The following is a 59,169-nucleotide window of genomic DNA, read 5'->3' as shown; positions in this document are numbered from 1 at the left end:
GAAGGTGAGGGATCAGCCCAGAACTACACGGCAGGACCTGGTCAATGACCTGAAGAGAGCTGGGACCCCAGTCTCAAAGAAAACCATTAGTAACACACTTCGCCATCATGGATTAAAATCCTGCAGCGCACGCAAGGTCCCCCTGCTCAAGCCAGCACATGTCCAGCCCCGATTGAAGTTTGCCAATGACCATCTGGATGATCCAGAGGAGGAATGGGAGAAGGTCATTCTAAGATTACAGGGGTCAGTCTAAGCAGCCTTCCGTACCTGTTAAACAAACGTGTTATGCAAGGTTTTGTATTTTTGACGGATATCCATTAGCTGTAGATATGTGATAGTGGTGGAGTCGGGGCCTGATGGCACACAGTGTGCTGTGAAATCTGAATGGATTGTAATGTTTTCAAATTGTATAAACTGTCTTAATTTTGCTGGACACCAGGAAGAGTAGCTGCTGCTTTGGCTAATGGGGATCCATAATAAATACATCAGACAACAGCCCAATCGCTATGATCATCAGAATGAGAGGGACAGAAAGAGGTGGCTTCTCTAACTTATTTTTCCTATGTTGTGGGATCAGAGGATAAGTGTCAGAGGATCAGTGAGTGAGTGGTGAGTGGAGATTGTCAAACATTTAAGTGATCTAAACTAGATCTAAACTAGACCGTACTCGTTTCCAAGTGGCCTCACACACTCCCTAATGTGAGTAAGAGGGATCGAGGGAGATCATATTTCTATTCTCACTTGGGCTTCAGAGTTGCGCAGTGGTCTAAGGCATGGCATCTCAGTGCAAGAGGCATCACTACAGACCCTGGTTCGATCCCAGGCTGTATCACAACCGGCCATGATCCGGAGACCCATAAGGCGGCACACAATTGTCGTCCTGGTTAGGGGAGGATTTGGCCACGGTAGGCCATCATTGTAAAATAATAATTTGTCCTTAACTGACTTGCCTAGTTATATAAAGGTTAACTCTTAAGGATCCGCCCCTTTTTTCAATTTTCGCCTAAAATGACATACCCAAATCTAACTGCCTGTAGCTCAGGACCTGAAGCAAGGCTATACATATTCTTGATACCATTTGAAAGGAAACACTTTGAAGTTTGTGGAAATGTAAAATTAAAGTAGGAGAGAATACAACACATTAGATCTGGTAAAAGACAATACAAAGAAAAAACACGTTTAAAAAATAATACTTGTACCATTATCTTTGAAATGCAAGAGAAAGGCCATAATGAATTATTCTAGCCCAGGCGCAATATAGACTTTGGCAACTAGATGCCAGGAGTGTATGGCAACGTTTTAGACTGATCCAATGAACTATTGCATATCTATTCAAAATGTTGTATCAAGACTGCCCAAATGTGCCTAATTGGTTTATTCATACATTTTCAAATTCATAATTGTGCACTCTCCTCAAACAATAGCATGGTATTATTTCACTGTAATAGCTACTGTAAATTGGACAGTGCAGTTAGCTTAATAGCTACTGTAAATTGGACAGTGCAGTTAGCTTAAATTCTTGTTTATCTATCTGCTCATATCAGTTATGTCTATGTCCTGGGATTTATTTTTGTTTCCTACAACCTCATGCTAATCACATTAGCCTACATTAGCGCAATCATCTCGAGGAAAGGATATCGTTCCTCTAGAGGTTACATTTTTAAAAGATATTATTAAAAAGTTGTTTAGAATACACACAGAACCTCATGAATAGAAAAAGTATATTTTAATAACAGTCACAAACATATGTGATGTGGTAAAACATTCAAACAGCTTTTTAACAAAAACATCATCTCCACGCTCCCCCCCTTCCCTGCCACCCCCTTCTGCCCCTCATACCCAGCACCTGACCCCTCACCCCGGACCCCTGACTAGTTACCCGGGACACTCCAGAGTTCCGGAGGAGTGGTTCGCTCTTCTTCAGGCGGCTTGGCTTCTCCTCACACTCACCATCAGACCTATACAGACCGGACAGAGGACTTTTATAAATGAAGAATGTGTTCACTTTGTTTTGTAAATATTGTGTACATTTGTGTTTCTCTGTTCAATAGGTAGTGTGCTGTATTTTATTTGTTTGATATTGTATTTTACTTTTTATGTATTTCATGAAATTGGACAATACTGGTCAAAAGTTTTAGGACCTACTCATTCTTGCGGTTTTCTTTATTTTAATTATTTTCTACATTGTAGAATAATAGTGAAGACATCAAAACTTTGAAATGACACATATGGAATCATGTAGAAACCAAAAGTGTTAAACAAATCAAGGTCATCTGATGCAACACTCCACCACTCTCCTCTTTTGTAAAATAGCCCTTACACAGCCTGGAGGTGTGTTTTGGGTCATTGTCCTGTTGAAAAACAAATCATAGTCCCACTAAGCCCAAACCAGATGGTTTGCATAATGCTGTGGTAGCCAAGCTGGTTAAGTGTGCCGTGAATTCTAAATAAATCACAGACAGTATAACCAGCAAAACAACAACACACAATAACACCACCACGCGTTACAGTGGGAAATACACATGCAGAGATCATCCGTTCACCCACACTGCATCTCACAAAGACACGGGCAGGTGAAACCAAAAATCTCCAATTTGGACACCTGACCAAAGGACAAATTTCCACCGGTCTATTGTCCATTGCTCTTGTTTCTTGGCCCAAGCAAGTCTCTTCTTTGTCCTTTAGTAGTGGTTTATTTGCAGAAATTCGACCATGGCCTGATTCATGCAGTCTCCTCTGAACAGTTGATGTTGAGATGTGCCTGTTACTTGAACTCTGTGAAGCATTTATTTGGGCTGCAATTTCTGTGGCCGGTAACTCTAATGAACATGTCCTCTCCAGCACAGGTAACTCGGGTCTTCCACTCCTGTGGCGGTCCTCATGAGAGCCAGTTTCATCATAGAGCTTGATGGTATTTGCGACTGCACTTGAAGAAACTTTCAAAGTTCTTGAAATGTTCCGTATTGACTGATCTTCATGTCTTAAAGTAATGGACTGTTGTTTCTCTTTGCTTATTTGAGCTGTTATTGCAATAATATGAACGGGTGGCTATTTGAAGAATCTCAAATATAAAATATATTTGGATTTCTTTCACACTTTTATGGTTACTACATATGTGTTATTACATAGTTCTGATGTCTTCACTATTATTCTACAATGTAGAAAATAGTAAAAATAAAGAAAAACCCTTGAATGAGTAGGTGTTCTAAAACTTTTGACTGGTAATGTATATACAGGTCTCCATCCAAAGAGACACTGGTCACAATGGTGACTCCTTGATTCAATTAAGGTAAATTAAAAAATAGACAATATGAAACACAAACCTTAATACACACACAATATACAGACAACAATAAACCGCAGTCTGAATGCTCAGAGCTCCAATAACATTCTGAAATACAGCTTGTTAAATGTTTGTTGTGGAAAGGTAGGTTCATAAGGGGTGTGTGTCTGTGGTTTACCCATGGGTCAGCTTAGAGAGCAACTGCAGAGAGCGCGCCGCCCTGTCAGGCTGGGAGGGGAACTGCGCCAGGAGAGACCTGAGCTGGGCTGACACCTGACCTGCAAACACACAGGGGTGGAGGTGGGTTTATAAACTGAAATTATATATATATATTCCCAGGCTATTTTTGTGTTTGTATATTTGTGTGTATGCAGCACACCTGTGTTAGTTGGATTGCATGTGGGGTGTCTGGTTTGGGCTCCAGGGGAGGAGGGAGTTTCCAGAGGGGCGTGAAGCTGAATCTTCACACTGTCCCACGATGACCCCAGACCTAAACACACACACACACACCCTCCAGGTAAATAAAACACACATTATGCTTCACCACCCTTGAGATAAATATACTTGTAATATTAGAATACTAGTTGCCAAGGTTACCTGTGTTGTCCTGAGCTGGACTCTCCACGGGCTCTCCTGGAGAACGATCTAACAACTGATAGAAAGACAGATGGAGAGAGGGGTCTCATTGGTTTTCCTTAATAGACAGTTCATAGCAGGGTTAAAAAGTGGGAACCGGGTTACCGAGACTTACTAAGATTTAACACCCAAACCCACTCGCTTTCTACGAATAAATAACTGTGAAAAGCCGATAAATAAGTCACATAATAAGTCACATAATAAGTTGCAAGGACTCACTCTGTGTGCAAAAATAGTGTTTAATATGATTTTTGAATGACTACCTCATCTCTGTACCATACACATACAATTATCTGTAATAAGATCCCTCAGTTGAGCAGTGAATTTCAAACACAGATTCAACTACAAAGACCAGTGCAGTTTCCCAACACTACAAAGATACAGGCGTCCTTCCCAACTCCCTTGCCGGAGAGGAAGGAAACCACTCAGGGATTTTACCATGAGGCCAATGGTGACTTTAAAACAGTTAGAGTTTAATGGCTGTGACAGGAGAAAACTGAGGATGGATCAACATATTAGTTACTCCACAATACTAACCCAATTGACCGAATTGTACAGAATAACAATATTCCAGAACATGCATCCTGTTTGCAACAAGGCACTAAAGTAAAACTGCAAAAAAAAAAGTGCCCTCAGGCCCATACTCCACTACCACATATCTACAACACAAAATCCATGTGAATGTATGTATGTTATCGTGTGTCTATGCATGTGTCTGTGCCTATATTTGCGCTTGCATCAGTTACCTGACATAGAATAGAGTTCCATGTAGTCATGGCTCTATGTAGTACTGTGCGCCTCCTAAAGTCTGTTCTGGACTTAGGGACTGTGAAATCTTGTCTTGTGGGGGTATGCATGGGTGCCTGAGCTGTGTTAGTCGTTTAAACAGACAGCTCGGTGCATACAACATGTCAATACCTCTCACAAATACAATTTGTGAAGTCAATATCTCTATTTTGAGCCAGGATAGATATTATTAATGTATGCTGTGTACATCCAAGGGCCAGCTGTGCTGCCCTGTTCTGAGATAATTGCAATTTTCCTTAGTCCCTCTTGATGGCACCTGACCAATTGACTGAACAGTAGTCCAGGTGTGACAAAACTAGAGCTTGTAGGACCTGCCTTGTTGATAGTGCTGTTAAGAAGGTAGAACAGCACTTTATTATGGACAGACATCTCACCATATCAGCTACAGTTGTATCAATATGTATGGACTCAGGGGGTTGAATACTTATCTAATCAAGATACAGTGCATTCGGAAATTATTCTTGACTTTTTCCACATTTTGTTACGTTACAGCTTTATTATGAAATTGATTAAATAATTTTTTCACTCAACACAATATACCCAAAAGTAAAAACAGGTTTTTAGAAATGTTTGCAAATGTATAAAAAATATGGAAATCTAATTTACATATGTATTCAGACCCTTTACTCAGTGCACCTTTGGCAGTTATTACAGCCTCGAGTCTTCTTGGGTATGACGCTAAGCTTGGCACACCTGTATTTGGGGAGTTTCTCCCATTATCCTCTGCAGATCCTCTCAAGCTCTGTCAGGTTGCACAACTTTTTTCAGGTCTCTCCAGAGACGTTCAATTGGGTTCAAGTACGGGCTCTGGCGGGTCCACTCAAGGACATTGAGACTTGTCCCGAAGCCACTCCCACATTGTCTTGGCTGTGTGCTTAGGTATTCAGGCCAAAGAGTTTAATCTTGGTTTATTCAGTCCAGAGAATCTTGTTTTTCATGGTCAAAGTCTTTAGGTGCCTTTTGGCAAACTCCAAGAGGGCTGTCATGTGCCTTTTACTGAAGAGTGGCTTCAGTCTAGCCACTCTACCATAAAGGCCTGATTGGTGGTGTGCTACAGAGTTGGTTGTCCTTCTGGAAGGTTCTCCCATCTCCACAGAAGAACTCTAGTGTGACCATGGGTCAATTATATATATTTTTGTTGTGTTGTGACAAGGTCCATCATTACGACAGTCTATCATTACTTTAAGACATGAAGGTCAGTCAATACTGAAAATTGAGAACTTTGAAAGTTTCTTCAAGTTCATTAGTTACCAGCCTCAGAAATTGCAGCCCAAATAAGTGCTTCAGAATTGCAGAAATACACACATCTCAACATCAACTGTTCAGAGGAGACTGCATGAATCAGGCCTTCATGGTCTGCTAAGAAACCACTACTAGGTGAATGGATATTCTCATGTGTGGTTCCCACCGTGAATAATGGAAGAGAAGGTGTGATTGCTTTGCTGATGACGCTGATTTATTTAGAATTCAAGGCACACTTAACCAGTACACACCATCCCATCTGGTTTGCACTTAGTGGGACTATCATTTGTTTTTCAACAGGACAATGACTCAAAACACACCTCCAGGCTGTGTAAGGGCTATTTGACCAAGAAGGAGAGTGATGGAGTGCTGCATCAGATGACCTGGCCTCCGCAAATCACCCGACCTAAACCCAAATGAGATGGTGTGGGGTGAGTTGGACAGCAGATGGAAGGGAAAGCTGCCAACAAATGCTCAGCATATGTGGGAACTCCTTCAAGACGGTTGGAAAAGCATTCCTCATGAAGCTGATTGAGAGAATGCCAACAGTGTGCAAAGCTACTTTGAAGAATCTGAAATATATTTGGATTTGTTTAACACTTTTTGGTTAATACATGATTCTATGTGTTATTTCAAAGTGTTGATGTCTTCACTACTATTCTACAATGTAGAAAATAGTAAAAATAAAGAAACTCCCTTGAATGAGTAGGTGGGCACAAACATTTGACTGGTACTGTATATAGATGTCCTAGCCTACCTCTTTTAGGTGATACATTCAATGCAGTATTAGCCTTATATTTAGCTAATGAATGTGTTATACATAAGCTTCTAACTTAAAGCATCTTGTCTTTTGCACCTGCTCTCCACTGACCTTTCTCCTTAAAAAACGCTGCTTAGCTCTTGGAGTTCCATAGAATAACTTGAAGGGAATTTTGTTTTTGCATTTCTTATCTTGTTGGGAAAAGGGGGCAGTATTTTCACTTTGGATGAATTGCGTGCCCACAGTGAACTGCATCCTACTCTGTCCTAGATTGCTAATATATGCATATTATTATTACTATTGGATAGAAAACACTCTGAAGTTTCTAAAACTGTTTGAATTGTGTCTGTGAGTATAACAGAACTCATAGGGCAGGCAATCTTCTAAACAAGAAGTGAAATTCTGAATGTGGGTCAAATTTGACGTCATCACCCCTTACCTTCCAAATAAGATATGGATCTGGTAGCACTTCCTACGCCTTCCACTAGATGTCCTCATTCAGTAGAACGTGGAATGGAGCCTCTGGTGTGAACTTTGACCGAATGGGAGGGGAAATAGTCAATGTCTTAGCAGAATGCAATTTCCCTGTGGCACATTTGTCTGTGGGTGTCACCGTCGTTCCATTTGGCTGCAGATGAAAACGTATGATCCGGTTGGAACGTTATTGGATATTTATGAAAATAACATCCTGAAGATTAATTCTCTGCTTAGTTTGACCAGTTTATTCGACCTGGAATATATATTTTTGAAGTTTTCGTCCGAGTTCTCCTGGACCAGCGTCAGCTTTTGGGCACGTGAGCTGAAAGTGCTAGCAAACGCAGCTAATTGGACACTAGTATTGGGCATTATGGAACAAAACAACAATTTATTGTGGAACTAGGACTCCTTGCACTGCATTCTGATGAAAGATCATCAAAGGTAAGGGAATATTTATGATGTAATTTCGTATTTCTGTTGAATCCAAAATGGCGGAGAAATATATTTACATCTGAGCGCTGTCTCAGATTATTGCATGGTGGGCTTTTTTCGTAACGTTTAAAAAAAATCTGACAGCGGTTGCATTAAGAACCAGTGTATCTTTAATTATATGTAGAACATGTATCTTTAGTCAAAGTTTATGATGAGTATTTCTGTTATCTGGTATAGCTTTCTATAATTCCTCCAGATACTTTGGAGGCATTTCTGAACATGGCATCAATGTAAACCGAGATTTGTGGATATAAATATGCATATTATCGAACAAAACATAAATGTATTGTGTAACATGTCATATGAGTGTCATCTGATGAAGATTTTCAAAAAGTTTGTGATTCATTTGATCTCTAATCCTGCTTTTGTGACTCTCTCTGGCTGGGAAAAATGGCTGTGTTTTAAATTTGGTGGTGGTCTAACAAATATATGTTGTGTTTTCGCTGTAAAACATTTTAAAAATCGGACATGATGGGTAGATGAACAAGATGTTTATCTTTCATTTGCTGTATTGGACTTGTTAGTGTGAAAGTTAAACATTTCAAAATAATATTTTTGAATTCCCTGCGCCACCTTTTCAGCTGAATGGGGGGGGGGTTCCCCCTAGGGGATTGCCTTGCCATAACAGGTTTAAACTAATAGACTATTTGAAGAGGAATACGAGCTCTTGTTTGCTTAATATTAAATACAGCAGCTACGCATGGGCCGGGGTATTTGGAAAAAGCCTCGGAATGGTTTTTCAAAAGCGTCAAAACGATGTAATATTTGTAGCTACTTTTTAATTAAATATCTTCAGTCAACTTGTGCAATATGTTAGGAGATAAATAAATTGTGTTCTTCATTTCACCCGTCACATTATTATGAAGCTTACGGTAGTCCCCGTACCGTAAGCTTGATGTTTGTTTACAAGCGCACAACGATGAGGGAATGGCAACTTGGGAGTCAGTCACTCACTGTTGTGCAGCATGCGCCAGGTGATCTAATTACAGTATGGAATTCACAACTAAATGTTTGCCAGCTCAATATCTTATAACTATTAAGTTAACTGTCTAAAATGTGCTAAATGCATTTGGATTGCTAATTTAGTAACTAGTAAGCTATCTAGCTAAATGGTTAGCTTCTTACAAAATCAAGCATTTGCTTGGTAAAAACAGAGCCTTGTTAGCTAAATATTTGTTTTGTGCGTGCAACAAATTGTAAGTATCATTTTTGAGTTACTTGTATAGTTTACGCACGTCGCACATTAGGGGAAATCAGGTATAAGGTATATGCGTCAGACTAGTAATTCTAAAGATAAAAAAATAGACTATAATATTTAAAAATGTAACTCAAATTTAATAGTAATTATTGAAAGGGTACACCCTGATGGTCATTGTTAAGCAATGCATTTCCTTCCCCAGCCACATTACCATCTATGCATCCTTCATATGCGCCGTTTAGCTATGTCATTATTTACAATAGGAAAGGTGAATGGGGAAAATAAGTTAGACGTTTTATTTAAAATTAAAACTATGCAAAGGCTTGAAAATTAATTTAGCCATTTTGCGCCGTGACCCAGTACCCAAACCAGACGCCGCAACTGGTTTCAAGTGGCCAAGAGACGGCATGCCATCTAGTGAAAGAACTGGGAATCAGACAGAGGATATATTAACAACAAAGGAGAAATGCTCACTATGTAAACACATTTGTACACACAATTTGCTTTTTGTACAAATGAACAATTTTAGATATTTTATTTCAGCTTTTAGCTGAATCAGATTTCTCCTCATGTGTACACTAGACAAAAATATAAACGCAACATGTAAAGTGTTGGTCCTGTGTCTCATGTGCTGAAATAAAATCACTTGGAAATTGTTCATATGTACAAAAAGCTTATTTCTCTCAAATTGTGTGTACAAATTTGTTTACATTAGTGAGCATTTATCCTTTTCCAAGATAATGCATACACCTGACGTGTGGCATATCAAGAAGCTGATTAAACAGCATGGTCATAACATAGGTGCACATTGAACTGGAGACAATAAAATGCCACTTTAAAATGAGCAGTTTTGTCACATAACACAATGCCACAGATGTATCCAGTTTTGATGGAGTGTGCAATTGGCATGCTGACTGCAGGAATGTCCAGCAGAGCTGTTACCAGAGAATTATTTATCTACCATAAGCCGCCTCTAACATCGTTTTAGAGACTTTGGCTAACCAAATGTAACCACGACAGCCCAGGATCTCCTCTGAGATCAGACACCCGGACAGCTGATGAAACTGGGTTTGAACAACTGAAGAATTTCTGCACTGACCATCAGAAACTTTCTCAGGGAAGCTAATCTGCGTGCTCGTCGTCCTCACCAGGATCTTGACCGGACTGCATTTTGGCATCTTAACCGACTTCAGTGGGCAAATGCATACCTTCAATGGCCACTCCGACGAATCATCAAACAGGCAAAGCGTCAATACAGGGCTAAGATTGAATCGTACTACACCGGCTCCGACGCTTGTCTTATGTGGCAGGGCTTGCAAACTATTACAGACTATAAAAGGGAAGCAAGCACAGCCACGAGCTGCCAAGTGACACAAGCATACCAGGTGAGCTAAATCACTTCTATGCTCGCTTCGAGGCAAGCAACACTGAGGCATGCATGAGAGGATCAGCTGTTCCAGACGACTGTGTGATCACGCTCTCCGTAGCAGACGTGTGTAAGACCTTTAAACAGGTCAACATTCACAACAAAGGAACACCTACGAGAATGCTATGAGAATGCTATGAGAATGCTATTCACTGACTACAGCTCAGCGTTCAACACAATTGTACCCTCAAAGCTCATCAATAAGGTAAGGACCCTGGGACTAAACACCTCCCTCTGCAACTGGATCCTGGACTTCCTGACGGGCCACCCCCAGGTGGTGAGGGTAGGTAGCAACACATCTGCCATGCTGATCCTCCGAGAGCATCTTCTGGGGTGCGTTCTCAGTCCCCTCCTGTACTCCCTGTTCACCCACGACTGCATGGCCAGGCACGACTCCAACACCATCATTAAGTTTGCAGACAACACAACAGTGGTAGGCCTGATCACCAACAACGACGTGACAGCCTATAGGGACTAGGTCAGAGACCTGGCTGGGTGGTGCCAGAATAACAACCTATCCCTCAACGTAACCAAGACTAAGGAGATGATTGTGGACTAGAGGAAAAGGAGCACCGAGCACGTCCCCATTCTCATCGACGGGGCAGTAGTGGAGCAGGTTGAGAGCTTCAAATTCCTTGGTGTCCACATCAACAACAAACTAGAATGGTCCAAACACACCAAGACAGTCGTGAAGAGGGCACGACAAAGCCAATTCCCCCTCAGGAAACTAAAAAGATTTGGCTTGGGTCCTCAGATCCTCAAAAAGGTTCTACAGCTGCAACATCGAGAACATCCTGACTGGTTGCATAACTGCCTGGTACGGCAACTGCTCGGCCTCCGACCGCAAGGCACTACAGGTAGTGCGTACCTGCATTCCCGGACCTCTACACCAGGCAGTGTCAGAGGAAGGCCCTAAAAATTGTCAACGACCCCAGCCACAGACTGTTCTCTCTACTACCGCATGGCAAGCGGTACCGGAGAGCCAAGTCTAGGACAAAAAGGCATATCAACAATTTTCACCCCCAAGCCATAAGACTCCTGAACAGGTAATCAAATGGCTACCCGGACTATTTGCATTGAGTGCCCCCCCCCAATCCCTTTTTATGCTGCTGCTGCTCTCTGTCATCATATACAGTGGGGCAAGAAAGTATTTAGTCAGCCACCAATTGTGCAAGTTCTCCCACTTAAAAAGATGAGGCCTGTAATTTTCATCATAGGTACGCTTCAACTATGATAGACAAAATGAGGGAAAAAAATCCAGAAAATCACGTTGTAGGATTTTTTATGAATTTATTTGCAAATTATGGTGGAAAATAAAGTATTTGGTCAATAACAAAAGTTTCTCAATACTTTATTATATACCCTTTGTTGGCAATGACAGAGGTCAAACATTTTCTGTAAGTCTTCACAAGGTTTTCACACACTGTTGCTGGTATTTTGGCCCATTCCTCCATGCAGATCTCATACAGAGCAGTGATGTTTTGGGGCCGTTGCTGGGCAACACGGACTTTCAACTCCCTCCAAAGATTTTCTATGGGGTTGAGATCTGGAGACTGGCTAGGCCACTCCAGGACCTTGAAATGCTTCTTACGAAGCCACTCCTTCATTGCCCAGCGGTGTGTTTGGGATCATTGTCATGCTGAAAGACCCAGCCACGTTTCATCTTCAATGCCCTTGCTGATGAAAGGAGGCTTTCACTCAAAATCTCACGATACATGGCCCCATTCATTCTTTCCTTTACACGGATCAGTCGTCCTGGTCCCTTTGCAGAAAAACTGCCCCAAAGCATGATGTTTCCACCCCCATGCTTCACAGTAGGTATGGTGTTCTTTGGATGCAAGTCAGCATTCTTTGTCCCCCAAACATGACAAGTTGAGTTTTTACCAAAAAGTTATATTTTGGTTTCATCTGACCATATAACATTCTCCCAATCTTCTTCTGGATCATCCAAATGCTCTCTAGCAAACTTCAGACGGGCCTGGACATGTACTGGCTTAAGCAGGGGGACACGTCTGGCACTGCAGGATGAGTCTCTGGCGGCGTAGTGTGTTACTGATGGTAGGCTTTGTTACTTTGGTCCCAGCTCTCTGCAGGTCATTCACTAGGTCCCCGTGTGGTTCTGGGATTTTTGCTCACCGTTCTTGTGATCATTTTGACCCCACGGGGTGAGATCTTGCGCGGAGCCCCAGATCGAGGGAGATTATCAGTGGTCTTGTATGTCTTCCATTTCCTAATAATTGCTCCCACAGTTGATTTCTTCCAACCAAGCTGCTTACCTATTGCAGATTCAGTCTTCCCAGCCTGGTGCAGGTCTACAATTTTGTTTCTGGTGTCCTTTGACAGCTCTTTGGTCTTGGCCATAGTGGAGTTTGGAGTGTGACTGTTTGAGGTCGTGGACAGGTGTCTTTTATACTGATGACAAGTTCAATCAGGTGTCATTAATACAGGTAGCGAGTGGAGGACAGAGGAGCCTCTTAAAGAAGTTACAGGTCTGTGAGAGCCAGAAATCTTGCTTGTTTGTAGGTGACCAAATAATTATTTTCCACCATAATTTGCAAATAAATTCATAAAAAATCCTACAATGTGATTTTCTGGAATTTTTTCTCTCTCATTTTGTCTGTCATAGTTGAAGTGTACCTATGATGAAAATTACAGGCCTCTCATCTTTTTAAGTGGGAGAACTTGCACAATTGGTGGCTGACTAAATACTTTTTTGCCCCACTGTATGCATAGTCACTTTAAATCAAATCAAATTTTATTTGTCACATACACATGGTTAGCAGATGTTAATGCGAGTGTAGCGAAATGCTTGTGCTTCTAGTTCCGACAATGCAGTAATAACCAACGAGTAATCTAGCTAACAATTCCAAAACTACTACCGTATACACACAAGTGTAAAGGGATAAAGAATATGTACATAAAGATATATGAATGAGTGATGGTACAGAGCGGCATAGGCAAGATGCAGTAATTGGTATCGAGTACAGTATATACATATGAGATGAGTATGTAAACAAAGTGGCATAGTTCAAAGTGGCTAGTGATACATGTATTACATAAAGATGCAGTAGATGATATAGAGTACAGTATATACGTATACATATGAGATAAATAATGTAGGGTATGTAAACATTATATTAAGTAGCATTGTTTAAAGTGGCTGGTGATATATTTTACCTCAATTCAACATAATGTTAACTTTCACTGCTATGCAGATGACACACAGCTGTACATTTCAATGAAACATGGTGAAGCCCCAAAATTGCCCTTGCTAGAAGCATGTGTTTCAGACATAAGGAAGTGGATGGCTGCAAACTTTCTACTTTTAAACTCGGACAAAACAGAGATGCTTGTTCTAGGTCCCAAGAAACAAAGAGATCTTCTGTTGAATCTGACCATTAATCTTAATGGTTGTACAGTCGTCTCAAATAAAACTGTGAAGGACCTCGGCGTTACTCTGGACCCTGATCTCTCTTTTGAAGAACATATCAAGACCATTTCAAGGACAGCTTTTTTCCATCTACGTAACATTGCAAAAATCTGAAACTTTGTCCAAAATGGATGCAGAAAAATGAATCCATGCTTTTGTCACTTCTAGGTTAGACTACTGCAATGCTCTACTTTCCGGCTACCCGGATAAAGCACTAGATAAACTTCAGTTGGTGCTAAATACGGCTGCTAGAATCCTGACTAGAACCAAAAAAATTTGATCATATTACTCCAGTGCTAGCCTCTCTACACTGGCTTCCTGTCAAAGCAAGGGCTGATTTCAAGGTTTTACTGCTCACCTACAAAGCATTACATGGGCTTGCTCCTACCTATCTCTCTGATTTGGTCCTGCCGTACATACCTACACGTACGCTACGGTCACAAGACGCAGGCCTCCTAATTGTCCCTAGAATTTCTAAGCAAACAGCTGGAGGCAGGGCCTTCTCCTATAGAGCTCCATTTTTATGGAACGGTCTGCCTACCCATGTCAGAGACGCAAACTCGGTCTCAACCTTTAAGTCTTTACTGAAGACTCATCTCTTCAGTGGGTCATATGATTGAGTGTAGTCTGGCCCAGGAGTGGGAAGGTGAACGGAAAGGCTCTGGAGCAACGAACCACCCTTGCTGTCTCTGCCTGGCCGGTTCCACTCTTTCCACTGGGATTCTCTGCCTCTAACCCTATTACAGGGGCTGAGTCACTGGCTTACTGGGGCTCTCTCATGCCGTCCCTGGAAGGGGTGCCTCACCTGAGTGGGTTGATTCACTGATGTGGTCATCCTGTCTGGGTTGTGCTATGGCGGAGATCGTTGTGGGCTATACTCAACCTTGTCTCAGGATGGTAAGTTGGTGGTTGAAGATATCCCTCTAGTGGTGTGGGGGCTGTGCTTTGGCAAAGTGGGTGGGGTTATATCCTTCCTGTTTGGCCCTGTCCGGGGGTGTCCTCGGATGGGGCCACAGTGTCTCCTGACCCCTCATGTCTCAGCCTCCAGTATATATGCTGCAGTAGTTTGTGTCGGGGGGCTAGGGTCAGTTTGTTATATCTGGAGTACTTCTCCTGTCCTATTCGGTGTCCTGTGTGAATCTAAGTGTGTGTTCTCTAATTCTCTCCTTCTCTCTTTCTTTCTCTCTCTCGGAGGACCTGAGCCCTAGGACCATGCCCCAGGACTACCTGACATGATGACTCCTTGCTGTCCCCAGTCCACCTGGCCGTGCTGCTGCTCCAGTTTCAACTGTTCTGCCTTAATTATTATTCAAACATGCTGGTAATTTATGAACATTTGAACATCTTTGCCATGTTCTGTTATAATCTCCACCCAGCACAGCCAGAAGAGGACAGGCCACCCCTCATAGCCTGGTTTCTCTCTAGGTTTCTTCCTAGGTTCTGGCCTTTCTAGGGAGTTTTTCCTAGCCACCGTGCTTCTACACCTGTATTGCTGGCTGTTTGTGGTTTTAGTCTGGGTATCTGTACAGCACTGCAATATCAGCTGATGTAAAGGGCTTAATAAATACATTTGATTCAAGATGTATGCTCTTCACAGATGAATCCCAGTTTCAACTTTACCGGGCAGATAGCATCGTGTGGGCAAGCGGTTTGCTGATGTCAATGTTGTGAACAGATGGTGGGGTTCTGGTATGGGCAGGCATAAGCTACGGACAATGGACACAACTGCATTTTATCGATGGCAATTTGAATGCATAGAGATACTGTGATGAGATCCTCAGGTCCATTGTCATACCATTTAGCCATCACCTCATGTTTCAGCATGATAATGCACGGCCCCATGTCACAAGGCTCTGTTCCTGGAAGCCGAAAATGTCCCAGTTCTGCCATGGCCTGCATACTCACCAGACATGTCACTCATTGAGCATGTATGTTCGGGATGCTCTAGATAGACGTGTAACACAGCATGTTCCAGTTCCCGCCAATATCCAGCAAAGCCATTGAAGAAGAGTGGGACAACATTCCACAATCAACAGCCTGACCAACTCTACACGAAGGAGATGTGTCATGAGGTAAATGGTGGTCACACCAGATATTGACCTTTTTTAACCTCTCTAGGGTATGTGGGACGCTAGCGTCCCATCTGGCCAACATCCAGTGAGGTTGCAGAGCGCCAAATTCAATTACAGAAATGCTCATTATAAAAATTCAGAAAACAAAACATATTTTACATAGATTTAAAGATGACCTTCTTGTTAAACCAACCACAGTGTCATATTTATAAAATGCTTTTTGGCGAAAGCATACCTAGCCCAGAACATAGCCCAGTTGACAAATTATTACAAACAGTAAGTAACCAGCCAAGCAGAAGCGTTACAAAACTCAGAAATAGAGATACAATTAATCCCTTATCTTTGATGATCTTCATATGGTGGCAATCGGAAGACATTCATTTACTCAATAAATGTTCCTTTTGTTCGATGAAGTCTCTCTATATCCAAAAACCTCCATTTTGTTAGCGTGTTTTCTTCAGTAATCCACAGGCTCAAACTCAGTTAAAACAAATCAGACAAAAAAAATCCAAATTGTATCCGTGAAGTTCATAGAAACATGTCAAACAATGTTTATATTCAATCGTCAGGTTGTTTTTTTTGCCTAAATGATCTATAATATTTAAACCGGACAAAACTACTTCCTGAATGGATTTTTCTCTGGTTTCCACCAGAGTTTAACAGGTTAATGTATGGATCAGCATCAGGCTTAAATCAAAGCGCTAATCAAATCCAGACATTTTACAGTCCATCTGTTAAGTATTCAAACCCCTTGACTTTTTCCACATTTTGCTACATTACAGCCTTATTTTAAAATGGATTAAATAACAAATAAACACCCCATACTGACAAAGTGAAAACAAGTCTAGAAATATTTGCAAATGTATTTAAAAAAATTAAACAGTAAAACCAGTTTATGTAAAACTGTACATGTAAGGTCCCACAGTTGACAGTGCATTTCAGAGCCAAAACCAAGCCATGAGGTCAAAGGAATAGAGCTCCAAGACAGGATTGTGTCGAGGCACAGATCTGGGGAAGGGTACCAAAACATTTCTGCAGCATTGAAGGTCCCCAAGAACACAGTGGCCTCCATCATTCTTAAATAGAAGAAGTTTGGAACCACCAAGACTCTTCCTAGAGCTGGCTGCCTGGCCAAACTGAGCAATCGGGGGAGAATGGCCTTGGACAGGGAGGTGACCAACAACCCGATGGTCACTCTGACAGAGTTCCAGAGTTCATCTGTGGAGAACCTTCCAGAAGGTGGCAGCATCAGGCTGTGGGGATGTTTTTTAGCGGCAGGGACCAGAAGACTAAGTCAGGATCAAGGGAAAGATGAACAGAGCAAACTACAGAGATTTCATTGATGAAAATCAGCTTCAGAGTGCTCGGGACCTCACACTGGGACGAAGATTCCCCTTCCAACAGGACAACGACCCTAAGCACACAGCCAAGACAAAGCAGGAGTGGCTTCGGGATAAGTCTCTGAATGTCCTTGAGTGACCCAGCCAGAGCCCGGACTTGAACCCGATCGAATATCTCTGGAGAGACCCGAAAATAGCTGTGCAGCAACGCTCCCCATCCAACCTGACAGAATTTGAAGATCTGCAGAGAAGAATGGGAGAAACTCCCCAAATATAGGTGTACAAAGCTTGTAATCGCTGCAAGAGGTGCTTCAACAAAGTACAGAGTAATGTGTCTGAATACTTATGTAAACGTGATATTTCCTATGCTTTTTTGTATAAATTTGCAAGAAAAAATGTAAACCTGTTTTTTCTTTGTCATTATGGGTAGATTGTGTGTAGATTGATGAGGGATAAAAACTATTTATCAACTTTAAAATAAGGCTGTAACGTAACAAAATGTGGAAAAAGTCAAGGGGTCTGAATACTTTCCGAATGCACTGCATATGCTTTAGAAATACACTTACAGTTTTGGCAGAAAATACAGAGAGAAAAGTGACTAATTCTCGGGATGGAACTTTTGTAAAATAACAGGGAAATATTCAAACCTAGTTCATAGTTTTAGAGAACTGTGTGTAAGTGAAAGTAAAGAGAACACAGACAGAGTGTGTGTGAGTTTGTGTGTGTCACAGATAGCAAGAGAGAGGTACTCACCATGGCGACATAGTACTGTAGTTCACTCCTCCTTCCGGGGTCAAAGCTAGGGCTGGGGCCAGAGGTGAGGCTGGGACCCCTCTCCGCCCACTGTTGCCTCTCTCCACTCTCAGCTCTCCGTCTTTCTCCCTTATGCTCCTCTTCCTCCGCCACACATCCCCTCAGATCTCCCCCTCTGTCACACAGCTCCTCAAGTCCTGCGACACAAACACACAGAAAAGTGGCAATGTAGACACAAGCGTAGAGTATATTTAGCTGTGTAGAGAGGTTAACCTAGGATGTGTACGATTGTGCTTTTTTGTTCATTTATTTGCATTTGTAAGAAAAAGGGGCCGGAGTGCGGGCTGCCTTCTGAGAATTCATATGTGATCAACAACAAAAAAACACTTCCTTACATTCTGCTAGCAAACTTGCAATCTTTGGACAATAAAAATAGATGACCTACGCAGAAGATTAAACTACCAAAAGGGACATTAAAAACTGTAATATCTTAATGCTTCACGTGGCTGAATGAAGACACTATCAACATACAGCTGGGCGGTTATACGCAGCACCGGCAGGATAGAACAGCGGCATCTGGTAAGACAAGGGGCGGCGGACTATGAATTTTTGTAATTAACAACTGGTGCACGATATCTAAGGAAGTCTCGAGCTATTACTCGCCTGAGGTAGAATATCTCATGATAAACTGTAGACCACACTACCTACCTAGAGATTTTATCTTCATTTTTCATAGCTGTTTTACATACCACCACAGTCAGAGGCTGGCACTAAGACAGCATTGAATGAGCTGTATTCCGCCATAAGCAAACACGCTCACCCAGAGGTGGCGCTCCAAGTAGCAGGGGACTTTAATGCAGGGAAACTTAAATCAGTTTAACCAAATTTATATCAGCATGTTAAATGTGCAACCAGAGGGGAAAATAAAACTCTGGACCACCTTTACTCCACACAGAGACGCATACAAAGCTCTCCTACCATTTGGCAAATCTGATCATAATTCAATCCTCCTGATTCCGGCTTACAAGCCAAAATTAAAGCAGGAAGCACCAATGACTAGATCAATAAAAGTGGTCAGATGAGGCAGATGCTAAGCTACAGGACTGTTTTGCTAGCACAGACTGGAATATGTTGCAGGATTCCTCTGATGGCATTGAAGAGTACACCACATCAGTCATTGGCTTCATCAATAAGTGCATCGATGACGTCGTCCCCACTGTGACCGTACATACAGTGGGGCAAAAAAGTATTTTGTCAGCCACCAATAAATTCATTAAAAATCCTACAATGCGATTTTCTGGAAGAAGTTACAGGTCTGTGAGAGCCAGAAATCGTACTTGTTTGTAGGTGACCAAATACTTATTTTCCACCATAATTTGCAAATAAATTCATAAAAAATCCTACAACGTGATTTTCTGGATTTTCTTTTCTCATTTTGTCTGTCATAGTTGAAGTGTACCTATGATGAAAATTACAGGCCTCTCATCTTTTTAAGTGGGAGAACTTGCACAATTGGTGGCTGACTAAATCATTTTTTGCCCCACTGTACATACCCCAACCAGAAGCCATGGATTACAGGCAACATCCACAGAGCTAAAGGCTAGAGCTGCCGCTTTCAAGGCGCGGGGACTCTAACCCGGAAGCTTATAACGAATCCCGCTATGCCCTCCGACGAACCGTCAATACAGGACTAAGATCGAATCATACTATGACGCTCGTCGGTGTGGCATTAGACTACAAAAGGGAAGCACAGCCGAGAGTTGCTCAGTGACAAACCTATCAGATGAGATAAGAGCATAGAAGTAGTTTACATGCATGAGAGCATCAGCTGTACCGAAAGACTGTGTGATCACGCTCTCTGCAGCCGATGTAAGACCTTTAGACAGGTCATCATTCACAAGGTCACAGGGCCAGACGGATTATCAGGACGTGTACTGGAGGCATGCGCTGACCAACTGGCAAGTGTCTTCACTGACATTTACAACCACTCCCTGTCCAAGTCTTTAATACCAACATGTTTTAACCACCCTGCACACGGAAACCGGTAGTGGGCTGAAATTCCACAACATACGGTGATCGCTACATAAATAGTCATATTAAACATTCATGAAAATACAAGTGTCTCACATGTATCGAAAGCCTAGAATCTTGCTAATCCAACTGCGTTGTCAGGTTTAAAAAAGGATTTACTGCGAAAGAATACGATGCGATTATCTGAGGATAGAGCCCCATAAAAAAAATATATATATTTCAACCAGCACAGGCGTAACAAAATCACAAACTGCATTAAAATTAATCATTTACCTTTGACGATCTTCGTCTGTTTGCAATCCCAATGCTCATTGTTACACAATGAATGATCTTTTGTTTGATAAAATCCGTTTTTATAGGCTAACACGAAACATTTTGTGAACCGCTTGTGTCGTGAATTCCGTCTCATTCCATTTTCGACGACACATTCCAGGGTAAATACCCACACAAAACGTGACTTTTCCAGTCATGTTTGGTTTCATTGCAATCAACTGGTTTGTTTGTAACACAACCACAGTATGTTTGTAACACAACCAAACCTGATGGGCCATTTCGCGGGACGTATTGACTGAAAGAAACCGAAGAAGACAACAAGTAATGACATCACTGTGCACCAATGATATGACCACTGTTTCGTTGATTGACTGTATTTTAACCCAATGACCACTGATCGTCTTGAAATCTAGCTGGGTAGATAGCCAATGAGCGGAGGTAAACGGCAATATGCAATGGTCATGTGTTGGAAGACCAACCCATGTAGTAAACTCTGGCGTAAAGAGAGTCAATCGCTATTGAAGTTTTATACCGGAAGGAGCTACGCATATTACGCACAGCATTGTTTGGTAAACGCGCAGATTCAGCTGTTTATACACTGCTCAAAAAAATAAAGGGAACACTTAAACAACACAATGTAACTCCAAGTCAATCACACTTCTGTGAAATCAAACTGTCCACATAGGAAGCAACACTGATTGACAATAAATTTCACATGCTGTTGTGCAAACCACTTCTCAGTTCCTATGCTTCCTGGCTGATGTTTTGGTCACTTTTGAATGCTGCTTTCACTCTAGTGGTAGCATGAGACGGAGCCACAAGTGGCTCAGGTAGTGCAGCTCATCCAGGATGGCACATCAATGCGAGCTGTGGCAAGAAGGTTTGCTGTGTCTGTCAGCGTAGTGTCCAGAGCATGGAGGCGCTACCAGGAGACAGGCCAGTACATCAGGAGACGTGGAGGAGGCCGTAAGAGGGCAACAACCCAGCAGCAGGACCGCTACCTCCGCCTTTGTGCAAGGAGGAGCACTGCCAGAGCCCTGCAAAATGACCTCCAGCAGGCCACAAATGTGCATGTGTCTGCTCAAACGGTCAGAAACAGACTCCATGAGGGTGGTATGAGGGCCCGACGTCCACAGGTGGGGGTTGTACTTACAGCCCAACACCGTGCAGGACGTTTGGCATTTGCCAGAGAAAACCAAGATTGACAAATTCGCCACTGGCGCCCTGTGCTCTTCACAGATGAAAGCAGGTTCACACTGAGCACGTGACAGAGTCTGGAGACGCCGTGGAGAACGTTCTGCTGCCTGCAACATCCTCCAGCATGACCGGTTTGGCGGTGGGTCAGTCATGGAGTGGGGTGGCATTTCTTTGGGGGGCCTCCATGTACTAGCCAGAGGCAGCCTGACTGCCATTAGGTACCGAGATGAGATCCTCAGACCCCTTGTGAGACCATATGCTGGTGCAGTTGGCCATGGGTTCCTCCTAATGCAAGACAATGCTAGACCTCATGTGGCTGGAGTGTGTCAGCAGTTCCTGCAATAGGAAGGCATTGATGCTATGGACTGGCCCGCCCGTTCCCCAGACCTGAATCCAATTGAGCACATCTGGGACATCATGTCTCGCTCCATCCACCAACGCCACAGACTGTCCGCTGCACCACTGACTGTCCAGGAGTTGGCGGATGCTTTAGTCCAGGTATGGGAGGAGATCCCTCAGGAGACCATCCGCCACCTCATCAGGAGCATGCCCAGGCGTTGTAGGGAGGCCATACAGGCACGTGGAGGCCCACACACTACTGAGCCTCATTTTGACTTGTTTTAAGGACATTATATCAAAGTTGGATCAGCCTATAGTGTGGTTTTCCACTTTAATTTTGAGTGTGACTCCAAATCCAGACCTCCATGGGTTGATAAATTTGATTTCCATTGATAATTTTTGTGTGATACACTGTATATACAGTGCGCAAAAAAATTAAGGGAACACTAAAATAACACATCCTAGATCTGAATGAATGAAATATTCTTAATGAATACTTTTTTCATTACATAGTTGAATGTGCTGACAACAAAATCAAACAAAAATGATCAATGGAAATCAAATTTATCAACCCATGGAGGTCTGGATTTGGAGTCACATTCAAAATTAAAGTGGAAAACCACACTACAGGCTGATCCAACTTTGATGTAATGTCTGAGGATCTCACCTCGGTACCTAATGGCAGTCAGTCAGTCTGCAAGTCACCGAAATACTGCTGTGAGTAATAAGCGTCGCTCCTTCACGGTTGAATTGGCAATGGCGAAAGAACGGTCCTTACGCCAGCGTTCAATGGAAAGGTTTGTCTTAAAACAAAGAACCATGGGATATTGCCGTTTACCTCTGCTCATTGGCTATCTACCCAGCTAGATTTCAAGACGATCGGTCATTGGGTTAAAATACAGTCAATGAACGAGACAGTGGTCATATGATTGGTGTACAATGGGCTCGTCACTTGTTGTCTTCCAATCGCTTTTTCCGGGTCAATACGTCCCGCAAAATGACCCATCAAGTTTGGTTGTGTTACAAACAAACAGTTGATTGCAAGGAAACCAAACATGACTGGATAAAGTCAGGGAAAGTCTGTCTATTTCACATTGGAAATTACGTCGAAAATTGAATGACACGAAATTCAACGAGATAAGCGTTCACAAAATGTTTCGTGTTAGGCTATAAAAAATGTATTTAACCGAACAAAAGACCATTCATTGTGTAACAACGAGCCTTGGGATTGCAACCAGAGCAAGATCTTCAAAGGTAAACGATTTATTTCAATGCAATGCGATTTTGTTACGCAAGTGCTGGTTGAATAAGTAGTTTGATATGGGGGTCTGTGCTCAGATAATCGCAGCGTATTCTTTCGCAATAAATCATTTTTTAAATCTGACAACGCAGTTGGATTAGCAAGACACTTGTATTTTCATGAATGTTTAATATGACTATTTATGTAGCGATCACCGTATGTTGTCGAATTTAATCCCGCTAACGGATTCAGTTAAAGATGATACAACAATAAAAAGAAGAAACTTATGTTTTTTTCCAATGTATTATCTAACAAGATCTATTGTGTTATATTCTCCTACATTCAATTCACATTTACACAAACTTCAGAGTGTTTTCTTTCAAATGGTACCAAGAATATGCATATCCTTGGTTCTGTGCCTGAGCTACAGTCAGTTAGATTTGGGTATGTCTTCAGGGGAAATTGAAAAAAGTAGGGGTGTCTGTGCCCAAAAACACTAAGGTAACCTGCCTAAATGACTACCGAACCGTAGCACTCATGTGCCATGAAGTGCTTCGAAAGGCTGGTCATGGCTCACAACAACATCATTATGCAAGAACCCCTAGACCCACTCCAATTTCCATACCACCCCAAAAGATGCACTCTATTGCACTCCACACTGCCCGTTCCCAATGCTATTCATTGACTACAGCTCAGTGTTCAAAACCATGGTGCCCTCAAAGCTCATCAATAAGCTAAGAACCCTAAGACTAAACACCTCCCTCTGCATCTGGATCCTGGACTTCCTGACGGTGGTAAGAGTAGTTAATAACAAATCCGCCATGCAGATCCTCAACACAGGGGCCCCTCAGGGTGCGTGCTCAGTCCCCTCCCGTACTCCCTGTTCACTTATGACTGCACAGCCAGGCTAACATGGTCCAAGCACACCAAGACAGTCGTGAATAGGGCACGACAAAACCTATTCACCCTCAGGAGACTGAAAAGATTTGGCATGGGTCCTCAGATCCTAAAAAAGTTCTACAGCTGCACCATTGAGAGTATCCGGTTGCGTCACTGCCTGGTATGGCAACTGCTCGGCCTCCGACCGCAAGGCACTAACAGAGGGTAGTGCTAATGGCCCAGTACATCACTGGAGACAAGCTTCCTGTCATCCAGGACCTCTACACCAGCCGGTGTCAGAGGAAGGCCCTAAAAAGTGTCAATGACTACAGCCACCCTAGTCCTACACGGTTCTCTCTGCTACCGCATGGCAAGCGGTACCGGAGTGCCAAGTCTAGGTCCAAGAGGCTTCTAAACAGCTTCTACCCCCAAGCCATAAGACTCCTGATCACCTAATCAAATGGCTACCCAGACTACTTGCATTGCCTCCCCCCCCCTGGAACGCTGCTGCTTCTCTCTGTTATTATCTATGCATAGTCACTTTAATAACTCTACCTACATGTACATTTTACCTCAATTACATCGACACCGGTACCCACGCACATTGACTCTGTACCGGTACCCTCCTGTATAGTCTAGTATAGTCTGTTATTTTACTGCTGCTCTTTAATTACTTGTTACTTTTTTTCTTATTCATATTTTTTTTAAACTGCATTGTTTGTTAGGGGCTCGTAAGTAAGCATTTCACTGTAAGGTCTACACCTTTTGTATTCGGAGCATGTGGCTAATTACATTTGATTTCACCCTGGTCACACCCAGGGCAGCATTATCGTATATTTAGCTCAGGTTGCAGAACAGACAATTGTGTTAGTGTGTGTCATTGTGTGTAAGTGTATATTTGGCTCTGGTAGCAGAAGGACGTGGGCAGACAAAATTGTGATAGTGTGTGTTAAGTTTGTATTAGTGTGTGTAAGAGTGTGTTGGCATTACTGTATATATTTTGGGCTCTGGTGGCAGGATTCAGGGAGACTGCATAAATCCAATTCCGACATTAACAGATTAGAGGTGAGATGACAATTAGGCTACTGCACAGTCATCTCACACACACCCGAATGTGTGAGTGCAAGAACCAACCACATACAAGTGGAGGCTGCTGAGGGGAGGACGGCTCATAATAAAGGCTGGAACGGAGCAAATGGAATGGCATCAAACACGTGGAAATCATGTGTTTGATGTGTTGAATGTGTTGAATACCTATAAAACCTATATATATTACCACGAGCCCGTCCTTCCCAATTAAGGTGCCACCAACCTCCTGTGATACCGACACAATATACATACACACCTGAGTTCTTGTCAGGTTGGTCGTTTCTGGCTGTGTGTGTGTGGTTGGTTCTTATATCCTTGTAGGGACCGAAAATCCCCAAAGGTTCCTGCATGGAAAATTCTCCCTCGTGGGGACATTTCCCACATCCCCATGAGGACAAATGCTATTTTAAACTCAGTGGTTAGGTTTAGGGTTAAAATTAGGGTTAGGATTACAATGAGGGTTAGGGGTAAGAGGTTTAGGGTGTGGGTTACAGGTTAGGGTAAATAGGATTTTGAATATGAATTCATTTTATCTCCTCACGAGGATAGAAGAACAAAACGTGCAAGTGTGTGTTTGTGCCTGCGAACATGTGTGTAACCGATCGGTGGGGGGGGGGGATGTGATAGTTAAAATAAAAGGATACTATTTTTGACAATATATCGTATTGTATGGACTATAAATCGCAATATTATTTTTTGCGCTAGTTGGCTGTACTTGCACCAAAACTCCAGTATATTTCCTTCATAGCCTGTTCTCCATCTTTTTAAATAGGGAGACAATTTGTTTTCAGCACTTTTATTTCGATGACTGATCAAAACTTGTTTTCTCTCTTTTGCCCCTGAGCAGCAGACATATGATGAGCAATAAGATTGGAACAACAAATCGCAATAAAAATCACAGCACATATCCTATCGTGAGGTCCCTAGCAATTCCCAGCCCTTACCGTCATGTTGGTGGTTTCTAGCTCGACGTGTGTGGGTACCTGTCATGTTGGTGGTGTCTAGTTGTGGCTCCAGAAGGTTGAAGGAGAGAGTGTGGTTCAGCACGCTGAGGTTTCCACTCTCTTCTCTTCCTGCCCCGCTCTCCCAACTTCTCTCTCTTCCCTCTGTTATCGCTCTTGCTTCACCCTCTCCACTTAATTCACCTCTCTCTCTGGAGAGTCGGAGGACCACTGCTTGAGCGTCTGGTGAAACAAATATAATAACTATACTAACAAAAATATAATAACAATAACAATAGAGAAAGCACTTCTCTCAACAAAGACACTGCAGGACTCTACAGTGCAATCATTATACACACTTTTGGGCCGGTGCAAACCATATTGATGTTACATGAGCACATTTGCAAAATTATTTTGGAGCTTAGAAATGGCTAAATAAAAGTGACTGACAAAAAAGATGGCAATGGGGGCTTGTGGATTTGCCTCCATTTACCTTGAAAGTTAATGTTTGATTTGAATATAGTCTCAGATAGACATTCTTGGGAATAGAGAATCAGTGCTTGATCTCTGGCACCGTTTGAAGGTTTGAGAAGCTAGCACTTTCAGGATTGAGTGGTCCAATCAGTGAGTTTAAGCAGAGTGGTTTAAAACATAAGGTCTAATCAGTGAGTTTAAGCAGAGCGGTTTAAAACATAAAATGTTCCTATTGATTACCTTGCGCCAAGCGAGCAACTTCCTCCCCCTCCTGCTCTCTCTGCACCATGTGCGTGTCAGCTGCAGCTCTGTACTGTACTGTAATGTGTGAACTAGATGATGGTTCCTGTAGTAGATGTTGGTTCATCCAGTCTTTGGGCTCGTCCCACAGCGAAGGAAGAGAAGACCCTTCTGCCTGCAAAACAAACACACACAGTACCTCTGCTGGCTGGCTCAGAAGGCCTTGACCATTGAAAAAACAGATGATAGCAAATCAACTACACCACAAGCCTAATTCAAGAGTCCCATAAGTATAGTTTTTGGCATGCTACACAGAACTAACATTTGCAGAGGCAGAAAGCAAAAGTGCAAGTCAGTATCTCTGTTAACAGGAGGTGACAGAAATGATCTGTGTAGAAACACTGTTTGAGTGTGAGTATATGTACCTGTGTGCTGAGCAGTCTCAGTGCTTCTGTCCAATGGGAGCGTAGTAAACTCTGCAGTCTGCTCACAAGCTCCTCTCTCTGCCCTTCGAGCCTCCTCCTGCTCTCCTCCAACAAAACAGACTGCTGCTTGGAGTGGGCCAGCCTGAGAGAGAGACACACACACACAAAATGGGCAGAAACCACTACGAGTGCAAAAACCAACCTGGTGTGATAAACTTTCTGTGTGTGTGTGTGTTACCTGGTCTGGTAGTCCTGGGTGAGTGTCAGTGTGTGCTGCTGGTGTTGCTGTAACTGGGAGGAAAGTTCTCTCTCATGGCGAGCACTCAGATCCAGCAGCTGATTCCTGAAAACACACGTCAAACACTGTGGAAGTGTGTGGGTTCAAGTTTCAATGTCACATGCACAAGTACAGTGAAATGCCTTTCTTGCAAACTCAAAACCCAACAATCAATAACAATGAAATACTATAAACACACGAGAAAGAAGAAGTATGGAGAACACAATAAGTAAGTAAATAAGCGTACTATATACAGGGTCAGTTCCAAAAGCATATTTACAATGTGCAGGGATATTGGAGTGATGAGGTAGATATGTATAGGGGTAAGGTGACTAGGAAACAGGATATAAGACAACAGAGTAGCAGCAGCTTGAAAGTGAGTGGGTGTGCGTGTGTGTAGACACTATTAATGTATGTGCATATTATGTGTGAGTGAACAGATGATGGAGTGAGTATGTAGGGCCCTGTGAGTGCGCACAGACAGTGCAAAAACAAAGTTAATTCACATAGTCCGTGTAGCTATTTTGTTAGCCATTTATAAGTCTTATTGCTTAGGGATAGAAGCTGTTCAAGAATCTGTTGGTGTCAGACTTGTTGCACCGGTACAGCTTGCTATGCAGAAGCAGAGTCTTTAGCAATTTTCCATTGACTGATATAGATGTCCTGGATGGCAGGGAGCTCGGCCCCAGTGATGTACTGGGCTGTCCGCACAACCCTCTGTAGCGCCATGTGATCGAGGGCGGTGCTGTTGCCATTCCAAGCAGTGATACAGCCAGTCAAGATGCTCTCAATGGTACAGCTGTAGAACTTTTTGAGGATTTGAGGGCCCATGCAAACTTTTTCAAACTCCTGAGGGAGACAACGAGGAACTTGAAATTCTCGACCTGCTCCACTGTCAATGTGGACTACTACGTTTCCTGTAGTCCACGATCAGCTCCTTGGTCTTACTGACGTTAAGGGAGAGGTTGTTGCTCTGGCACCACACTGCCAGGTCACTGACCTCCTCCCTGTAGGCTGACTTGTTGTTGACGGTGATTAGGTCTACCACCGTCGTGTTGTCAGCAAAGTTGATGATGGTGTTAGAGTCGTGCGTGGGAGTACAGGAGGGAGCTCTTTTTTGAGTGTCAGCATGGCGGAGGTGATGTAGCCTACCCTCACCACCACGGGTTGGCCCATCAGGAAGTCCAGGATCCAGTTCCTGAGGGAGGTGTTCAGACCCAGAGTCCTAAGCTTGGTGAGCTTATTTACAATGACGGCCTACACAGGCCAAACCCGGACGACGCCGGGCCAATTGTGCGTCGCCCTATGTGAGAATGAACAGCATTCCCACATAGGTATTTCACTTATCTAGGTGGGTGAGGGCAGTGTGTAGAGTGATTGAGTCATCTATGGATCTGTTGGAGCGGTATGCAAATTGGAGTGGGTCTAGGGTGTCTGGGATGGTGGAGTTAATGTGTGCCATAACCAGCCTCTCAAAGCACTTCATGATTACAGAAGTGAGTGCTACATGATGGTGGTCATATTAAAACATGTGGGGATTACAGACTGGGACAAGGAGGTTGAAAATAACCGTGAAAATGCCTGCCAACTGTCCTGCGCATGCTCTGAGAACACACCCTGGAATACCGTCGGGCCCCACAGAATTGTGGGTGTTGCCCTGATTGAAGACATTTCATGTGGTCCTCGGAGAGCGAGATCACCCAATCCTCTTGGTCGGGGAAGGCCCTCACACCCAGCACAAAGCATGCATAAAATGCATCGAGTTAGTCTGGTAAAGAGCCATCGTTGGGCAGATCACGGTTGGGTCTTCCTTCGTAATCCATAATGGACTGTAGCCCCTGCCACATGTGGTGGACGTCGGAGGCTGTGTAATATGATTCCACTTTGTTCCTATATTGTCCTGCTCGTTTGATGACTCTGCAGAGGTCATAGCAGGACTTCTTGTACTTATTCCTGTCTATGGCCATAGCCTTAGGGTTGTCTATGATAGCTGTGTGTGGTAGCCCAGTTCTTTAGTTTAGCACCAACATTGGTGTTAATCCAAGGTTTTTGATTGGGGAAGCAGCGAACCCTCACCGTGGGGACGTCATCGCTGATGCATTTTCTAATAAAGCCTGTAACAGAGGTGGTTAGCTTGTCAATGTTATCGGCAGTCTCAAAACATCATTCCAATCAGCGTTAGCAAAGCAGTCCTGAGGCATAATCTCTGTTTCTGGTGACCATTTATCAATGGAGCAAGTCACGGGTACTTCCTGTTTTAGTTTCTGCTTGTAAACAGTTAGCAGGAGTACAGAGTCATGATCTGATTTGCCAAATGGCAGACGAGAGAGGGCCTTGTATACTTGCTTGTGGGTAAAATAACTGTGGTCTAGGACTTTATCACCCCCTAGTGGCGTTTGTGTTTACCTGTGCTGTTCTTTCAGGGCAATGTGTTCCTGCTGTGAAGCTGACAGTCTCTCAGTCTCCTGTTTCAGCTTTACTTCCAACTGAGAATGCTGGGCTTCAAATCGGGCCTACACACACACATTTTGTAAACAAACCCCCAGACCCCCAAATTTGTAAACAACCCCCCAGAGTCATAAAATCTTGTAAACACAGACAAATAGATATGTACCTGTTCCAGAGCCCAGTCCATGCGCTCCGTGTCCCACTCTCTCCGCGCCTCCAGTTTCTCCTCCTCCAGCTGTAGCAGTCTCCCCCTCACTTTGGCCAACTCTCCCCTCACCTCCTCCAACACCTGTCTTACCTCCAACAAATGCTGCTCCTCTCGCTGCTTGCACTCCTACAAACAAACAAACAAACACACACACACACACACACACACACACACACACACACACACACACACACAGGATGGTGTCAATTTAGAATGAACTCCAATTCAAGATGCTTTGAGTTATTTAAAGGACATTGATTCCATTAGGTACACTTCATGCAAATATTTAAAAAAACACTTCATAAATGGAAATGCTAGTTAGAGACTGCTGTTAGTTGCTAAATAAGAGCTGCTTTCATGGCTTCCGTTTGCGTCAAACATGTTACTTAGTAACAATTTCAGTTGAATGATTTAAATGGACATTCCAAAATGTTGGACAGGAGAGACAAACCCACCCTCTCCTCTTGTAGTTGATTGGCTAGCTGGACTGTCTGGTCCTCCAGCGATCTTCTCTCATTGGCTGTTTGCTCCTGGAGGCAGGTCAGAGCAGTCTGGGCTTCCTGGGCATGTAGATGCAGCCCGTCTCGCTCCACACACAAGAGCTCACACTCACGCCTACAATCACACAGAGACCCTTCCAACTCCACCAGCCGCAGCTCCTACACACACACACACACAGACAGAGATAGGTGTAAATGATAGTTCGAGAGAATGTGACTGTGTGCGTGAGTTACTCACCAGCTGTCTGTTGGTTCTCTGTAGTTCCTCAGTGTGTTTCTGCTCTTGCTCCAGGGCCTCTGCAACCTGAGCCAGAGACTGCTCTAATTGACCAAGGGTCTGGAAAACACACATGCACGCACACACTCGTAGTGACATTTGTGAATCCTATGTATATGTTATAACAACAGCCAATGACAGTCGCGCCACTTGGTTTGGTATAAAGATGTGGGATGGTGTGGAAATGTAACCACTGTCAAATTCAAACAGAGCTATGGATGCAAGGCAGCAACATGTTAAATCTTTGTAAGCACATAAATACTGTGTTTGTGCTACCTCTTGCTGCTTTGTATGTCGTCTCTCCGCCAGCTCCTTCTCTTGCTGTAGTCTCTTCACTCCCTCACTCTTCTCCTGCTCATGTTTCCTCCAGCCTTCAACCACCTTAGCCAGGGTCTGATAGACACACAGGTTATTAGTAATATATGGTGACAGCTCCACCTTGGCCTCTGATATTTTCACCATATACAGTATGAGTGAAAAGTTTGGACACACCTACTCATTTGTATTTATTGGGGATCCCCATTAGCTGCTGCCTATTCTTCCTGGGGTCCAAACACACCAAAGCACCCACATTACATATAAAACAAAATATAAAACAGTGAACTATGTTTGTACTGAATGAGCTAAAGATAAAACAAGCATATCCACAACAGAACATTTTCAATACCACCATACAACATCAATGTGTGCGTAAGCATGTTTTTGTACCGGTGTCTCTCATTTAAGGGTATTTCTTTATTTGTACTATTTTCTACATTGAAGAATAATAGTGAAGACATCAAAATTATTAAATAACACACATGGAATCACGTAGCAACCAGAAAAGTGTTAAACAAATCAAAATATGTTAAAAGTTCATTTGTGGAATTTCTTTCCTTAATGCATTTGAGCCATCAGTTGTGTTGTGACAAGGGAGGGGTGGTATACAGAAGATAGTCCTATTTGGTAAAAGACCAAGTCCATATTATGGCAAGAACAGCTCAAATCAGCAAAGAGAAACGACAGTCCATCATTACTTTAAAACATGAAGGTCAGTCAAAACGGAAAATGTCAGTAACTTTTAAAGTTTATTCAAGTGCAGACGCAAAAACCATCAAGCGCTAGGATTAAACTGGCTCTCATGAAGACCACCACAGGAAAGGAAGTTAGACCCAGAGTTACCTCTGCTGCACAGGATAAGTTCATTAGAGTTAACTGCACCTCAGATTGCAGCCCGTCAGAGTTCAAGTAACAGACACATCTCAACATCGACTGTTCAGAGAAGACTGCGAGAATCAATGGATATTAAACGGGTGAAAATCTGTCCTTTGGTCTGATGAGTCTAATTAGTAGATTTCTGGTTCCAACTGCCATGTCTTTGTGAGATGCAGAGTAAGTGGACAGATGATCTCTGCATGTGTGGTTCTCACGTGAAGCATGGAGGTGGTGTGATGGTACTTTTCTGGTGACACTGTCTGTGATTTATTATATTTATTTAGGCAAACTTAACCAGCATGGCTACCACAGTGATACACCATCCCATCTGGTGTGCACTTAGTGGGACTACCATTTGTTGTTCAACAGGATAATGACCCAAAACACACCTCCAGGCTGTGTAAGCGCTATTTGACCAAGAAGGAGAGTGATGGAGTGCTGCATCAGATGACCTGGCCTTCACAATCACCCGACCTCAACCCAATTGAAATGATTTGGGATGAGTTGGACCGCAGAGTGAAGGAAAAGCAGCCAACAAGTGCTCAGCATATGTGGGAACTCCTTCAAGACTGTTGGAAAAACATTTCAGTTGAAGCTGGTTGAGAGAATGCCAAGAGTGTGCAAAGTTGTCATCAAGGCAAAGGGTGGGTATTTTGAAGAACCGAAAATCTCAAATATATTTTGATTTGTTTAACACTATTTTGGTTACTACATGATTCCATGTGTTATTTCACAGTTTAGATGTCTTCAATATTATTCTACAATGTAGAAAATAGTACAAATAAAGAACAATTCTTGAAAGAGTAGGTGTGTCCAAACTTTTGACAGGTACTATAGATCCTAAAGATGTGCATGTGTGTGGGAGAGAGCTAGAGAGAGAGAAACAGAGAGAGAGCAAGAGTGTGTATGAGTGTAAGGTGTGTCCACACCTTATCCAGCTGCTCGATCATGACGTCCTTCTTCCGGTCAGCTGACAAAGCGAGAGTCAATCTTTGCTGCAGCTCCAGAGCCTTACTCTGCAAAACCAGCACGTGCCGCTCACACTGCTAGAGACACACTTAACGTCACAAACCTGCAGCCAATGCACGTCACACTGCTCCCGACTAGGGTTGTCCCGATATCAGTATTGGGATAGTGGTACCGTGACAACCCTACTACAGACGCACAGTTACACACCAGGCAGCACCTGCCCCTCACACACACACACACACATCTGCCCCTCATACTGGCACATAGAGAGGGGTTAGACACTGACCAGGCTATAGCAGGCTAAAGCAGGGCTTATCCTCAGGAATTGGAAGGTATTGGGGCCAAAGATCATATCAGGATCAGTGTTCGTGTGTTTACCTTGCGGCTGGTCCTCTCCCTGTCTAGGCTCTCCCTAAGGAGAGTGGCTTCCGGGGAGGAGAAGACACCATCAGAACGCAGACGAGAAGAATAACGCGGGAACAACTCCTCTAAACCTCCTACCCCACCACTGGAGAAGAGAATAAGAAAAGTGCAATTTGTTTTACATTTAGTCAAATACGTACCGACTACATAGCTATTATAGAGAACACAAAAATATATCAAAAAACTAAAATAGAGAAGGTGTATAGTGTTACCCGAGTAGCTGTGAGGTGCTGTCACTGTTAAATGACTGGTTGGGACTCTCTGTAACACTGCTGCCTCCTGCAGCACAATAGAGGGAATACCATATTGTCAAAGTTTGTGTGTGTTTGTGAGAGTGGCGTGTCTGTCTGTCTCCTTTTTCTTCAGTGTGTGTAATCCATTCCCTGAATCCCAAATACAAATCAGCCCCCTACCCCCTAGGCACAGATCTAAGAGGATTGGATAGGTGTAAGCAATATGGTGGTGGTTCCACCTAGGGTTGGGTGATGTCAACCTCTGTCCTATCGTGTGATTATTTTCCCATAAAATATTGTTATATACGATGCGATCACCCCCAAAAAAGTGTGCTAAAACTACAGTTGTGCTATAGCGCAAAATAAAATGCAACTCAAGCCCGGTGAGGAGGATTTGATGGCTCATTGTGTCAAAAACCGGTAGCCAGAGAAAAAACAGGTAGCGGCAGGAGCTACTCCGGGCCGCAGGAGAGTCAAAGAGGGAAACCCGATAGGTATTCCAGAGGGAGATATGGCGAGGGACATACAAAATAGATACATTCCCTAGGCAATAATCCAAAAGGTGGGTCAGACAACCAGGAGGCCTGCGATCAGAGGAAGAATACAGGCAGATGATCACAGCAGCGCAATCCAGACTATTTTTTTATATGATTTGTCAGTACATTATGTAAATGTTTTGCTGATACAGTGGTTCAGTTATAGGTTTCTAGCCAAATAGAAAGCTAGCTTACACTAATAAGCCAAGGTTGTCAGTCACAGAACTTTGGTAGGCCTACTTCAAATGATGTCAATTAGCCTATCAGAAGCTTCTAAAGCCATGACATCATTTTCTGGAATTTTACAAGCTGTTTGAAGGCACAGTCAACTTAGTGTATATAAATTCTGACCCACTGGAATTGTGATACAGTGAATTATAAGAGAAATAATCTTTCTGTAAAGATGGAAAAATTACTTGTGTCATGCACAAAGCAGATGTCCCAACCGACTTGCCAAAACTATAGTTTAACAAGAAATTTGTGGAGTGGTTGAAAAACAAGTTTTAATAACCAAGTGCATGTAAACTTCTGACTTCAACTGTATATGAATGGTTAATGAGTAATAGGCCTGTGGAAATATTGAAAAATGTATTATGACTTATCAATGACAGTTGCACTTCTGATTATACTATTTACATAATTAAATGAATACTTTGCTTGTGACTGACAGGTAACAAAATAAAGAACGTCAAAGTGGAACTCCATTGTGGCCTTGTTTTCCGTAATTTTTTGCAAGAGGTAGATCTTGGTTTACATTTGGACTTGGCATGTGATCTTAGGCTTGAAAAAGTTGGTGACCACTGGGCTATAGCAAATAGGAATAGGCAAATTAGAATGTCACTTGTCCTGCGATACTTTTTACTCCACGGCACCAGTCAAGTTCAAATACGCTAAACCATCGTCGATCACATGTCGTCGCCATAGACGATGGCTGTCAATCATCGTCAATAGATAATTCCATCATAATATCGCCCCACCCTAGTTTCACCTCCATCATGCCCTCTGACAAGTCAGGTGGATTTTTTTATATACATTTTTTTTTACATGTTGTGGACATCTATCCATTCCTCTATGATCTGTGCCTATGGGGGGGGGGGGGGGGGCAGAGTTTCCAGGGTCTCACCCTCTGTCTCCAATGTGGGTGTGCTTCTCAGCATGGTTTGAAGGTGAGCTCTGACATTCTCCATGTCCTGGATATGTCTCCTGCCATTCTGCAACCAACACACCAAAATGAAGTCACACACACAATCGCACACATACAACAAACACGTGTCGGATGTAAGGGGTTAGTTACAGTGAGTCTGCTGCTGTAGTCCACACTGGTGTTGAGATTATCACCCATCTCCTCTACCAACACCCTATCTTCCTCTCCCTCCTCCTCCTGTCTCCCCCCGGGGGAGGGGGTGTGAAGGTTCAGGGGGGATCTAGCCATACCCCCTTCCTCCCCCCCCAGCTGAGGAGAAGAAAACTGAAATGACACCTGTCTGGAGACACACAGAGATAGTTAGAGTGAGACATGACACTGTCCATCAACCAGTCTGTCTATTTGCATGTTGAAAACCAAGTCTTATTTCTGGGCAAGAGGGGGGTGAGGTTGTTTCTGGGAGCATAGGGATTGTTTCTGGACAGGGCCAGGGTTACCTGTGAGTGTGGCCTGGTGATGGTTGACCTTTGGCCTGGAGATCTCGGGTGAGTTGCAGCGAGGAGTAGAGGCGGGCTGTGACCTCACAAGACTCATCCCACGGGGAACGGTGCGAGGAAGGCCAGGAGCGGATCAGAGAGGGGGAGGCTTGTTTAGAAAGGGAAGCAGTGAGGATAGAAATGGGGGGAGGAGAGGTGGGGGCTGATATATGCAAAGGTTCTTTGTCACTTAGTAGTTCTTCACACCTGGTTGATGCCATCCCTGAACAGAGTAAACACAGTCAGTGTAGAAAATACTGAATCAGTCAGAGTTTCTGTACAATCACCAACCACATGAGCTAGTTACAGTTGAGCTAGTTACTTATGTTCACAAATAATAACTTTCGCAGTGTACTCGTTCGTCAGCTAACGTTACTTAGCTAGCAAACTAACCAACGTTAACTGTTGCAGTACATTTGATTGTTCTAAAAAAAGTTCCTATTTAATTCGCTAGTTAATTAGCAACAAAATAAACCAAAACATTAACCAACTTAGTGAGCAAATAACACAGAGGTAATGTTAGTCAACTAAACGTTAACTAGGCAATGTTGATGCCGTTTGTTTGTTGTGGCAACGTCGGTAGTCCAGCAACAGGAAAGTGACTAACCCTAAGATTTGGCTGAATAAAGTTATGACGACGGCTAGCAATATATGGGAGACCAACAAGTGAGACATTACTAGCTACATATTTTCAAATCAAGCTGGCGTACTGTAGATTATAGTGACGCATAACGGTAAAACAAGCTCAGCTAGCTAACAAGCGACATTAGTTTAGTATGACTCTGGTTAGGCTAACAAACACACAATCCCACCCTACCTATCGGTTGAGAGTGGCTGTGTACGTACCCGCTACAATTGGAAAAATCCCGGGCGCGAAAAGGTAGTGTATAGCTAACTACTGTGCCAAGCTATCCTTCAGTGGTAGCTTCTAGCTAACGTTACCAGGAGGCTCTTTGGTACAGTACTAACGTTAGCTAACGGGGAAAAAAATCAAACTCCCGGGGCCTGATTTAAAAAACAATAATAAAAAAAATCGCGCTTGGTTGTGTTAACTAGTGGCACTTCCGCTTGTTTAAGATACGACACGTCCGGTATTGAAGTCCACACACCAGTCGTTTCCTTCTTCTTCTCTGGTATAATAATGGCGTTCGAATGTGCATGCCGCCACCTACTGCGCATGTTGAAAATAAAAATATCCCAAAAACGGAAAATATTTGTGGTGGTTGGGGAACCTTCATACAAACAGTTGTGTAAAGTACTCGAGTAAAAATAATTTCAAGTACTACTTAATAGTGGCGGAACTAGAGTTTTATACATGGGGTGGCCAGGGGGTGTCCAAGGTACTCGAGTAAATATAATTTCAAGTACTACTTAATAGTGGCGGAACTAGAGTTTTATACATGGGGTGGCCAGGGGGTGTCCAAGGCTACTTTGGGGGTCCAAATGTTGGTTATGTTTCCACTTGCCTCTAAAGAAAGGTGTATTTAAAGCATTCTTATTGGTTGGTTCAACTCTGATTTGATTTATTTCACCTTTATTTAACCAGGTAGGCAAGTTGAGAACAAGTTCTCATTTACAATTGCGACCGGGCCAAGATAAAGCAAAGCAGTTCGACACATACAACAACACATGGAGTAAAACAAACATACAGTCAATAATACAGTAGAAACCAGTCTATATACGATGTGAGCAAATGAGGTGAGATAAGGGAGGTAAAGGCAAAAAAAGGCCATTGTGGCAAAGTAAATACAATATAGCAAGTAAAACACTGGAATGGTTGATTTGGAAGAATGTGCAGTAGAAATAAAAATAATGGGATGCAAAGGAGCAAAATAAATACATTAATTAAATAAATACAGTAGGGAAAGAGGTAGTTGTTTGGGCTAAATTATAGATGGGCTATGTACAGGTGCAGTAATCTGTGAGCTGCTCTGACAGCTGGTGCTTAAAGCTAGTGAGGGAGATAAGTGTTTCCAGTTTCAGAGATTTTTGTAGTTCGTTCCAGTCATTGGCAGCAGAGAACTGGAAGGAGAGGCGGCCAAAGAAGGAATTGGTTTTGGGGGTGACCAGAGAGATATACCTGCTGGAGCGCGTGCTACAGGTGGGTGATGCTATGGTGATCACTCTCAGAGGGAGTTGTGCGCAAAAGAGAAAGGTGGCCATTGTTACTTCCGGTCCTAGTGAAAAGCCAACTGTCCTGGTTGATATATTATCAAATAGATATTTGAAAAACACCCTGAGGATTGATTATAAAAAACGTTTGACATGTTTCTGTGGACATTCTGGATATAATTTGGAATTTTTGTCTGTGTTGTCGTGACCGCTCTTTCCGGTGGATTCCTTGGCATAACTCACCAAACTAACTGAGGTATTTGGATATAAAAAATATCTTTATGGAACAAAAGGAACATTTGTTGTCTAACTGTGAGTATCGTGAGTGAAAACATCCAAAGATCATCAAAGGTAAACGATTAATTTGATTGCTTTTCTGATTTTCGTGACCAAGTTACCTGATGCTAAAGTGTACTTATTGTTTTGTCAAGCGATCGATAAACTTACACAAACGCTTGTATTGCTTTCGCTGTAAAGCATAATTTAAAATCTGAGACGACAGGTGGATTAACAAAAGGCTAAGATGTGTTTTTCAATATTGCACTTGTGATTTCATGAATATTAATATTTTCTAGTAATATTATTTGACAGTGGCGCTATGCTATTCAGCGTTGCTGATGACAATTACACCGGATCCGGGATGGATGGTTCAGAGAGGTTAACATGCATGATACCAAGGCTATTACGGTTACAGAAGTCATCAAAAGAGAGCGCCTGGGGAATAGGAGTGGAGCTAGGCACTGCAGGGCCTGGATTCACCTCTACATCACCAGAGGAAAAGAGGAGGAGTAGGATAAGGGTACTGCTAAAAGCAATGAAAAATATGTTGTCTGGAACAGAGAGTAAAAGGAGGTTTCTGGGGGTGATGAAATAGCTTCAAGGTATAATGTACAGACAAAGGTATGGTAGGATGTGAATACAGTGGAGGTAAACCTAGGTATTGAGTGATGATGAAAGAGATATTGTCTCTAGAAACATAATTGAAACCAGAAGATGTCATCGCATGTGTGGTGGAACTAATAGGTTGGATAAGGTATAGTGAGCAGGACTAGAGGCTCTACAGTGAAATAAGCCAATAAACACTAACCAGAACAGCAATGGACAAGGCATATTGACATTATTAAGGAGAGGCATGCTTAGTCGAGTGATCAAAAGTGTCCAGTGAGTAGTGAGGTTGGTTGGGGTCACAGCGATTCAGACAGCTAGCCGGGCAAGCTAGCATGGGGGTCTGTTTTTAGCCACCTCGTGCGTTTCTGTCAGTAGAATTATTGGGGTTCCGTGTGGTAGAGGGGATCAGTGCAATTCGCAAAAAAATTTATATAGTTATAGAGGCCCAAGAAAAAAGAAAAAAATTGTCCTATAGATCTATTCAGATAGCAGCCGATAAGACAGCTAACGATTAGCGGGCCGCAGACGGAGGAGCCAGCTGGATAACTCCCTCGGGCAGATAACGTTGGTAGTTCAGTTGTGAAGGCCCGGTGGGGCTCCGCGTTGGCAGTAAAACGGGTCCGGATAAGTGATTGTAGCCCAGGAGTGGCTGATGGAACTCTTCAGCTGGCTAGCTCCGGAATAATTTATGTTTTACGTAAGCCACACACACACACACACACACACACACACACACACACACACACACACACACACACACACACACACACACACACACACACACACACACACACACACACACACACACACACACACACACACACACACACACACACACACAGACTGGGTCACTCTGTTTCTTGAATATATAATCTGGGTCTTCTAAGTGTTGAACATCCAGAAAATAAAGCTCAAGCACCAAGTAGATAAGATAGCATTTGTGTGTTACATAAATTGCATAGTTTATTTACAAAAAATTATATTGACAAAAAAACACACTGCAATTTGACATACCAGGTATGAAGCAGAAATGGGCTTGAAAAATACAAATGATTTTGATGCCCATCAGTATTACAAACTTACAAATCATATTTGCGCTCATATATATTATGTTAACTAATAACAAAGAAAAGTTTTGGAATTGGTCTAATCAAGAGCAAATTAAATCTGTGGATTTATCATTTTAGAATGTCAGTGTACTAGTTAGTACACAGTGCAGGTTTTAATCATGACCAGAGGGACCGCCTAAGTGCCAAATTATCCTAGGTAGATTTAAAACAGCATAATTCTGTGGTTCTAGTGAGAACTGGCAAAATGTTTCACAAACTCCTCCATGTTGAGGGAGCGTGCCCTCCTTGACTCAACACTGAGGATTCCCTGGTGACTTAACCTGTCATCAACCATCGTTGTCCTAAGGTGGGTTTTAATCAGTTTTAGAGCTGAGAACTTTCTCTCGCAAGAAGCATTGCTGACTGGTGTAAACAACAGAAATCTTACAAAGTCTAAATAGCTCATGGAAGTCCTCTTTACAAGGTTCTAGAAACACAACAAAGTCAGGGAGAGTAGACGGTCCCTTCCACTTATCTCTCTCCTATCAAGAAGCTGCTTGGTTTGATGAACCTCATATTTGAGGTCCTCTAAATCTGACTCGAAGGTCTGGGCAAAGGCAAACAGAGGCGCTTCATTCAAGAATGTTGTACTCTTTGTGTTGAGAGACTGGACCCCGCAATTATTCTTTGAAAAAAATGCCTTTGCAGCTCAGCTGTGAGACTGTCAAGCACCTGATAAAAGATAGCTCTTTGGAAGCTCTCACCATCACTTTGGTCACAATTTTTCTGTCCTACAGTGCTCATCATCAATGAGTCGTGAAATCTTAAGCTTCTTTTTTCGGCTGTCTTTTACATACTGTTTGTACACATATTTTGCAGTGCTCTGCACTCTCTTCAACCTATTTCCATAGTTCTCCAAAGTAAGCCTCACTTCTGTAGTCCTGTAATGTGTCTGTAAGGGCACCCCTTAACTCAACTCAACTGATCTATCACCACTATTTTCAAGTTTGATATCCTGTAGCACTCTCAGAACTGCTGGAAGCCTGTCCCTCAGAATACTGCATGCCATGTATCTGCATGCCCACCTTACATCCGTAAGTCTCTGTAGTTCCCTGGGCTGCTGCTGCAGATACAACTCTTTCTGAACTGCAAGCCATATGAGATGAACGTACGGGCCAGATACAAAGTTATAAAGGTTCTGCAGGAGAGCAAAAAAATGTAATTGCCTCAGGCACTGATTTTACAGCATCGACAAGAACCAAATTCAAACTATGTGAACGTAAAATGTAAATCTTGCCCTGTCTTTAATCCGTGCAGACACACCAGAATGCTTTCCGCTGATGACGGATGCACCATCATAGCCTTGCCCCACAAGATTATATCTGTAGTCCAGACCATGTTTTTCAAGGCAATCAATTATCATTTTTGTGAGACCTGCTGCATCTAAGATTTCAGCTGACTGAAAGTGTACAAAGCTTTTGTGGATGGCCACGTTTTTAATAGTACAACTAAAGACATTTGTTATTTTTTTGTTAAATCTTTGGTTTCATCTGCAATTACACAAAAAATGTCACCTTCTTTTACTTGTTATCCTTATTTCACTTTGTATCATCTCAGCTAAGCCCTCAAGAACTTCGTTCTGGATTTGGTGGCTTGTATACTTAGCATTGCCACATGCATTCGTCCTTTTCTTTATGAGAGGGTAATTTTTTGCAATTTCTTCTAAGATTGACAAAAGTTACCCTTGCTGTGAGAGTCATCAGACTCTCGATGACCTCTCTGCTCTATATTTTGAGTGTCAGTTAACAGGAGCACATCTGCAATTGTTTTAATGTAAGTACAGTTTTCCAACACATTATTTTTACTGCCCTCATTTATGACATCTAACATTGATGAGTTGCTGTCAACAGCCCTTTTATGCTGATTCCAAGTGAGTTTTCAACGACAGTCTAGGAACAGTGGGTAAACTGCCTTGTTCAGGGGCAGAACAACAGATTTTTACCTTGTCAGCTTGGGGATTTGATCTTGCAACCTTCCAAACAGTATAGCTTCCGTCCCTCTCCTCGCCCCAACCTGGGCTAGAACCAGGGACCCTCTGCACACATCAACCACAGTCACTCACAAAGCATCATTACCCATCGCGCCATAAAAGCCCATCGCGCCAAGCGACCCTTGCAGAGCAAGGGGAACCACTACCACAGATGTAAACTTAACTTCTTGGATATAGGGGGCGCTATTTTAATTTTGGGATGAAAAACGTTCCGGTTTTAAACAAGATATTTTGTCACGAAAAGATGCTCGACTATAATTGACAGCTTTGGAAAGTAAACACTCTGACGTTTTCTGTGAGTGCCACAGAACTGATGTTACAGGCGAAACCCAGATAAAAATCCAATCATTTTTTGAAACAGCCTCATGCCAATGACTCCTTTTATATGGCTGTGAAGGAAGCTACGTTTTCCACGTTTTCCCCAAGGTGTCTGCAGCATTGTGACGTCTTTTTAGGCATTTCCATTGGAGAATGGCTGTAAGAGCCCATATAGGGCGAGTGGACGCATGGCGTCTCCCAGAGAAAACGTTGCGTAAAATACTGAGGTAGCCATTTTTCCAATAGTTTCTTATGAGAAACCAACTGCCTCCACGGATATATTATTGAATACATATGTTAAAAACACTTTGAGGATGGATCCTAAACAACGTTTGTCGTGTTTCTGTCGATATTATGGAGAAATTTTGAAAAAAGTTCAGCGTTATAGTTGAAGTATTTTCGGTCGATTTCTCAGCCAAGCAGGATGAACAAAAATATAATTTTTTGAAAAAATGAACATTTGCATTCGTCCTTTTCTCTATGAGAGGGTCATTTTTTGCAATTTCTTCTAAGATTGACAAAAGTTACCCTTGCTGTGAGAGTCATCAGACTCTCATCAGAGTCATCAGTCTCCTGAGTGAAAGCATCTGAAGTTCTTCAAAGGTAAATGATTTAATTTGGTTGCTTTTCTTATTTTTGTGAAAATGTTGCCTGCTGCCAGCACAGCCTAGCATAGCATTATGCCATGCTAAACTTACACAAATGCTTGTCTAGCGTTGGCTGGAACACATATTTTGAAAATCTGAGATGACAGTGTTGTTAACAAAAGGCTAAGCTTGTGTTTCAATATATTTATTTCATTTAATTTGCGATTTTCATGAATAGGAAACGTTGCGTTATGGTAATGCGCTTTTGAGGCTATGATTACGCTCCCGGATACGGGATTGCTCGTCGCTAGAGGTTAATGTTAGTCTAAATTGGAAACCGATCTCTCTTATCTGATTAACTGTCTGTTAATGGTGTTACGTTCGTTTGAAGATGGATTGGACCAAGGTGCAGCGTGGTAGGCTTACATTTTCCTTTTTATTAAATGACACCCGAAAATACCAACAAAATACAAAACCGAACGTAAAGTTCTGCAGGGCAAAACAGCAACTATGCAAAAACAAGATCCCACAAACTCAGGTGGAAAACAGGCTGCCCTAAGTATGATCCCCAATCAGAGACAACGATAGACAGCTGCCTCTGATTGGGAACCATATCCGGCCAACAAAGAAATAGAACACATAGATTTGCCCACCCAAGTCACACCCTGACCTCACCAAATAGAGAATAAAAAAGCCCCCCCCCCCCCCGAAGGTGCGGACTCCGGCCGCAAACCTGAACCTATAGGGGAGGGTCCGGGTGGGCATCTCATCTTTGTGGAGGCTCCGTTGCGGGACGCAGACCCCGCTCCGCTTGAGGCTCCCCCCGCTTCGGTGGCACCTCTGGTGCGGGGATCGTCGCCGGGGACTCCGGACCGTAGATCGTTGTCGCGGACTCCGGACCGTAGATCGTCGTCAAAAGGGGGTGAAAACATCTAAATAAATGCTTTCAACAAGAGGTGAAATGAGATGTCAATCAGCATCAAACTGCCAGTAGCGAATTAGCCACCCTGGTCACCACTCTGGCTCCGCCCTTGTCTGTTCTTTACTTTACTTTTTATATTTTGACAACTTTTACCTCACTACATTGGGGGTGGCAGGTTAGAGCATTGGGCCAGTAACCAAAAGGTTGCTGGATCAAATCCCTGAGCCGAGTTCTGCAAGACACTTGTTCCCCAGTAGGCCATCATTGTAAATAAGAAATTGGCCTAGTTAAATTTAAATGTAAACTATTCCTAAAGAAAATTATGTACTTTATACATTTTCCCTGACACACAAAAGCACTCCTTCTATTTTGAATGCTTAGCAGGACAGGAAAAAAATTCAATTCACACACTAATCAAGAGAACATCCCTGGTCATCCCTACTGCCTCTTATTTGGTGGACTCACAAAACACAAATGCTTAGTTTTTAAATTATGTCTGAGTGTTGGAGCATGCCCCTGGCCAGGGACTTTACTAGAGATTCATGGATAGGGGGGCTACGACTCTTTTAGGGGGGTCTGGAATACTTCCTCCTGTCCATTTACTGTTAGCTACTTCTGAGGCTTGAGACTGCTAGCTAACGTTAACCAAAATGCTAGCTACAAGTAGGTCTAAGGGTGCACGTACACTAGATAATGGTAAATTGCTGTGTGCCGCTTAGGCCGCCCATTGTGACTCGCTTATGGGCATGCTGGCAGCATATGGCAGCATACAGCAGCATGTTCCATTGTGCATCAATAATTCAGCATAGCAAGTTTGTATGAAGGTCTGGTTATTAAATGCTAGCTAATAGTAATAGTAATATCCTCTAAAACGCTCTGGTGACAAACAAACTTTGCTTTCCTGTTTCCAATTGTCCACATGGCTGGGAGAACCTATTCAAGTAAGTAAATACATTTTGAAAATGTATTTTTTTAAATTATTAGCTAACTATCTACAGTGCAGACTAACTCAAATGAGCTGCTAAATGAGCTCGCTAGTTAGTTGACTAGCTTGCTATCTAGCCAACTTCACATACTGTATAGATAGCTAAGTGAATTAAATATCACCAGCTACCTATCTTGATGTATTTATCACTGTAAAAACCTAACTCCAAATGCATTTATAGGTATCTATGGAGGAGCCTTGGAGGAGCCTTGGAGGAGCCTTGGAGGAGCCTTGGAGGAGGGTGAAAGGATAGCAGCCCCAAATGTCAATGTGAGAGAGTAGGCTATTCTGGATAGGGCAGGTACTTGTGTAGTTCCTGTCCCTAGAAGTGAGGACGGAGATAACAGTAACATAATATTCAGTGCGGTGTAATTTCACTATAATGAAGTCTGTTTCTTGTGAGGTTTTCTGTCCTCAGATAAAGAGAGCTATGAAAGCCTATCTGCATATGAAGAGGTCCCAATGAAGAGCAGTGGTTCTCAGTACTGGTCCTGGGGACTCAAAGGGATGCACATTGTTGTTTTTGCCTTAGCACTGCACAGCTGATTGAAATGATCAACTAATCATCAAGTTTTGAGGGGTATTTCTGTGTTCATTTGTGATCCTTGATATGATCCTGCTTTGGTCACATGCTACACATGCACATATGTGGGCCCATGCATCTATCAATCCAATGTTATCATGATTTGTTATCAGGGATATTATACTTTAGTAATCAACAATGACCTGGTGATGTAAAAGTCTAATAATTCCATTGTCTTCCATATTCCTACAGATACCTTGTAACTGGAGATTCCTTCAAGACGATTGCCTTCAGTTAACGTGTAGTGCACTGCAAGGTTGGGTGACTAGGGCCATCTGGGACTGCCTGCTGGAGGAATTCAGGTTTGTGAAGGCTACCTGTGTCCTGCATAACATCATGACGATGGATACGAGGACCAGGGGTGGATCTCCAGCACGCCGCCGTGTGCCAGAGGAGAAGTCTGGATGTCAGGATGTTTCAAGGATGGGGTCCAACAACGCAGCAAGAGAGACAATCCGTGTGCGGAAGATCTTCACCTCCTACTTCGAAGAGGGTGCTGTTCCCTGGCAACACCATAGACTACACTATGCACAACCAAAGGCTCTTTTAAGAGCCATTCAATTTGCAATAAGAGTGTTAATCCATTTACTTAGCTACGTTAACCGCAGTTGTTCAATCCCCAGTTTCTCTCCCTTTGATTTCTACTTCTCAGGTGAGGGTGCTGTTTAGGTAAGGGTGTGATGTACCTGTATGTACAGTAACAAAACAGGCTCCTTTAAGAGTCACCCATATTTAAAAAATGTAGAACAGTTAGACACCCTTTAACCCACACCTACACAATCATGTATCAATCTGATTGATGGATTGTGTTGTGCAGTAAGCAGGCTCAAATGTATAACTGTGGCTCCTTCCACCTTCAAAGAACAGGCAAGAGGGCCAACAATGGAGAAATGTAAGACACTTCATTATTTCTATAACTACACTATAAGTTTGTCCTCGTGTGCCCATTCATGTTTTTCAACATTAAGTACCCTGCAGCCACTTAGTGTGGCGTGGACACCAGGTGAGGCCACACACACAGATTCCTGTTGAACACTGACTCTTCAACTACCTTATTTTCTCAGTTGCTCTCCTTCACTTCATCCTTCTCTCCTCTTCTCCCTAAATTCTCTATGTTATATCAGCTGTGTTGGTGAACCCCTCCCACATCTGAACTGGCTACATAGAGGGCACTTGGACAGGTAACCTCTTTGGGATAGGGGGCAACATTTTCACTTTTGGATAAATAGTGTGCCCAATTTCAACTTCCTGCTACTCATGCCAAGAATATAAGATAGGGATGTTATTATTCGACTTGGATAGAAAACACTCTGAAGTTTCTAAAACGGTTTGAATCATGTCTGTGAGTATAACAGAACTTATGTAGCAGGCAAAACCCCGAGGACTAACCGTTCAGATTTGGGTTTTTTAAAGTCTCTGTCTGTTCAGTGAGTTCTCGTTGGCAAACGATATTTCTTAGGAACTGGTTTTCAGTTCCTACCGCTTCCACTGGATGTCACCAGTCTTTGGAATTTGGTTGAGGTTATTCATTAGTGCAATGAAGAAGTACGGCCATCTAGGAACTGGGTAACACTGTTGAGAGTGCGCAAGACATGAAAAGCAGCATGGTCTTCCTGTATTGAACACAGATAGACCCGTCTACAATTTGATCGATTATTAAAGTTTAAAAATACCTAAAGTTGTATTACAAAAGTAGTTTGAAATATTTTGGCAAAGTTTATTGGCAACTTTTGAAATATTTTGTAGTCACGTTGCGCATTTTGGAAGCAGTTTTTTTCTGGATCAAAAGCACTTTATAAATTGACATTTGGATATATAATAACGGAATTCATCGAACAAAAGGACCAATTGTGATGTTTATGGGACATATTGGAGTGCCAACAAAAGAAGTTCGTCAAAGGTAATGCATGTTTTATATTTTATTTCTGCGTTTTGTGTAGCACCAGGGTTGTAATATGCTACCCTCTTTGTTGACTGTTGTGCTATCATCAGATAATAGCTTCTTATGCTTTCGCCGAAAAGCCTTTTTAAAATCTGACATGTTGGCTGGATTCACAACGAGTGTAGCTTTTAATTGAGTATCTAACATGTGTGATTTAATGAAAGTTTGATTTTTATATATATTTTTTTGAATTTGCCACGCTGCATTTTCCCTGTTTTTTGCCCAAGTGGGATGCAACCGTCCCCTATACCATAAGAAGTAACAGGAAGTATTATTAAGAAATGCTATACATTGAAATACAGATAGCGATGCAGTAGTCCCAGAGTTAATGATCCAAGGTCAGGTTTGCATTTCACCTGATTATTATAATGGACAGCTGTGCTGCCCTGTTCTGAGCCAATTGCAATTTAGTGTTGTTAGTGTTGTTAAGGCAGAGCATCACTTTATTATAGACAGACTTCTCCCCATCCTAGGTACTACTGCATCAATATGTTTCGACCATGACAGTTTACAATCTAGTGTTACTCCAAGCAGTTTAGTCATCTCAACTTGCTCAATTTCCACATTATTTATGTAGTGTTGTAATGCTTGCTATGTGTAATAGGTTCTGCCCTAGCCACCAGTAATTCCACTAAACTACACTATATCCCGTCTGAGAATGTTCTGCCGTCTGTGCCGTCAACATAGGCAGGCTGCTAAGAGGGATGTGTCAAAGTGCCCTTTTATTGAAATAGGGGCCCAGATTCATCGTCTGGACTATATTAACCGGCACCCAGGGACAGAGCACCACATGGAAAGAGTGAGGGCTCATGCATTGCTGGCTAAAGGTAAAGATTGTTCAATTTGATTCTTCCGTTTCTCAAAATCTCTTCTAATGTAAAAGATGCCTAAGATTGTGCACTAACCGTGGCTCAATAATAACGCATTACGCCTGTTGCTGTTCACAGGCTCCTCAGTCATGGTTGCATTCAAGCCAACCACAATGCTTAAGCACAAGACCATCATTGTTTTTTTTGGATGTCTGTACCATATAACAAAATGGGGCAGGCCCATCACACAAACTTCCCAGAACCGCTGAACCTTGCTGAATTACTGGGTTGTGATTATTTCACAAAACTCAAGGTGAATGAGGGCTCCACAATTCTGTTGTAACGTAGAAGTCCGTCACTGACCGCGGGCAGCATTTGGTACTTTAAAGCACGCACACATTAATCACTCCTCCCTGCTCCGTTATCAGATAAGTTAACAATGTGAGTCGACACACAAGTTAACTTCTCTATCTTAGTACATACATTTCACACTTACGTCAGTAACCGGTTATGGGATAAAGAAATAAACAGACAAGTGTTCATATTTAATATAAGCAAGATTTATTATACTTATCAATGTTATGGATGAGCGCGTTTGTTTGTTTGTTTGTTTGTTTGCTCTGTTCCTCTCTCTCTCTCTCTCCTTCAGGGTATGCTGGATAAGGACCCGAGATAAGGAAATTGGGCGGACTTTGTAGTGTAAATGGGCATATTGAAAGACACTATGTAATTGTGATGTAATTTTGTAAATGTTATATTTTGATTTAGTTTCATAAAAAAACGTGTTGCAATGTATATACTTTATGTTTAGTTAAATGGAAAATGTAGGTTTGAATAGGTCATTGCTTAATTAATTAGTGTTAATTGTTCTGAGAGGAAGGGCTAGCCCTACAAAAGGAGCCTCTCTTTCAGTTCACAGGGAGGCATTTTGGATTGAGCTGTGGATGGGGGAAGCATTGTTTTTAAGCTGTCCCATAAGGTATACGGTTGATGGCAGTACTGTTGTTTTTGTTCCGGAATCACTATGTAAAATAAACACGGAAGAACGGAATAACTTTTGCGGCTCCGCCATCTTTTTTATTTTGATAGAGGTTAGGTTTTCCAGTTTAGCCTTCTGGCCTACTCTGTGACATCTGTCATTGTCAAGTCACACATAAAAGTGGACAAAATGTTGAAGGAGGAGCCTATCCTCCATGCCATCCAGACATTTTTTAAAAACCTTTATTTAACTAGGCAAGTCAAGAACAAATTCTTATTTTCAACGACAGTCTAGGAATTTGATCTTGCAACCTTTTGGTTACAAGTCCAACAATCAACAATCTTACCACTAGGCTACTGCCACCCCATTAGAACCATTGGCCTTGAGGCTGATGAAACTACAGATGTGGCAACTAATAAGCAGCTGGATTTACATGTCAGGTATTATTTCAATAAAAGTTACACAATTATTTTGAATAGTGATATTCTACAGTAATAATGTAATTGTGTTGGTTTTCCAGATACATGGACCAATAGGGACACTTTTACAACCAGTTCCTAGACTTGGTGTCAGTCCCTGATGGAAAGGCAGACACCATTGTTGCTGCAATCAAGGAGGTGCTGCACATCAAAAAGATACCAACAGAGAGATTGTATGGACTGGGCACTGATGGGGCTACAGTGATGACTGGTACACCACACAAAGTCTTAGAATTAACAATAAAACATTTTTTACAGTGTCTTGTGATACTAATTATTTTCCTCATCTTCAAACAGGATAACATAGTGGTGTGGCAAAACGGCTAAAGGATGCCTTGCTGTGGATGCTGTCTGTGGCTTGTGTTACCCACCGCCTTGCTCTGGCCTGTAAAGATGTTTCAGCTGAGGTCCCCTATATGGACACTTTCAAGAAGCACCTGCAGCAGCTCCATAGTTACTTTGCCAAAAACAATAACAAGACTGAAGTCTTAAAAGCTGCTTCAGTGACCCTAGGCCTTCAGTACTTAAAAGTGAAGGTGAGATTATGCATCACTTTTCTTCACTTGGCTACTCTGCGCTCATCTTGTTTACCTACTGCATCTACACTCAAAATAAATCTATTTTTCAGGAAGTGAAGGTAGCTACTGGCTGTTGCTAACCTTCAGGGAAACCTCAGCGCAGTGCTGGCTGCATTGGCTGAGGACGTAGAGGTGAACCGATGCCCAACTGCTAAGGGCCTCTAAGCTTTCTGTGGGGGCAGCTCTACCCCTGCCTTAGCAAACTGGCACCAATCATACTGACTATACCGGTGTCTTCCATTAATTGTGAGAGGGACTTCTCTGCAATGAAATGAGTAAGAACATTTGAATATGAAAGTAGATCCTCTTTGTCCCTCACCCTTCTCTTATTATTCTTTCTGCTATTGCAGGTCAAAACAGACTTGAGGAACAGACTGCAAGGAGAGCATCTAGCCACCTGCATGCGGCTCTCCATCAACGGCCCCCTCATCAAGGAGCTCAATAATATATAGTGTTTTCTTTGTATATATTTCGTATATATTTTTTATATTTTTAATCTCAATTTCCATCTACGGACTGAACTCCTGCAACCCGCCTCAACCAATGTGGTACAGATCTGTTATTTTTTTTACACTTTGGAACTGGAAACCCCATCAGAAGCTAGCCAGCTAACTAGCTAGTAGACAGTTTGCCACTGCTAGCGGTCATTACTATTAACTCGGACATCAGCCAGCCTCAGCCCGGTCAATTCCTGCCAGTCTGCACAGCGCAATGTCAACCCAGAGCATATCGGACTTCTTTTTCTCTACCACATCTCCGGATTCCTACCGCAAGCTCTGAATCTTTACACCGGATCATCACAGCTACCTAGCTGCTATCCGAGTGGCTACTCCTGGCTAACTTCTCTGTCCCGAAGAATGCACCAGTTAGCCTGGAGCTAGCCTCAAGCTACGCCTATCTCCCGGCTAGCCGAAGAGGTCCATCAGCCAATTATTGGGCTACAATACCTATTTTGCCAATTGGCCTAGACCATTTTACTGCCGATTTGGAGCCTGACTAACTATAACATTTTCTGACAAGATCGAACTGCCAAAGGGGGCGGAGTTGCAATCTACTGCAGAGAGAGCCTGCAGAGTTCTGTCATACTATCCAGGTCTGTGCCCCAACAATTCAAGCTTCTACTTTTAAAAATCCACCTTTCCAGAAACAAGTCTCTCACCATTTCCACTTGTTATAGACCCCCTTCAGCCCCCAGCTGTGCCCTGGACACCATATGTGAATTGATTGCCCCTATCTATCTTCCGAGTTCGTACTGTGAGGTGACCTAAACTGGGACATGCTTAACACCCCGGCCAGCCTACAATCTAAGCTAGATGCCCTCAATCTCACACAAATGATCAAGGAACCTACCAGGTACAACCCTAAATCTGTAACCATGGGCAACCCTCTTAGATATCATCTTGACCAACTTGTCCTCTAAATACACCTTTTCTGTCTTCAACCAGGATCTCAGCGATCACTGCCTCATTGCCTGTGTGCGTAATGAGTCTGTGGTCAAACGATCACCCGTCATCACTGTCAAAACGCTCCCTAAAACACATCAGCGAGCAGGCCTTTCTAATCGACCTGACCCTGGTATCCTGGAAGGATATTGACCTCATCCCGTCAGTAGAGGATGCCTGGTTGCTCTTTAAAACCTCTTAGAGCTACCCCTTACTTTTCTCAATTTCTGCCTGAAGACATGCCCAAATCTAACTGACTGTAGCTCAGGCACAGAATCAAGGATATGCATATTCTTGGTACCATTTGAAAGAAAACACTCTGACGTTTGTGTAAATGTGAATTGCATGTAGGAGAATATAACACAATAGATCTGGTTTAGATAATACAATCAAAAAAAACATACGTTTTTAAATTTTTTATTGTTGTATCATCATCTTTAAAATCATCAAGATAAAACAAACATTCAGATAGGATGATGGGGACAATTTCAGTGAAAAACAAAATGAGTGTGCGACATGACATTTATCATGAAGTGACCCAGGTGTCCCACACAAGTAGCCCAAATGTACCCAAGTGGCCAAATTGGTTTTAGGTATACATTTTGAAACAAATAACTATATACAAAATGCCAAAATGGTATTCTAACACACACCCCCAAAAAATGTAGAAAAAAATATGGAAAAAAATATGAAGAAAAAATATATACATTTACAAAATACTGGGTAACTATTTACACACTTTCAATATTTGGAAGACCCTCAGTCCTCTATCAAATCAAATGTATTTATATCTTCGTACATCAGCTAATATCTCAGTGCTGTACAGAAACCCAGCCTAAAACCCCAGCAAGCAATGCAGGCGTAGAAGCACAGTGGCTAGGAAAAACTCCCTAAAAAAGGCCAACCCTAGGCAGAAACCTAGAGAGGAACCAGGCTATGAGGGGTGGCCAGTCCTCTTCTGGCTGTGCCGGGTGGAGATTATAACAGAACATGGCCGAGATTTTCAAAAGTTCATAGATGACCAGCAGGGTCAAATAATAATAATCACAGTAGTTGTAGAGGATGCAACAGGACAGCACCTCAAGAGTAAATGTGAACTGTTTAGGGTTCCATAGCCACAGGCAGAACAGTTGAAACTGGAACAGCAGCAGGGCCAGGTGGACTGGGGACAGCAAAGGAGTCATCATGCCAAGTAGTCCTGACGCATGGTCCTAGGGCTTAGGTCCTCCGAGAGAGAGAAAGAGAGAATTAGAGAGAGCATACTTAAATTCACACAGGACACTGGAAAAGACAGAAGAAGTACTCCAGATATAACAAACTGACCCTAGCCCCCCGATACATACACTACTGCAGCATAAATACTGGAGGCTGAGACAGGAGGGGTCAGGAGACACTGTGGCCCAATCCGATGAGACCCCGGACAGGGCCAAACAGGAAGGATATAGCCCCACCCACTTTGCCAAAGCTCTACACAATATTGTGCTGCTGATGCCAGGTGCCATAGCAGTCTCTTTCTGCTGTAAAGTGAGTATCAACAGGTATAATAAACAGATATATATGAATATATTATTATAAACCTGCTAGATCTACTGTCTCTTTTATATTATGACATTTCAGCTAGGTCTACTGTCTCTATAATATGATAGACCAGCTAGATCTACTGTCTTTATTATATTACAACAGACCAGCTGTATCTACTGTCTCCATTTCACTTTGGCCATTGTTGTGGGCCTGCCCTCCCCTCAACAGCCTCAAATAGGCTATTTCATGTGGGTTGGGGTGGGGCGGCAGACACATGCATCTCACATTTCATGACATTATATGTTTATATAATGCTTCTAAAATTTAACCTCTAGTGACACCCCATCCTGTGAACAGGACCGTTGTCATCATCTGACACTGATTAGCATAACGCAACGGACATGAATATTCCTAGAAAATATTCCTATTCATGAAAATCACAAGTGAAATACATTGAGACACAGCTTAACCTTTTAATCACCCTGTCATCTCAGATTTTCAAAATATGCTTTACAGCCAAAGCTAGACAAGCATTTGTGTAAGTTTATCGATAGCGTATTATAGCATTTTGTCCAGCTAGCAGCAGGTAACTTGGTCACGGAAATCAGAAAAGCAATACAATTTAATTGTTTACCTTTGATGAGCTTCGGATGTTTTCACTCACGAGACTCCCAGTTAGATAGCCAATGTTCCTTTTTTCCAAAAATATTAGTTTTGTAGGCGAAATAGCTCCGTTTGTTCTTCACATTTGACTGAGAAATCGGCCCGGAAATTTCAGTCATGAAAACTCAAATTCAAAATTAGCTCCATAAAATCGACAGAAACATGGCAAATGTTGTTAACTGCATTACCACGTGTTTTTCAACCTTCCCAAACAACGGTCGTTTTGACCACTTTCGGAGCATTTTTGAGGAAAACATTTCAGCAAGCTACAATCTTCCCCTGCTTCTCTGCTCTTCATAGAAAAAGTCGGATTTCAAATCGGGGCTACCAATCTGTAACTATGGCCGTTTTTGTAACCCATCGCCTCACTTTCAAGTGTCTGTAAATCATGCCAGCAGCAAGGCAATTTATTACTTTCCCAAACAACTATCGTTTTGACCACTAAACAAACAGTTACACAAACATAGTTTGGCATAAAATCTTCCTCTACTTCTATGCTTCTCAAGGGCGGAAACGCTTTTAATATTGGGTCTACCGTTCTCGAGGGAGAGCGATTTAAGAAACCCCTCACCTGCTCTTCACTAACAGCTCTATGTGTCAATTCTGATATTCCAAAACGGAACCGTTGGCTAGGATACTCGCAGACGCTGCAGGGCCAAAATCATGAGGAGACGCTCCTCCTACACCGTTTAAGCTAGAAATGCCGTTCCAATATCAACAAATTCGCAACGGTCTCGATCAAGTTGTTTGTATAGAATTTTTTATATCTGTTATACTGTTTCCGTTTTTCACTTTCTTGTCCTCTTTATGTCCTCCTACCGCATTCATTGGATCTCTCAAGAAACTCAAGTGCCCCATTGTGACGTCATCACTTCCAAGAAAGATACAGAAAGAGAAAGACAGAAAGAGAGAGAAAGAAAGAGACAGAGACAGAAAGAGGACACAGAGAGAGACAGAGACAGACAGACAGAGCTAGAAAGAGACAGACAAAGAGACAGAGACAGAGAGAGACAGAGAGAGACAGAGACAGAGTCAGACAGAGAAAGAGACAGACAGAGAATGAGACAGAAAGAGACAGACAGAGACATAGACCGACAGAGAATGAGACAGACAGAGACAGACAGAGACAGACAGAGACAGACAGAGACAGAAAGAGACAGAGACAAAAAGAGACAGACAGAAAGAGACAGAAAGAGACAGAAAGAGACAGACAGACAGAGACAGACAGAGACAGAAAGAGACAGACAGAGACAGAGACAGACCGAGAAAGAGACAGACAGAGACATAGACCGACAGAGAATGAGACAGAAAGAGACAGACAGAGACAGAAATTGAGACAGAAAGAGACAGACAGGGAAAGAGACAGAGGCAGAGACAGAATGAGACAGAGACAGAAAGAGACAGACAACAGACATAGAAAGATACAGAGAAAGACAAACAGATACAGAGACAGACAGAGACAGAGAGACAGACAGAGACAGAATGAGACAGAAAGAGACAGAGACAGACATAGAAAGATACAGAGAAAGACAAACAGATACAGAGACAGATAGAGACAGAGACAGAGACAGACATAGAAAGAGACAGACAGAGAAAGACATTGAGACAGACAGAGACAGAGAGAGAAAGAGAGACAGACAGAGACAGACAGAAAGATAGAGACAGAGAGAGGCAGAGATAGACAGAGAGACAGAGAAAGTGACAGACAGAGACAGACAGACATAGAAAGAGACAGAAAAAGACAGAAAGAGACAGAAAGACAGAGAAATAGACAGACAGAGACAGAGACCGAGAGAGACAGAGAGAGACCGAGAGAGACAGAGAGAGACAGAGACAGACAGAGACAGACAGTGACAGAGAGAGACAGAGACAGAGAAAGAAAACAAATCCAATTTTGAAAAACTCCCATATCTACTGGGTGAAATTCCACAGTGTGCCATCACGGCAGCAAGATTTGTGACCTGTTGCCACGAGAAAAGGGCAACCATTGAAGAACAAACACCATTGTAAATACAACCCATATTTATGCTTATTTATTTTATCTTGTGTCCTTTAACCATTTGTACATTGTTAAAACACTGTATATATATATAAGATGACATTTGTAAGGTCTTTATTGTTTTGAAACTTCTGTATGTGTAATGTTTACTGTACATTTTTTTTGTTTTTCACTTTATATATTCACTTTGTATGTTGTCTACCTCACTTGCTTTGGCAATGTTAACACATGTTTCCCATGCCAATAAAGCCCTTGAATTGAATTGAATTGAAAGAGACAGACAGACAGAGACAGAATGAGATCGACAGAGAAAGAAATTGAGACCGAAAGAGACAGACAGAGAAAGAGAGAGACAGAGAAAGAGACAGAAAGAGACAGACAGAGAAAGAGAGAGACAGAGAAAGAGACAGAAATAGACAGACAGACACAGAGACCAAGAGAGACCGAGAGAGACAGAGACAGACAGAGAAAGAGACATAAAGAGACAGAGAGAGACAGAGATAGACAGATACAGACAGAGAAAGATACAGAAAGAGACAGAGACAGAGACAGAAAGAGACAGACAGAGAAAGGATTTGAGACAGAAAGTGACAGAGACAGACAGAGAATGATACAGACAGAGACAGAGACAAAGACAGAGTGAGACAGATACAGAAAGAGAGAGATAGAGACAGACAGAGACAGACAGAGAAAGAGACATAAAAGAGACAGAAAGAGACAGATAGAGACAGAAAGAGACAGAATGAGACAGAGAAAGAAATTGAGACAGAGAGAGAAAATGAGACAGACAGAGAAAGAGACAGACAGATAGAGACAGAAAGAGAGAAAGACACAGAAAGAGACAGACAGAGACAGAATGAGACAGAGACAGAAATAGACAGACAGAGAAAGGATTTGAGACAGAAAGAGACAGAGACAGACAGAGAAAGAGACAGAAAGAGACAGAGACAGTGACGGAGAGAGACAGAGAAAGAAATTGAGACAGAGAGAGAAAGAGACAGACAGACAGACAGACAGACAGACAGACAGACAGACAGACAGACAGACAGACAGACAGACAGACAGACAGACAGACAGACAGACAGACAGACAGACAGACAGACAGACAGACAGACAGACAGACAGACAGACAGACAGAAAGAGACAGATAGAGAAAGACTGAGACAGACAGAGAAAGAGACAGACAGAGAAAGAGACAGACAGAGACAGAATGAGACAGAAAGAGACAGAGACAGACATAGAAAGATACAGAGAAAGACAAACAGATACAGAGACAGATAGAGACAGAGACAGAGACAGACATAGAAAGAGACAGACAGAGAAAGACATTGAGACAGACAGAGACAGAGAGAGAAAGAGAGACAGACAGAGACAGACAGAAAGATAGAGACAGAGAGAGGCAGAGATAGACAGAGAGACAGAGAAAGTGACAGACAGAGACAGACAGACATAGAAAGAGACAGAAAAAGACAGAAAGAGACAGAAAGACAGAGAAATAGACAGACAGAGACAGAGACCGAGAGAGACAGAGAGAGACCGAGAGAGACAGAGAGAGACAGAGACAGACAGAGACAGACAGTGACAGAGAGAGACAGAGACAGAGAAAGAAAACAAATCCAATTTTGAAAAACTCCCATATCTACTGGGTGAAATTCCACAGTGTGCCATCACGGCAGCAAGATTTGTGACCTGTTGCCACGAGAAAAGGGCAAACATTGAAGAACAAACACCATTGTAAATACAACCCATATTTATGCTTATTTATTTTATCTTGTGTCCTTTAACCATTTGTACATTGTTAAAACACTGTATATATATATAAGATGACATTTGTAAGGTCTTTATTGTTTTGAAACTTCTGTATGTGTAATGTTTACTGTACATTTTTTTTGTTTTTCACTTTATATATTCACTTTGTATGTTGTCTACCTCACTTGCTTTGGCAATGTTAACACATGTTTCCCATGCCAATAAAGCCCTTGAATTGAATTGAATTGAAAGAGACAGACAGACAGAGACAGAATGAGATCGACAGAGAAAGAAATTGAGACCGAAAGAGACAGACAGAGAAAGAGAGAGACAGAGAAAGAGACAGAAAGAGACAGACAGAGAAAGAGAGAGACAGAGAAAGAGACAGAAATAGACAGACAGACACAGAGACCAAGAGAGACCGAGAGAGACAGAGACAGACAGAGAAAGAGACATAAAGAGACAGAGAGAGACAGAGATAGACAGATACAGACAGAGAAAGATACAGAAAGAGACAGAGACAGAGACAGAAAGAGACAGACAGAGAAAGGATTTGAGACAGAAAGTGACAGAGACAGACAGAGAATGATACAGACAGAGACAGAGACAAAGACAGAGTGAGACAGATACAGAAAGAGAGAGATAGAGACAGACAGAGACAGACAGAGAAAGAGACATAAAAGAGACAGAAAGAGACAGATAGAGACAGAAAGAGACAGAATGAGACAGAGAAAGAAATTGAGACAGAGAGAGAAAATGAGACAGACAGAGAAAGAGACAGACAGATAGAGACAGAAAGAGAGAAAGACACAGAAAGAGACAGACAGAGACAGAATGAGACAGAGACAGAAATAGACAGACAGAGAAAGGATTTGAGACAGAAAGAGACAGAGACAGACAGAGAAAGAGACAGAAAGAGACAGAGACAGTGACGGAGAGAGACAGAGAAAGAAATTGAGACAGAGAGAGAAAGAGACAGACAGACAGACAGACAGACAGACAGACAGACAGACAGACAGACAGACAGACAGACAGAAAGAGACAGATAGAGAAAGACTGAGACAGACAGAGAAAGAGACAGACAGAGAAAGAGACAGACAGAGACAGAATGAGACAGAGTCAGAAAGAGAAAGAAACAGAAGACTGAGACAGACAGAGAAAGAGACAGACAGAGAAAGAGACAGAGACAGAAATAGACAGAGACAGACAGAGAAAGAGATGGAGACAGATAGAGACAGAGACAGAGACAGACATGGACAGACAGAGACAGGCAGAGAATGATACAGACAGAGACAGAGACAAAGACAGAGTGAGACAGATACAAAAAGAGAGAGATAGAGACAGACAGAGAAAGAGACAGAGACTGACAGAGTCTGACAGAGACAGACAGAGACAGAATGAGACAGAATGAGACAGACAGTAAGAAATAGAGACAGAAAGAGACAGAGACAAACAGAGAAAGAGATAGAGACAGACAGAAAGAGAGACAGAGACAGAATGAGAGATAAAGTAATTGAGACAGAGAAAGAAATTGAGACAGAGACAGACAGAAAGAGACAGATGGAGACAGAGACATAAAGAGAATGATAGCGAAATACAGAAAGAGACAGAAAGAGACAGACAGAGACAGAGAGACAGACAGACACTGAGACAGAAAGAGACAGACAGAGACAGAAAGAGACAGACAGAGAAAGAAATTGAGACAGACTGAGAAAGAGACAGAGA

General features: G+C 42.5%; 1 protein-coding gene across 4 annotated transcripts; it reads right to left on the bottom strand.

The window, feature by feature from the left end:
* Nucleotides 1-1,709: 1,709 nt before the first annotated feature.
* cntrob (centrobin, centrosomal BRCA2 interacting protein) lies at nucleotides 1,710-36,928 on the bottom strand. Of its 4 annotated transcripts, none has more exons than XM_031837568.1 (21): nucleotides 36,636-36,928; nucleotides 35,751-36,012; nucleotides 35,404-35,593; nucleotides 35,233-35,320; nucleotides 33,553-33,619; nucleotides 33,296-33,425; nucleotides 32,878-32,994; nucleotides 31,031-31,147; nucleotides 30,716-30,814; nucleotides 30,433-30,636; nucleotides 29,936-30,103; nucleotides 29,728-29,834; nucleotides 27,283-27,387; nucleotides 27,045-27,186; nucleotides 26,620-26,794; nucleotides 25,948-26,148; nucleotides 17,917-18,113; nucleotides 3,881-3,935; nucleotides 3,663-3,794; nucleotides 3,462-3,561; nucleotides 1,710-1,958 (listed from the first exon to the last, which is right to left on the bottom strand). In XM_031837568.1, exons 2-21 carry the CDS (start codon nucleotides 36,008-36,010, stop codon nucleotides 1,790-1,792), a joined length of 2,823 nt encoding a protein of 940 aa, XP_031693428.1. In that variant the 5' UTR covers nucleotides 36,011-36,012; nucleotides 36,636-36,928; the 3' UTR covers nucleotides 1,710-1,789. The 4 variants fall into 4 exon arrangements, with proteins under 4 accessions (XP_031693428.1, XP_031693429.1, XP_031693430.1 ...); XM_031837569.1 differs by having other exon boundaries at nucleotides 32,878-32,991; XM_031837570.1 differs by having other exon boundaries at nucleotides 3,663-3,773; nucleotides 36,636-36,927.
* Nucleotides 36,929-59,169: the final 22,241 nt, after the last annotated feature.

Source organism: Oncorhynchus kisutch, linkage group LG12, assembly GCF_002021735.2.
Source record: "Oncorhynchus kisutch isolate 150728-3 linkage group LG12, Okis_V2, whole genome shotgun sequence".
Lineage (NCBI taxonomy): Eukaryota > Metazoa > Chordata > Actinopteri > Salmoniformes > Salmonidae > Oncorhynchus > Oncorhynchus kisutch.
The sequence above is the reverse complement of the archived record's forward strand: the minus strand, read 5'-3'. Positions and strand labels throughout refer to the sequence as shown.

Excerpts from the sequence above, each read along its gene's own strand:
- cntrob (XM_031837568.1), bottom strand. The coding sequence starts at position 36,010 with ATGGCATCAACCAGGTGTGAAGAACTACTAAGTGACAAAGAACCTTTG. Across the intron at positions 35,321-35,403 it reads ACTACAGCAGCAGACTCACT|AATGGCAGGAGACATATCCA; the intron begins GTAACTAACCCC and ends TGTTGGTTGCAG. Across the intron at positions 29,835-29,935 it reads TGGACTGGGCTCTGGAACAG|GCCCGATTTGAAGCCCAGCA; the intron begins GTACATATCTAT and ends GTGTGTGTGTAG.